The sequence below is a fragment of the Pyrgilauda ruficollis genome, unplaced genomic scaffold, assembly GCF_017590135.1.
Source record: "Pyrgilauda ruficollis isolate IOZ18807 unplaced genomic scaffold, ASM1759013v1 scaffold14, whole genome shotgun sequence".
In the NCBI taxonomy this organism is placed as follows: domain Eukaryota; kingdom Metazoa; phylum Chordata; class Aves; order Passeriformes; family Passeridae; genus Pyrgilauda; species Pyrgilauda ruficollis.
The window spans coordinates 8,860,233-8,930,015 of record NW_024512543.1 but is presented as its reverse complement, the minus strand read 5'-3'; the positions used below and the strand labels follow the sequence as shown (position 1 = coordinate 8,930,015).

The following is a 69,783-nucleotide window of genomic DNA, read 5'->3' as shown; positions in this document are numbered from 1 at the left end:
CAGCTCCAGCTCATCCGCATGGCGAGGCACAAACCTGGGCAGAGAGGCACTAGCAGCTGGCTGGCTAGCAGTGCTGGTGGCCTTCTCACTGGCACACTGCTGGGGCACCCACCACCAACCCAGACACTGCCCTGGGACCTGACATGCTAAATAAAGCACTGGAGGAGGTTTGGGCTCAACAGGCAGTAGCATCTTGACACCTAATGCAAGGGTATCCCCTACTGCACCACCCAAGCTGCTCCTCAGAGGCCTTGCCCATGCAGCAGCCTGGGCAAATGTTGCTCCTGGGCAGGGCATGAGCTGCAGGCTACAGGTTTGTTCCCCAGAGCTGCCCACACCAGAAACACTGGAGTTTGTGCTGGCCCCGACTTGGTGGGAGTGCAGCACCAGCTTTCCCCTGATAGAGGCTGGGGACATTGTGTGTGCCTGCAAGCTCACCTAAAGACAGCACGGTGAGTCTGCTCCTGCTCCTCCCCGTTGATCATGCAGGAGAACAACCCAAAGGACTCAGCACCTGGGGACAAAGGCAGAGGAGGACATGTCAGCACTGAGGGATCACAGCCAACAGAAGGACATGGGCCAGGCCATCTGCTGAGGTTCCTGCAGGATGGCTCATCCAAGACAAAGCCATGTGATGCCACAGGAGAGAGACATGGCTGGAGCCGCTGTGCTGGTGCCCATCAGTCCTTGCTGGGAACAAAGCCTCCCTGCGCCAACACAAACAGCTGTGACACCGGCATAGGACCAGCCACACCATGGGAAACCCTGCCTGCTGGAGCATGCCAACAGTGCTCTTCTGGGCTTGGAGAGGAGTGTGGCATGCCAGGAATATGATGGCCCCCTGTGAGCTCAATGCAGCCTCAAACACCCACTGCCACTCCCACCTGACACTCATGACATTTTTCCAAGCCCCACCATGCCTCCTGGACCACCAGGGACACAGCCACAGGCTGCAGCAAGCAGAACTGGGGCTGATGTCTGCTGGTGGCTTCCTATCTCCTAAGCATGTAGCAGAGACAGACAGGGCTGCCAAGGCAGGCAGCCACCAGCCCACCTTCCCCAGTGCCCAGCACTCACTGGAGGAGCGTGCCCGACCACTCATGAAGACATTGAGGAACTTCTTGGAGAAGTGGATGTCTGCCTCGGGGGTGGAGTCCTCAGAGAGGCAGACTGAGTCACGCTTCAGCGCATCCTCCTCATACTCCTCGCCAATGGCCGACTCATAGGGTGAGGAGATGCAGTTGTCGTAGACTGTGGCCGAGTCGCTCTCATCACTGTAGCCTGAGTAGCACTGCTTGAGGCTGACCAGCTCCAGCTGCACGTTCTCATCCACCACCAGTGTGTATTTGACAGAGTCATAGGAGAGGGCACTGGTGTCCGAACTCACAGAGGCTCGCTGAAGGTTGTACCCTGGCCGGGAGCCACCACTCCCGCCACCACAGGAGGCCCTGGGCAGGTTTGTCTTGTCAGGGGAGGACATGTAGTCCAGCACCTCATCCTCCTCGCTGATGGAGGGGTTGGTTTTCCCTGCCAGGGCCGAATAGCCGGAGGTGTCAATGTCAGAGCTGATGGACATGCGGTTCTCACTGGACTGAGACAGGAACGGCTTGTCAGTCTCCAGGGGGTCCGAGTTCTTCTGCACAGGCGTCAGGTAGATCTCCTCCGTGGCCTCCAGCCTCACATCCGTCTGGTAGCGGATGCGGTCCCGGTGGGCCTCGGGGCCCCTCGTTACCACCACGACGCTGGCACCATGTGGTGGGGCCCGGCTGGTGGCCTGGTGCTTCTCGGGCGGCCGGGACGAGGCAACGCAGGCTGGGGCCATCTGTGTGGCTGCTGTGCGCCGGCATGGGCTCTCCGTGGATGTGCCCCGGTCTTTGGTGGAGGTTGTGCTGTTTTGGTGATTGACCTCATCACTCAGGCAAACGTGGTCATGGGGAGGGGTCTGCTCACCTGTAGGGAGAGGAGAGCAGCATAGACAGTGACACAGAGGGAATGCTCCCTGACAGGGAAGGTGTCCAGGGATGCCACCCAGACTCACAGAGAATCACTTAAGTTGGAAAGGACCTCTAAGATTCTCAAGTGTAAGCATTAACACTGTCAAGTCCACCACTAAACCATGTCTCTAAGCACCACATCTACACAATTTTCCACACTTCCGGGGACAGTGATTCCAGCACTTCCCTGCTCCAATGCTTGTTCAACATTTCAACGAAGAAATTTTTTCTAATATCCAACCTAGACCTTCCCTGGTGCAACTTCAGGCTGCTCCCTCTTGTCCTACTCTGTGCTACTTGGGAGAAGAGAGCAACGCCCAGCTCACTAACAATCTCTTTTCAGGTAACTGTAGAGAGCAAGACAGACATGCACTCTGCATCCATGTGGTATGTTTTCCCCAGCCTCCTGATCCAGCACCACTTGCCTCAGGCTCCTGAGGACCATGAAAGGGTGCAAGGAGCTGACCCTGGCCAAAAGCCTGAGAACTCACCCGTTTTCAGAGGGGACGACGACCGGGACACCCGCTCCTGCCAACTGTGCTTTTTCCCCAGAGAGTTGTTATTCAGAGTGTCCTGAGGAGAAGAACAAAGCTGCCTTATAGCCTGAACAGTAAACAGCATGTGGCACGGCAGCACCCATTCCTCCCTGGGCCCACAGCACCCCGCTCAGCTGGGCATGCTGGGGCGCGTGATGCTCGGGGAGACCACCAGCCCCAGATCTCACCATGCTGCTGCTGCAAGAGCTGGCATGATGGCTGAAGCAGGGCGGGCAAGGAGCCAGCTGGGCTGTATTCCTTCACCAGGGGAAACTCAGCTGCAGAAGCCACAGCTGGACACTCCCAAGACAAAAAAATCAAGACCTGAGCCTGCCTGCATGCTTTGCTGCCATCCTGCCAGCCCTGCCTACCTTCAAACCACCCAGCTGAATGGAAAGGGGGAAATCCCAAGGACCAGGTGTTGTGCTGCTGCTCAGCTAGAAGCCAGCTACTGGACAGATTAATGCCTGCCTCTGGAGACATCTGTGTTGGGTGTACACAGGGGCATACACAGATAGTGTGTATGTATGCAAACCTACACATACACAGTTCACTAGCAGATGTCAATCCTGAGCAGCGAGAGAGGAGAGGCAGGATCAGGCCATCCATGTTGCCCATGCCTGGGCAAGTTTCTGTGGGTGCTGTGCCCAGCCCTGGGTGGCTGGCCATGCATGGGCACAAGGGAACACATGCTCAGCCTCGCTGCAACACCCAGGGAGCAAAGGGCACCGAGTCCCCTCTAATGAGGACCCTCCTGCAGATGGGGGACAAGTCCTCCCTCCCTGCCTCCACAGGCTGTGGCATCCTGCCTGGTGCAGTGCCAGCCCTCATCCATCCCCAGGGTGTCCCTGGCTACACGCTCTCAGCCCCTCCTATGGGCACTAAATGTTTCTGCCCCAGTTGCAGCACTTTGCACTGTCAGGTCTTGCTTAAGTACCAAAGTCCCGCTGGGACTCCCTGGATTTTCTCACGGCCTTATCACCAACCCGCAGCTGTTCCCAGCAGCACAGGAGCTTCCCTGTCCTTACTTTGCCTCCTCACTGACATGAAGGAAGCCTTTGCCCCAAAATTCCATCCTGTCACACACTGCTGAACCATGCCTGCCAGATCCCTGCCTCCATGTGGGGAGGGAGAGACCCCCTTCATGGAGCTTTGGCAACCTCCCACCATGGTCTCCATGAGTCCTGCCTGTGCCAAGGCAAATAACAACACGTCCCTGCTAGCCTTTCCCAGGGACACCACGGGCCGGGATGTGGGCCAGGCAAGCTGTCACAACAATGGCCTCTGCGTGCAGAGTGCCACAGGGCCAGCACACACAAGCCAGCCTGGCTGCCTGGACTGGGAAAGAAGGCAGCAATGCAGCAGGCACAGCCCACTGAGCCCACCCATGCCACAGGGCCAGAGCACTCAGGGGTCTGTAATGCCCTGCCAGGGTGCAGAGGCATTCACTAAGTCTTAGAGGATGAACCTAGCCGGTCACAATAGCTGTTTCTTGCTTTCTGGGAAGCTGGGGATGTTCCTCTCACCATTTCCAGGCCACCTGCCTGGGATGATGATCATAGAGCGGCCAGCAGCAACTGAGACATCACCAGACTGGATCCTGGCCCCACAAGAGCAGAGGGTGGGATGATGCCTTGCCTTGTGAACACCCTGTCTGGCAAGAGTGCCTGGTGCCCCAACCAGGCATTCAAGAGAGTATACATGGCCATGGTCCCTCTTCTGACTATTTGTAGGAGAAGGGAGCTGGGCAGGTCAAGGGGATGCAGTGTCTTACCCAAGTGGAGACAGACTGGGGACAGGCTGGTCCCCAAGGGATGCCCTGCACCCTGTCCTCTCCTCAGGGCACCACACATAGACAGGGAGAAAGTTTCTCTGGCTGGAGGTAGGCATCCAGAACAGGAACCCCGAGCACCTTACAGCCAGCCTCTCACTAGATCTTACCAAGAGCACTATCCTACCTGGCCAGCCATGCCACAGTCCTGTGCCACCATTCCTGCTGGCTCCAGGCTCCCATTGCCAGCTGCAGCAAAGCGCCCTCTGCCATTCCCCATGTCTTCAGCTCAGCTGTGCCCACATCTCACAGTGAGCTCCACAGCCTCCATCATCTCCTTGCAAAGGGACCATCAGCTTCCCCTCCCCAGCCTACCATCTCCGCAATTCCCCCCACCCCCATCCCTCTCTGGACGCCTGCTCCCACCCCCGGACACTGGTGTTGGGACTGAGTGTCTGGGAGAAGGCCCTGCTGTTCCCCACCTCCCCCAGCTGGATGTGGCTGCCACACACCACTTGCTGCTCGTGGTCCCTGCACAGGGTGGGACAAGGCTGCTGCTGTCCCCTTGTCCATTATGCTCAGTGGAGCTCCCCCCACCTCCCCAGCCCTGCTGCCTTTGTCCCCGGTGCCAGCTGCCTGCGGGCGCCTATCCTTGGCTCTGTGCCTTCCTCCTCCTCCTCCCACCCATGGCCTCAGGCAGAGAGCTGGCATCAGCTGCCGGTGCTGGGCTGGTGACACCCAGCTCTGACTACTCCCCATCTGTCACCCACGGGGACACCTGCCTCTCACTTCATGCTCCTCGGCTGAACGTCACCGCGACGAAAATCCTCCTACTTGGCAGAAGGCAGAGCTGAATGGAGGAGGGCGGCAAAAATAGCCCTGCACGTCGTGCACTTTGCGTGGGCTCGGGAAGTTTGCAGAAGCGGCAGAGCAGAGACTCCAGCCGCTGCCTCGGGGGTCAGGATGCAGGGCACCAAAACATCATCCACTCCAGGGGTGACAGTGACACCATGGCTGTGTGCGGCAGGCAGTCTTGGCTAAAACCATCCAAAATCTTTACAAAATCTGAGCGTGAGCGAGACAACAGTACCCCCTTGTTCTCCTGGCCACCATTTTGGGCGTTGCTTTTCTGTCTCTCAGATTTTGTACGGGGGTCTGACATTAATGCTTCTCTTGCCAGGCACCACCGCTCAGAAGCTGAGGCCACCAGGTCCCCACTGCCAGGCATGGGGCACCTGGTGTCACCAACCTGCCCTAGAGCTGGTGCTGCCCCAGCCCGGGGCAGCTGGAGCCCAGGCAGCTGTTGGTGCCGGCCCTGGGCTCGCCAGTCCGTGTTCTGGTGCCCCGTCCCGCGATGGCTCATTCACGCGTTCGGTACCCATGCCTCGTTTGCTCCCCATCCCACGGGAGCTGTTCGCAGCTCCCACCCTGCCCCTGCCACACTGCTCTCTGCCAGGCCACCCGGACCCTGCTGGGGCACATCTCAGTCCCGACACTATTCCTGGCGTGCTCCCTCTCCACCTCGGCACCAGAGACGAAAGAAGGACCCACCTGGCGCATAACCCCCTCAAAGAACCCCCGCCGAGCGCAGTGCCGGGATGTTCGGCGGTGCGCAGGGGCGGCCCGGCGGGGCGTGCTCAGGTCCCCGGCAGCCGGGGACCCCCGGGCCCGCAGATCTCTCCCTCCGGCTCGGCCTGCGCTGCCCCGGAACGCGAGCGGCCGGGAGACGGGACCCCGGGATGGCGGGGGCGGCTGCCGCGCCGAGCACCGCGGGCAGCGGAGCCGAGCCCACCATCCTTCCCCTTCCATCCCACCCCCTCCCTCCATCCGCCCGAGACAAAAGCTCCCGGCAGACGGCGGGAGCATCCTTCCTTCCTCCTCCTCCTCCGCACCACCCAACCGCCCCGAGCCCCCCATCCCGCCTCACCTGGCTGCGAGGCACCTGTGGGAAGAGGTTGAGGGTTGTGGGTCGCTTCGGCCTGTAGACTTCGGTGGTCCCGGCCGGGGGGTCTTTCTGCAGCGGCTCGGGCGCCGTCTGCTCCTCGGCCGGCGTGTCCCCCGCCGCGTCGATGAGGTCGAGCTGGAGCATCTCGGCCTGCAGCCGGCTGGCCTCCCCGCCGCCCGCCGCCCGGGCCGCGCCGCCCGCCCGGCTCACATGGCCCTGCCGGGATTAGTGCCCGCGATCAGGCCACCGGGCGGGCGGGACGGGCCTCCCGCCGGGGCCGCGCAGGGGGGCCGGGGCCGCCGCTCGGCACCCGCGGCCGCTGCCTTTTAAAGGGGCAGCGATGTTATTCCCGGAGCCGGGCAACCCCGCGCCCACTCCCCGCCTCCCCAGGCAGGTGTGGGCAGCATCCTTCTCCCTTAGTGATGGGGCTTATTCCCGGCAGGAGTCTGTCTGCAGGTACATGCAGCCGTCACGTTCACTAGGAAGCACGCGAACGTGCACACCCAGGTTTCATCTCGACATAACAAGGACATTTTTTATAGTGAGAACAACCATTCCGCAGAACAACCTCCCCAGGGAAATGGTAGAGTCCTCATCGCTGGAGATTTTCAAGACGCCACTAGAGAGTGTGCCAGATCGTCTCACCCAGACTCCCTTTCCCACACAGGGTTTGGCCCGTGATCCTTTGAGGTCCTTTCCAGCCTGGGCTGCCCTATGATTCTTCCTTCCAAGGCAGACTGTGCCCTTTCTTGCTTCCTGTCCTGGCAGGTGGGACTCATACAAGCATGTAATCAGTTTGATCAGACTTTGTCTACCCCCTGCCTGGAGCAGGTCACTTGGGGTCTTGTCCATCACCCTTGAACATCCTCACAGGTGGAGAACCCACCACCATGCTGGCCCCATGTACTGCATTACTACTACTACTTTTTCTCTCTATGGGGTTGAAATTTTCACTGCACACCTCTGAAAGGAGCCAGGCTCCTCCTTCCCTGCAATGCCCACTTGGACCAGCAGCTCCTTCCCCCTTGTCTTACTCATTGACAAGCTTTCTCTGCCCACTCCTTGCATGCATTTGCATATATCAGACCTGAGGCCATATGGGAGGGATGCCCGGCACTGGATCTCCAGTCACCTGCTGGAGGCGGCTCCTGTCTTTCCCCCGTACCCTTTTGGAACAGGGTGGCCACTGTGGCCTGTGGGGACTGTGAGGAGCAGGTGTCCCATCCCACCACCCTGGCTGGGCCCAAGTGCAGAACCACTACGCTCCTTGTGGCTGTGTTGCTGGGCAAAGAGGCACCAATGTCACCTCTGTGTGTGTTTAAAGGTCCGTGGGTGCCTTCCCAAGGCCCCCTCCTTGCATTAACTGGAGCTCACACATGCACAAGTTGCTGCAGCCAGAAATAAAGGCAGCAACTTGGCATCGTGAAGTTGAATTGCCTGTGTTATCAGCTGCTTGTGGTGACTCCTCAGCAGGCAGAGGTGGGGAAGAGTGGGTTTTTGCAGCTGAATACTATCCATGTCTCCAGCTGAATGGAGGACGCCCCTTGAGTCATGCGAGAGGAAACAGCCCCAGCAGCCCTGGCAGCTGCTCCAAGAGCTCTTGTTGCTACCAGCTCCTGAACTGTGAGACAAAAGCCAGCACAGGCAGGGCTCTGCCTGCTGCAGGCACAGTACAAACCCTCTCATGGGAGTCATTTCCCCCCAGTGTCCTTGCTGAAGTCCTGGAGAAGCACTGCCACCAATACTTGTCCTCTTGAAGCTTCAAACATTTAAATCTCTTGTTTTAAGCATTAGCCTTCATGCTACAAGTTCTGCATTTCTGTCTGTGACAAATCACATGGATTTTAACAAGGAAACCGAGGCACAGGGAAAGAACTGGAGGGAAATGCCAGCTGAACAGATTATACCTAGCTGAAGTGGGTGTATTGGAGTCAGCTGGTGACATTCAACCTAGACTGCTAATAATGCTGCTTCCATAATCCTGTAGCTGTAGCAATCACTTGGAAAACTCACAGAGGGAAAAGTCCTGGAAGGATGCAGAAAAGCAAATCACTGTCATTCTGAAGAAAAGGGCACCCTAGCAGGGGTGCAGCATTCAAAAACTAGGAGGAAACTATAGCCACTGCAGGTATTATTTATGGCCTGTAGCTCAACAAAGTGATTTTGAAACCACACAGAAATCAATCACCTTACCATGTGAGTGAGACCTGCAGTGATCTGCAAAGCAAGGGCAGGGACTAGACATTGGAAAGCCTTTCTAATTGCAAGGATACTGCCCCGCCAGAACAGGCTGCCTCAGGAGCCCTCCAGGAACAAATAAATGCCACCTAAGGTCAGCTTGAGCACGCTCATGTCTCAGCACAGACGCAATGGTGAGGTGACTTCCCAAAGTCCCTTCACCCTCTGGGAGAGCAGTACCAGTGCCCAAATCTTGTGGCAGGATAAACACAAAATGCACACCTCATCCCCAGTGCAGTCACAGAGACGTTTGTGCTTCCTTACAGACCTATCCCTGGGACTGATGTGATGCTGGTGCGTTCCTGCTGATCCTACCTCCCACTGCACGGTGCTGTCGCAATGGCAAAAAGTCCCAGTGTCCAGCACCTGATGTCTCTCTGACAGTGCCAATGCTGTGATCCATGGTTCCAGGGGGCTGCAGCAGAATGAACCCTGCTGCAATTGAGAGGTACTGGGATCACTGGTTTAAACTGGGGAATCCCATGTGTGGGGGATGCTGCCCACTTGAGGAAGCTGCTTACTTCCCTAGCAAAGGGAACAAGAGGAGTGGGGTGATACACAAAATGTTTCTTGAGTGATGCATGTCTTCCCTGCTGCTCTACTCTCGCAGCCTTCACTGTTAGAGGAGTGGCAAAATCTTCAGCTGGGAAAAGCACTTTGGGAGCACAGGGAAGTGAGGGCGACTTGCTGAGCAGAAGGCACAACTGTGCCCCTTCTCCCCACCACCAGCTGGCTTCAAAGTGCCAGGAGAAGCCTCTCTGCCCCCAGCCTGGCACAGCCACAGCTGGCCATGGACCACAGAGGCAGCTTCATGGGACAGCCTGTGAAAAGCTGCATGGAGCCAGCAGCCACCTTGCTGCCCTATCCTTTGCTCCCAGCCCACACATCCAGTTCCCCACCAGTCCCTGGATGGCAGGCTCATGGCAGTGCTTTCCTCTTTGCAGTGGGTCCCGCTGGCCTTCTGGGAGCAGCTGCCAGCAGCAGCACACTTGGATCAGTGGTACTGAACATCAAGAAAAAGCCCCTGGTATTTCCAGCAATATTATTATGCCGAAAAAAAACTGGTCTTTTCCTCCACATATCTGTATCTTTGTGGCTGTTTCAGACCTTTTCATGCAGACACATGAAGGCTAGCACAGCCCTTCATCGGCTCTTTTCCCCTTGGGCACTTGTTCTCATGCTCTTAGGTATTTCCAAGAGAGGTATTTCTTTTTTAAAATTTTTTTTTTCATTCCTGTATTAACTATTTTGCACAGTTCCTGGAAAACAGATGGGGCATTAAACTTCTATTAACCTCTGCCTGGCTGTTTGCTGGGATCCATTTTGCTGAAACCCAGATCTTGTCACTCTGGATTTCCAAGCCACTAAAATAAGGCAAAACCCCAAGTCTGGTGCTTTTGTTGCAACTATCCTCTCAACATACCTGACTGCTGCCATTGGTGATGTAGAGGTGGTGTCCCTCACCCTTGTGGCCCCCGCTCCTTCCCAGCTGGCCTCCTGCCTTGCCATTCAACAGCCCCAAAGACATCTCTCCTCCTCCTATGAGCCTCTCCTCAGCCTATCACACTTCTCATTTCATTCACTGAATTTCATTCTTGTTGAAATTAAGGTCCTTTTCAGCCTCACATGGTATCGTTCTTCACTCTTAGAACATGGTCTCCCATCCACCAGGCGTGGTCCTTGTCAATGGAGAGTTCCCTCCTGCACAAACACCAGTCTGCGCCTCCTTGCAGTTTCTGTGTGTCTGAGCCACTGTTTCTGAAGAGCTGCTAAAATAGCCCATAACAAGGTCATTGTTTTTCTGGGACCAAAAAATTCCCCAAAACCCATCTCTGAGGGTGCTGACCTCCACACCAGCTGCCTGTTACTGCCACAGGTTTTGCCATCAACCAGCTCTGCCTAGACGCCCCCACCTCATCAAGGTCAGGGATTGTCCCCATCCAGCAGCCACCTCAGCAGCCCTCCGGCAGGGTTTGTCGCCCTTGTTCCTCATCAGTGCTTTCCTGCTCGCTGTTGGGTTTCTGTGCCTGCCCACCTCTCCAGAGACTCGCCGCAGGGCAGCTGGGTGACCCAGCCCCGTGTGTCACGGTGCTCCCCAGAGCCTTTCCGCCCTGCCCGTGCCTCTCTGCCCTGGTGTGACTCAGTGAGCCAGCAGTCTGCTTTCACCTCACGCTGCTCCACTGCCAGGCTTCCACCCGCTGCCTGGCCCTGCGGGGGTGACCAGTGCCAGCCCCTCGACCTCCTTACCACAGCTGCTCTGGGGCACCAGCACGGCCCCCTCATGCCCTGCTCCCAGCGTCCCCGACAGCCCCACAGGATGCAGTTAGCCACGCTGGCTGCCGGCCATTCCTGATCTGCGGCCCCTGCGCCGCACGCAGGCCCGGCCACGCTGCTCCCTCCGGGCCTGACTGCTTCCATCAGGCAGATCCTGCAACCCTGTTGCCCCCAGCTCGCTCTGGATGGCAATCAGCTTGGAAAGCTCCCTGGCTCTCGCCTTCAACATTTGGGATTGAAAAGCCCCTCTCACAGCCATTGTTGTCACCACTTTTGGTTCTGCTCCTCGGGCAATCCTCCGTGTCCCATATAAACCATTTGGACGTATTTTTAGCAGGCATCTTTTCTGAGCATGATAAGCTTCCTCCTTTGCTGTGTTTATGAATAACTCATTGCTTCCCCTACGGCAGCCTCGCTCCCCCTCCCACTCCAGCAGACTCTCAGTGCACCCGGACATTTGTGCAAAGCAGCTCCGAGCTGTCCCCAGGGAAGGCATGGGGCTCGCTCCCAGAGCCTGAGCAAACCCTCTGCTGAGGGTCAGGTCTCTGTGTTATAGCACAGGGATACAGAAACCCCTGAGTAAACTGTTTCAAATGGGCAAAAGAGACAGGATTTCCCTCAAAGAAGGGCTGCAGCACTTAAGCTGCAAGTCCCCCCTGTCCCTTCCCCTCCCGGCCAAACTTCAGCCAAGGGCTGTCAAACTGTAGAGAAAAAAAAAATCCTGCCCTGAGCCCAGTGGTGCTATCAGCAGTGGGGAACTGGGATGGGTAATGGGAAGAATCCAGCAACCCACCCACAGTCTCCATCTGCCTCACCTACTGCAGGCAGGAGCATCTTCCCAATGCCAGGCCCTCGCTGCAGCTGTGCCCTCATGGATGCCCAGCACTGGCTTTGCCCTTGGTTTTCCTTGCAGCATTATCCCTCCTCCCTTCAGCATACACAGCCCATGAGCCCAGACTGTCCCAGGGAAGTCTGGCCATAACATCCTATAGCAGGAGGAGCCTGCAGTTGGAGCAAAGATATCCAGCAGCATTCCCATACCTGGGAACAGACAAATTTTTGCTGGGAAGGTCACGAATTAGACCAAGGAGCACAGCAAGACACCTTCACCTCCCAAGGATGAGGTCTGCCTGTACTGTCCTGCCTGCAGTGAGGAATTCCAAACGACACAAATTCACTTTCTAATTTTAAATCTGCGACAAATTCTTGTGCCTTTCCTGTCCTCGCTGGGTCTTTATCAGTTTTGCAAAGGAAGTATTTCCTCTGAGGGAAAGAATGATTCTCAAACCACTTGGCTGCTCCTCCAGCATTTGCATCCTTTAGCATGAAACACATTGACAAAATGCAGAAACTCTGTGTTGAGAGGTATTAGTTCTTAGCTTAAATAAGTATGTTTTCAGTAGAATGGGCTCACAGAGTTATAATACTGTGTGCTCTAGTATGTAGTTTGCTCAGCTTTACTTGCCTAGCATCAGTAGCTGGATCTGCTGAAGCCTTGGGACACAAGCTGTGAGTTTACACCTAGAGATGTTTTTGGCTGGAATTGAGTGAATTCTCCTAGTAATTTTCCTAGTAGCTGGTGCAGTGCTGTGTTTTGTCTTTCTTATGAGAGGAGCATTGATAACACACTGATGCTGCTGTGGTTGTTGCTGAATAGTGCTTATCCCAAGCCTAGGGCTTTATTTCCCCATGCTCTGCCAGTGAGCAGGTGCACCAGAAGTACAAACCAGAAGACAAGGAGACTCCAGCTGTCAGCAGAAGCTGTAACTCCACAAGATAAGAACAGTGTATGGCCTGCCTGCACAGACACAGAGAAAGAACCCAGTAAGATGTTAGAAGACCCCAGACCAAAAATCACCACTGGACCAAGGGGTGCATGGAGAGTGTCTGAGGGGTGGGGATGAGTTGTACGGGTATAATTGCCCAGGGGTTTCTTTGTTCAGGATCCCTCTCCACAGGCACCTAGCTTGAGCTGACCTGGTGCTGTACCACTAAACTACTCATTTTTATAAAATCTGACCCAGGGGCTTTGCTACAGGAAACCTAGGGTTGAGCCTGAAGGAGGAGGAGTCAGCCTTAGAGTGAGGGTGTCTTTGAGTGAGGGGTCGAAAAGGGCACCTGTCAGCTTACTGGAGCTGCCTGCTACAGAGAGACTCTGCTCCCAGCAGCTAAAAGTCTCAGGTGGTGTGCATGTGATTCCTTGAGTGGTGTGAGAATGCTCAGGCCGTGGCTTTTCCTTTAACACCCTCCATATTTCCAAATCCAATGTAATTATCAATTTATCTCCACATTTCTGCCCCCATGACCTTCTAGGGAAGTTCAAACCGTGGTGTGAACCCCATCAGGTTCCTGACAGCCTGCTCTAAGATGGGTAGGACACCCAGCTGTGGTACCTGCACAGGCTTCCCAGCTCCCATCTTTATTCCACCTGCTGGCACTAGAGCTACTTCCTTCATCCCTGTTTCAGGAGCCTCCAGGTCTCCAGCCTCCTAAAGACCTGTGAACAGCTCTAGCTAAAGCTAGCTAGCAAGCCAGAGAGAACACCTCTGGTGAGCAGAGGACAGCTCTCACCATGCCAGCCCAGCTGCATCCCCAGGTCCAGGGATGCATGTAGGGACAGAGGCACAGCCCAGGTGGGGCCTTTGGTGCCACCTTGCAAATGTCCTTGATTCCTGAGAATGCTTGTCAGGTGCCAGATGCTCGCTGGTCATCCTGCTCAAATGGGGGCATGCCCCCCATTTGCACCCAAATCCTTGGGCTCATCCCCGAGGAACAAACTCCAACCCCTACAGCACAGTGGGAACCAAAATGCACCGGCTTTGAGACTGAGTCCCTTGAGTCTGGCTGGTGCAGAAAGGACTGCACTGTGCTGGAATGAGCAGAGGGCACTGCCAAGCAGAGGGGACTGGGGCCATGGCAGTGGGCTCCTTGAGAAAGCATCGCTCTGGGGATCTGGTGGTCCTGCATGTGGGCTGATGGTCCTGCCAGCCCCACTGGCACATTCTGCCCATCCCTATCCTTCTCCCCATCCCCATCACACTTACCCGTGTGGTCAGGCTCTCCTTGCAGTGCAGGCTGATTCCACACTCATCAGTGATCTCAGAGAGGTCTTCATCCTCAAATTCCTCAAGGCTGATGTCATGGGTGAGCCTGGAGGGAGTGGAGATGGCCTGGTCACCCACTGCCCCAGTGGTGGGCAGGAGGGTGCAGGGTGCTGTGGTGCCTGTGGGCTGGGAGCAGCACTGACACCCCAGGAGAGGCTCTCCCAGTCTCTACTAGGAAGAAAGACTGGGAAGGCAGCTTCTTCCCAGAGGGGATAGGTCTGTCCCCATCGAATGGCTGGGCTTGGCATGGTCCATGACTGTTGGGAGGCAGGAGTGTGTCCCAAAGCAGTACCTGCCTGACCAAAGACAGCAGAGACATGCAGGCTGAGAGAACATGGAACAGACAGAATAGCCAGCCCCATCACAGGAGGTTTGTTCTGCTCACACCATCCCAGGGAGCCTCTGGGATTGTCCCAGCTGGGCACAGACACCCAACAGGGCAAAGGCCGGGGTTACATGAAGTGGAAAGGCTATGCCCAGGGCACAGCCGGAGTATGGACCTGCTGGGACAGGTGACCACATCAAGACCCACAGAACTTGTAAGCACAGCAAACCTCTCAGCCATGGCAGAACCAGCCCCTGAGCTGCAGCTGGGAGGGATGTCCCAGCTCAGCTGCCTGCAGTAAGAGAGGGCAGCTATTTCCCTCTGCACCAAAATCACTCCCCAGGGTGACTGTGGGCATCCCTGTGAACATCAGTGCTGCTGAGCTGGTCTGCACAGCCTCCGGGGTCCCTTAGGGCTGTCAGCCCCAGCCACACAGATAGATTCCTTACACCCCTTCAAAACAAGAGAGATCTTTTAGCAGCTGAAAATGTGCTGATGAGCCCCAGGGGAGAGGTGAGGTGCTCCTGGCTTCTGAGCATTAAAAGACTTCAACATGGTGATACCTCAATGCTCTTCTCACTTACTCGTTACCACAGGGGTAAATAAAAGAGCCTAATTCAAAAGTCCTTGGCCAATCTACTCAGACCCCTGAGTTTTGTCTGGAGTGGCCATGGACACTGCTTTGCTTGCCACCATTTCCCTTTGCTCCCAGCTCCTCTGGCTGGGAGACACTTGGGTGAAAGGGTTGTGCCAAGCCCATCACCCCTCTCTGGACTGGTCCCCAGCAGTGCGGTGAGAAAGGAACGAGAATGGTGCTTTGTGACCTGCAGAGCTCCCACTCTCACTTTAAGCATTGCTTGCACATCCTGGGGCTCCCCCATGCAGTGCCACCAACCCAGTGGCATGGAGGCGTAACATCTCCCCTGCCCCAACTCCTGGAGAGGGAAAAGAGTGGGAGAAGCCCAAGGGTGAAGCAGCATCTTCCCTCTGTGTTTCCGAGGACCCCACTAGTAGTGGTCTCCTGGGGTGAAGACAACTGGGAACAACCACACCCATGGAGGCAGCCCCTGCAAGACACAACAGGAATGCAAGGACATGGCCTTCAGCACAGGGTGGGATGACTGGACCCCCCTTTCCCTACCTCCTCCTGCTGCCCGTGGAAGGGAGGCAACGCGGAGCAGGAGGCTCATGACGAGCCTTCAAAGCAGAAATTGATTTCTTCTCCGGTTACACGGGTGGCCAGGGTGGGACATCAGACGTTGCTGATGCTCAGGGCCTCCACCCGCCATGCTGTGGGAGCGCAGTGAGCACTGCGGGGTCTGCTCAGGGCACAACGCTGCCGAGGGGCTGCCAGGGGCTCCCTGGCTCTGCAGGAGCAGCCTGACAGGGTGGCAGTGCCCCCCACTCCAGGATGGGGACAGGCAGCCCTGCCCGTGTTCTCGGGGATGGGGAGACGCCGAGCGGGTTCCCAGCACTGGCCCTGCGTGCCACTGCTGGGCACAGCAGGAGGTGTGCAGACACCTTCTGCCACGCCGGTGCCTGGCTGCCACCCCGCTCCCTGCGCAGCCAGGAAAACTTTGGGCTCAGCTGCGTGCCAAGTTTGCTCCTGTCCTGTGGCCATCACTCGCAGAGAAGGGTGATGTGCCCAGAGCAAGGGGCTGCCCTCATTCCCCTGCATGCCCGCGGGACAGTCCCCCCTTCCCTAGGCCCAGCCGGTCCCCTACCATTTCTCCCACTGGTCTTCCAGCCAGCTCTCCTCCTCGGTGCTCGACTCCATTTTCAAGGGCAGCTGCATTGAGGAGGACCCCCCTTCACTGGAGGACACACTCCCACACCAAAAAACACCCCCAGACCTGCTGCAAGGAGCGGTGAGGGAGGTGACAGCTGAGCCCTGGGTGCCCACTGCCTCTCCGCCTGCCCCGTCGCAGTCTGTGCCTGCCGGCGCTGCTCTGTATCCTCACTGCGCAACCTGGGGAAGCTCATTAAAAATAGATGGAATCAGCTGTCCTGGAGGGGAAAAAAAAAAAAAAATAACCTCCCCAGCTGAGCCAGTGCCAAGTCCCTGCACTCTACTGGGGATGCTGACTGCCTCTGCCTGCCAGCCAGCCAGCCTGGCTCCTGGTCTTGCTCCAGCACTCGGCTCCTCAGCACCCACAGCGGGCACAGGGGATCTGCTAACCCCACCATGGAAACCCTCAGCACATGGCCTCCTCCTGCCCTTGCAGCATTGCTGTCCCCACGGCAGGGGGACACAGACAGGAGCATCTGTCCAGCTTCTCACCAGGTGGAGCGAGGCCCCTCACTGATGCAAAGGCCAGAGTGTTTCCAGCACAGCGGCACTGGCGTCACGGCCAGCTGCACTTCCAAGCCCAGGGGAGTGCCTTCGCCAAGGGACAAGCCCCGCCAGCACAGAGCAGTGCTAGTAGCACTGCCCCTTCCCTGTCTGCCCCTACCTAACCCCCAGACCCACTCCTGCCTCAAGCACTATCATTCCTGGGCTTCTCCAACCTCTAACCCACGCTGAGGGCCAGAGAAACAGCTGGTGAGCTGCTCTGCCAGCTCCCACCCCTCTTCTGCTGCTGAAGGAAATAGGAGTCTTTCCCAGGAAGGGCTATCAGCTCAGATAATCCTAAACCACCCCCGTGCCTCTCAGACCCACTCACTCCTTGCCCCACCAAGATGAAGCCAAAGTAGCTCTAGAAGGGGCACCCACCATGACTCTGAGATGGGGACAGGGCATCCCCTTCCCCACAAGCTGCATCCACTCTGATACACAGTGGGGTGGCACCCCCATGCCACCATCACAGCACTGCTCTCTCGCCCCTCACTGACACCCACTCCAGGAGCTTCAAGCGACGGGTGCCTCTCCCACCACCTGCTTTGCTCCTGGACAGGTTAAAGGGTGATGCCACAGGAGCCCAGCTCAGGGCCGGACTGCTCTGCTGAGCTAACCTGTTGCAAGCTCTCTCCCCACCAGTGCCTCACCGCTGGTGAATGTCACTCGTGATACTGTGGTCATTGTCACTCAGCTCCACAAGAACAGCATCCAGGACTCCATCTTCTCTATCAGCTCTGCCTGGAGGCACCTCATCTGCTTGAAACCTCAATTAGTGCCATGAATAAAAAAATCTCTATCTTCGTATTACTCGCGCCCTTTGCTCCTCTCACATGGATGCTCCAGGACTTCCTAGGAAACACAAGGAAGGCTCTCCATTACCCACTTCTGCTCCCTGTGGTGGAAACACCCCTTCCTTCCTCTCTTGCTTCTCAAAGAGGCTAAAAATACCAGCAAAATGAAGCAGCTCTGACTCCTCTCAGCTCCATCATTGGCAGTGAAAGTCTGAGCAGGACCTACACGTGTATTTTGGCCAACTTCCCTTGCCAATGGCCATGGCGTCACAGGTATATGGGAGTCTGTCTCCATTTGTGGGGGTGGGAGAACCCTGTCCTTGAAGGTTATGAGTGCTTTCCTGAAGGATGTGCCAAGAGGCACCTGAAGGTGGACAACCCTGCTGTATACATGAGAACTGATAAACTTGGGATTCTCAGGGGCTGTGAGCAAGAGTACACACATGGGTGCATGAACAGAGGCAGATGTTACCAGCCCATGGCAGGAGCAGCTTGATCACAGTCCTAAGAACACCCTTATGATTAAGGACTGATCAGTCCTGGCTGCTGTGCCTCTCTTGACCCTATCCCCTGTCAGCCCACTGCCAGCGCAGAGGATTTTCCATGCAGGGCAAAATCAAGGCAAAAAAATGATGTGATGAAGCTGGGCACTCCAACAGGCCCAGCTGCCCGAGCCACGCTCTGATAGTCTGCTGTTAGGTGCTGTGTGCAAGTCCTGTAACCAGCACCGCTGGAAAAAATAATAGTAACCTACATTTGGCTGGGGCCTGTCCTTTTCTTCCATCTCAGTGGCCACAGAGACGGCTTTGTTCGAAGCGATGAGAAGGCGCCTCTCTCCCTCCACCAGAGGCAAACAACCCTTTCGTCTCCCCTCACAAGAAGACAGGTAGCCCCGTTCCGACGCCCAGCTCATTCCTTGCCTCCAAACAGGCTTTGCTGACAGCTCCAGATGAGCACGACAGACACATAAAACAATCCACAGAGCTAAAGTGATTTTTGCCTCAGCCTGAGGTGTGTCTTTGAACTTCCTGACAAGACTGGGAGAACTTCCTCCCCCAGAGAGACCCTCCCTTCCCAAACGGCTGTGATTTCTGACACGGCTCCCTGAGTAGTGGAGTAGTTTCCCCTCTCTCCTGACCTATGGAAATAATTCCCTAAGGGTTTATTTCCCTAGGTGCCTTCCTGCCCAGTAGCTAGGTGGATGTCCTTTGCTTTTATCAGGGAAAGCTGAAGGAGATAGAGGGGATCAGTCAGTGACTTCTCCCAGGTTCCAGCTACATTAGAGCCACAGTGCTGGGGACAGTGGGGCAGGCAACACTGTGAGCTCTGCATGGCCCTGCATCCAGCTGTTCCCCAGCTGTGCCAGTCCTCCCTGTCCCTCTAATGCTGGGTAGAGGGACCCCTCACCCAGAGAGGCCCCAGAGAGCCCCTCACAGGAAAGCCTGCCACAAAGCACTGCCAAAGCTTCTTAGCAGGGCAAGGAGCTGCAACACAGGGTCCCAGAGAAAGATGTTAAGGAGTTCCAGTGAACACAGACCACACTGCAAGGCTTTGGGAAGCTTAAGAACAACAGAGAGGATGGATGAGAATGACTTTTTTACTGCTGTCTCCTAAAATGCTGTTATTTTTGTTGTGGAGAACAGACACCTCTGGAGGACCTCTTGGCTAAAGGAGGCATCACCTCACCATCCCTTTCCTCCCACTTCTTCTCAGACAACACCAAACCATCACTGCCAGGCCACTATGCCTGGTCTCTTCAGAGCTTAGTCTGCTTGCTGGCCAGGACCGAGCCCTCTCTCAATTGAGGCCAATTGAAGGCTTGGGCCAGCATGTCACCACTCGGAGCTGGGAGTGCAGGTACATGTAGCAAAGGGCAACAATCTGAAACACCTCATCCTGCAGGCAGCCAGCAGGGGCAGAGGGCAGGGCCCACCTCACTGCCAGCCGTGCTCTGAGCCTGCACTCTGAACCGCGCTCATCGCTGCTGGGTGCAGCTCATCTGCGGGGCTCAGCCCCTCGCTGGCCCTGCAGCAGGGATGCAGGACCTGGGACACGCACAAGCCAAGCTGTGACACGTAACCCAGCTTGTAAGTGTTTCACAAGCATGGCTCCCTTCTCACACGACACTCCCTGCCACAACATCGCCTCTGATCTGCCAGACCCTGCCCCAGGCTCAGACACATCACTGCATTTTCTTTCACTGACACCTTGAGCTTGGTACCCGGGGAAGATTTTGTACTCCTGCCTTGATTCCCCAGTTTTCCACCCAGCTGCAGAGCCTCCTTCACACGGTCAGTTCTTCCCTGGAGCAGGCTGGCAGCACACGGGGCTCCTTTTCCAAAGATCTGAGGCACAGCCAGAAGCAGCAGCTCGCTCTCCCTCCCAGGGCATGGCTGTTTGCTGGGGAGCAGGAGGGTGCCCAGGGGACAGCCACTACCTCCAGGACAGCAGGACAGGTGGTAGGCCCAGAGCTGCTCGGCAGCTCAGCCTCCGGCCCCTGGCTCGGTAGCCAAGCCCCTTCTCCGTGGTGGAGGATTCCGGAGGCAGCGTTTAATCGCTGGCTTTGCAGGGTACACCAGCCATGTTGCAACAGCTCCCAGCAGCTCTCGCAGGCAGCGCTGCAATAGGAGGCAGCTGCCAAAGACCCGGAGCCACCAGCAACGGGGGTCCAAAAGCAGAGCCCTTCAAATATTAATTGCCTGAACACTACCTTTGCTCGGCTGCACCCATCTGTTTCCTCACCCAGACCCACGGGCTCCCCAGCCTCAGGGGCTGGGCCTGACAGAGGAGGGCATGATCTTAGCTGTGGTCCCAAGTGTGGACCATCCCCTCCTTTCCACCCAAAATCTCAGCATGCAAGGCAGCTGGTACCATTCCCCCCTTCTCAGGCAGCTCCCCCCAGCACCCCTGGGTGGCAGAGGCAAGCAGAGAGCAATGGCTGACGAGGGCACAGCTGCCAGGAGCAGCGAGCCACCCCTGATGGCAAGTGAACACCGCACCTGCAGGCGGGGCAGGGCTCCTCCCTTACCCACCCAGCACATCCCCGTCCCAGAGCTACCCTCAGCAGGCACCAGAGGCTCCAAAACCCACAGGCATGCCTGGTCGCCTGGCCCATGCCATCGGAAGTCCCTGCGAAAAGCCTCATTGGGTTTCAGAGGAGACACAGCCCCCTGCATCCCAAATCGATGGGAGCACTTGGTATTGCTAAGAGGATCAATTCTGGCACTCTCCCACCGTCTCACTTGGGGTTCCTGTTTCACAGGGGCAGGAAGGAAGCAGAAGCACCTGGGATTTCTAGGAAAGGGCTGGAAAAAGGCTTTCCTTGGGGAGGGGAGAGAGATGAAGCTTTTTTCTTCCATGAGGAAGAGGTGTTGGAAGAGCAGATGAGACAGGTAAGGGGGCGGGAATGGGGTGCGAGGGGAACATGAGGCCAGGCAGGGGGCTGGGAAGCTGCAGTGGTGTATGTGCGGGGCGAGGGCCAACATGGCTTGGGTGGGCGGGCTAAGCAGCCATGGGGGGCTGGAGCGATGTCTGCGGTGGGGTCAGCGGTGGCTGGGGCGGGGGGCAGGAGGGATGGCTGGGCCGGGGGCTGCGCGCCGAGGGGGCAGAAGCGCTGCAGGAAGCGGGGGCCGGCGCGGCCGTGCGGGCGGGGGCCGCAGCAGAGGGGGAGCGCTGCCCCGGGCAGGGGGCAGGGGCAGCCCCGAGAGGGTTCCGCGGGGGGACGGCGGCCGGTACCTGAAATTGGGGGGCGAGGCGAGGTGCAGCCCCAGGAAGGGTGAGGAGGCGGGCGGGGATGCAGCTCCTTTCTCTCGCTCCGCCATTCTGTGGCTCTCTCCATGCAGGCGGAGGGCGGGCGGGAGGGAGGGAGGCAGGGAAGGAGGGATGAAGGGAGGGGGATGCTGGCGGTGCCGGCGGGGAGGGACATACCTGCCGCCGGGGCGGGGGGAGCGGGGGCGCGGCCCGGAGGCTCCATCCCGCGGCTCCCGGCGGCAGCTGCAGGACAGGCACGGCGCAGATGGAAGCGTCGCCTCGCACCCCGACCCCCTCCGCTCCGCCCGGGCCTCGGGGAACGCCGGCCCCGGCAGGACAGATGTGCCCGCAGCTGGAGGCTGCACCCCGAAGGGCAGGTGCGGGGGACGGCCGGGCTCTCCCAAGGCCGGGAGGAGCAGCGCCAGGAGCGGGGCCGAGCGGGCAGGCAGGAGCCCAGGGCGGGGGCTGGACACAGAGGGCCACTGGCACGGCTCTCTTCGGCAGCGGGAGGTGCCTGGAGGCAGCAGGAGCAGCCACGCTGCGCTTTGGCACCCACGGCATGTTTGCCGCACCTGGCAACAGGTCTGGCAGCCTCAGTGCAAACCCCGTCCCTGTCGGAGTTCACCAGGGCTGCAAGCACTGCAAAGGGAATTAAAAAAGCAGCATACACATGCCTTCCACAGGCACAAAGCAGGGGCAAAAAAAATACATCTCAAGGTTTCAGGTCTCTGCCCAGAAGGACAAACCCATTTTTGTATCCAGCTATGTCCAAGAAGAATTTTATCTTGGGTGGATACTTATTGCTGCTACTCTTCCTTACTGTCCTGAGCAGGTTTCTCTCCGCTGCCTCTCCTCCCCAGGCTTTGCAGGCTATCTGTGCAGGTTGTGCTGTGGACAGAAGTGGACAGTATCAGTATTTTTAGATCTCAAGGCTACTCTGTACCTGAACAGGAGAACTTTCTTTATTCCCTGTGCTCCCAGTCCCTGTCTGTGACAGTCCTGGATGGCACGAGTGGCACTTTGGCAGTTCAAACATCCGGTCCCATCAGTGTTTCTCACACCGCAGAGATGACTGCCATTGAGGTGATGTATTAGTTCTTGGCCCAGCCCCAGGATGTCAGCTGCTCCTCCAGAGAAGAGCAAGCAGAGCCCTCCAAGGCATACAGTCCTGCTCATACACATTCGCAGGAGTCAGTCTCCTGCCAGACAAACTGGAAAAAGATGTTACTCCTGGACTAGCGTGGAGACAAGCGCACACCTCTGGGGTCACCATGTATAGGTAAGCCTGGGGCAGCCTCTTGAGGATGATCCAAGTGTCCCCTTTGTCATTTGGATGCACAGACTGAACTGTATTACATGCAGGACCCAAGAGACTCACCAGCATTCATCCAGGGAGCTTTGGGGGAGCTTTGATGTAGCTCCATCACAAAGCACAAAGCCCGCCTACCAAAATGTGATTTCTCTGCAGCATGGCTGTTACTTGGCCTCTGACCTGGGACAGAAAATAAGGATGCTGCCTTGTCCCACAGCCAGATCACCACCACTGCAGCTCATCTGCTTGGATGCCAAGCACCAAAAGCTCACGCCTTAGTGACCTGACCTTTGGTCAGGTCACAGCCCTGGCTCAGGCTGGCTGGCAGAAGACCCAATTTGACCTTCCTACCTGCACTACTGTCAGTCAGGTCTATTCCTTAGATGCACAGTAGAGCACAGGGCCCCTGCGAGAGTGCATGCACATCTGCTGCAAATTAGGAGACAGCACTTCTGTCCTAGCCAGCATCTCTGCTCACAAGCTATCTGCTGATTTTTCTCCTTCGAATTGTCCAGCTGACCATCAGGTTCACTTCAGACCAACTCAGCCTTAAAGGAAACTTGAGGTTATGTGCTCAGAGAAGTTTTCCCGCTCCTCTTCCCAGCTGTCTCCACCCAGATGCAGCTGTGATACCAGACTGCTCTCTTTCCATCAGCCATCCTTCTCACTGCTCTTCCCACCTCTGCCTCAAATAGTCACATTTCCAGCTCCACTTCTTCATATCCAGGTGTGTTTTCTATTTTCAGACCTTTCAGCCAGTTCCTCTTGAAGCCATTCCAGCTCCTTCCTTGTGCAGACAGAAGAGACATGGAGGAAGGGAATTTTCTCACGCACCAGCACATGGAGCAGTCAGTTCTGCTAAAAATCCAAGGTTAGCCATTTCCAATCTTGAGCCACATCACCATCATTCCTGTGACAGGTAAAACAGAGATCCTGGCCACCACAGAGGAGGAGCCTCAAACCCAGTCTCTCCAGCTTTAATTTACATTATTCTACTCAGGCTAGAAAAAGCTGGACTGAGTTTACTGTCATTCTGGCTTGTCATCTTCTAAGGCACAGACTGCTGTTTTCAAAGGTTTTTGCCATGTGTGACCCATCCCAAGCACTGAAGTTGTATTTTTTCAAGACCAGAAGGTCCTTGCCAGAAACAAGAGAACAATTCAGCAATACCATGAGCTGAGGCACTTCTGTCCCAGATCAGCCCCACTGCTGAACCTCAACAAGGAACTGCATGGCTTCATGCACTTCCCAAGTCCTGCTGGTTACTAAGAAAAGTAACGTACCTTGTGGAACTCTGTTAAGATAGAGGTTCCAGTAAGTGGGTCTACACAGGAGCACCAAGGAGGATGGCAGGATGCACAAGAACTTGACTCTGTGTCCTTGCTAGTCATTAGATTGCTAGGTCTAGTGTATTTAATACAAATTCATGACTTAGCCTGGAAGTCATTAGCCAAGGGTGCATCACTGACAGGAGACCCAAGCTGAGCAATTGTTCAGAGCTCTGTAGGACTTTCTGCCCCGGTATCCACTCTCAGTTGAGAGGAGCCTTTACACCACCCTGGCACCCTAAAGCCATCGCTCTTAGAGCATCAAAAGGCAACTGCTTCCTCTGCCCCAGCAAAGAGCTCACGCCATGCTCGCTGTGTCAGGGGTGCCTGTGTCAGGTCAGGTATTGCCAGCTTGCCCTGAGACACAGAAAACAGGAAACAGAAGCCCCCAAACTGGCATCCATTTCATGTTACTTTCTTTACAACAGCCTCCAGCAGTCCTCTGCTGCTTCTGAAACAAAGATGGTATCTTTACTAATGGTTACTGATGGCTTCTTCTTTCCTCACAACTGGCCAAATCTTTTTGAACTCAAACTGTTAGCACCCACAACTGAGGAAGAACTTGTCACAAAGCTAAGGAAGGCGTAGATTTGTTCAATCTACTGTCTTGTACTTTAACCAAGCATGCCCAATTCTAAATATAAATGAAAACAATGAACAGTCATTCCCTATTTGTCACTCAGTTTTACCCACCTTTATCATTTCAGTTGGGAAAAGATGCCAGAGTGGATGAATCCCAGCCTACTTACAAGGTTTCCTGAAGGAAGCTTTTCCCTTACCTTTCTTTGACTGGCCTGATGTGTGTGTGTCATTCCCAGTGCTACTACCTGAGCTGCAGCTCTTTGAAATACCACCATCCATATCCCAGGCACTGAGAGAAACCTTGCAAATGTGATCTTCCTCGCCTCCACAAAGCCTTCTAGATCACTTAGATGTAGCCTCCCCTCCCTTTGACTCTTTACCCCCACAGATCCAGCCCCAAAAATTCCATTTACCAAGTGAAATAATTTGGATGACAGCAAAAAGAGGGTTAAAGACATTTATAAAAAGTTTTATTTACAGACCTTTCATTGCCTAAGCATGAAACTCTCCAAATGACAGAAGTCACAATTTCTGTAACCTATGTGTACAAAGTGCATGTCTTTCCCCTTTCTTCTCTCTGTAGCAGAAGATGGGGGTAGGGGAGTATCTCTTTTTCTTTACACCTTTATGCCCCAAGACAATAGGAGTAACAGCTGGGTCAGACTGAAGCGAACAAGACCTGTTGATGAGTGGGTTATCCACCAGGCAGACTATGAATAGCAGTTTGGAATAAAGTAAGGTTAGGAAAAGTGACTCTTTGTTTACTTGTTCAGTCTGCCCAGTGGATTCCCTGTGGAAAAAGAACATAAGATCAATGCCCCAGGGAATGAGAAGGAAAGGTTATTCAGCTATTCATTAAATTTATTCACAGACTCAATACAACCACTTCAGGTTTCTCAGGTACATTTGACTCAGTTTCTATTCACAGCCCTGTTGCTGTAGGCTCAAACACAGGCTCCAAAACTGAATCTGATTATCCCAGTGGGAGACGACTCCTGTACTCCCCAAGCAGTTAGTTGCGTAAGCTCACATATAGCCCCACACTATCTGTGTCAGGCAGGGATGAAAGGTTTTGGACAGCAAATGAAAACAGTGCCAACAGCAGCCCATTGCACAGGATGAGCTACTCAATCTAATTCCTCTTGGAAACAGCCTCAAGAGAGCACCTCCTACAGTACCACTCTCCCTTGCACTCTTTGGCGGCAGGCAGAGGCGCTCTGCCAGCACTGTGCTGACCTGACAAGTAACAGGACCCAGCAAGGAGAGTATGGTTAAGAGCCAGGAAAGCTACACAATCACCTCGCTAGGCTACAACGCACCAGCATGAACCAAGTGGCAACAAGGAGCAGGGGGCAGGTACAGGAGTTCACTGTGTGGAAAATCAAAACACAGATGCCAATACAGAAAAGACACAGAATGGACACTGGACTCTAAACTCAAGGAAGTCCCACTTCAAGGAGCTGATGTGTAATACATCCTCTATCAGTACGAGGCACTGCACAGGCTACACACCAGACACAGGCTCCATTTGAGAGCTCTCAATCAGGGAAGGAAATGCTGTGGAGTGCTGGGCCCAGCTGCAGCTTCCTTATTCTCTATTCTGAGATACTGCTTTGCTCATATCAAGGCATGATCTTTTTCTCTGAAAAATTCCTCCTTCTCAGAGTCACAGAATCAACTAGGTTGGAAAATACCATTGAGATCATTGAGTCCAACCTGTATGACCTAACATCAATATGTCAACTAGACCATGGCACTGAGTGCCACATCCAATCTTTTCTTAAACACCTCTGGGATGGTGACTCCACTACCTCCCTGGGCAGCCCATTCCAATGCCCAGCCATTCTTTCTGTGAAGAACTTTTTCTTAATGTTCAACCTTAACTTCCCCCAGTCCAGCTTAAGACTTTGTCTTCTTGGCCTGTCTCTAGTTGCCTGGGAGAAGAGACCAACCCTCACCTGGCTACAACCTCCTTTCAGGGAGTTGTAGAGAGTTCCTCTTCCCCAGACGTCAAACAGCTCTGAAGCCACCCATTCCAGGCAATAGCACTATGACTCACCTCACAGTGGCAAGGTTCTTTTGCAGGGAAAGTTTTAAGTGCCTTTCAAGTGTATCTGTTCTTGTGCTACAGCTGACCTTCATTTTGTTTCCATCCCACATAAGCATTACCTTGATTTACTCAGAAACAATTCCTTCCTCGTCAGCCTAATGAAATACTGAGTTTTCCCTGTTCTCTCGTAGGATGGGTACTCTATTTTTGACATTGTAGCAGCTTCCTTCTTAACTCCTACTATAATTTGAATTAATCAGCATACATCACTACCAAGTACTATTGCTGAGAAAGGATGCTCACTATTTCTGAGATGTGCAGATGCTGATTCCTACATCAATGCACCAACTCATACACACTGAGCCATTGTCAGAAAAGAAAGATACACCTGGGAGTGAGCAAGTTGACAGAATGTTCTTGCCCTCTTTAATGTGAGCAGATTTTGGGCATGGCTGAGAAGAGATTTATTTGGCTCTCTGGAGACCAGAAAGCCAAATATTCCCAAGCACAAGTAATGCAGTGCCCTTCTGTGGCAGCTATTGGAATTACACAGTTATATGAGAGCTGGATTTTCTGCTGCAGATCTCAAGTTCCAGTCCCTCTGTGACAGCAGCTCCTACTCTTCTGGTCACCTCTTCAGCACTCTCTCTCTTCACTTGCAAGGTGCTTGTTGCTGGCTGTAGGAGAAAGTAAAAGAGAGAATTTGCCTTGACCTCCCTTGTCATACTCAAAAGTTGACAGAACATGTGACTAGCTCCTTGCCTCCTGGGATCTGCAGCATTGCAGGCAGATGACTGGACCTGCTTGCTCTCCTGCTCTAGCCCATACCCTCACCAGATGGGAGAACCTGGCTGTGAGCCCACTCTGTGGAAGGAGAAGCAGCCTCACAAGAGCAAATGCACCAACAACTGTGCTTTGTGACAGCCCCAGCAGCAGGGCACCGCTCTCCACCGGACAACGGAGCTAACAGCGTCTTACACAAAATCCGAACGACCAGCAGGCAGACCACTGCCATATTTCTGGGCTGTGGAATTACACTTAGGAGCCTTACACATCCCTCCACAAGGAAGTCCATTTTGTTCATTAAAATGGTGGGAGTAAAGATTGAGCCTTATTAGCTTCCAGAATCCCGTAGTTTAAGCCAGATCACACTAGGAGGTACTCACAATCACAAACTCTTTCCAGAGATCTCTGAAGTAGGGAGGCCTGTCACTTTGGCTCGTTTGTACAGTTCTTCAGGACATGGCTCTTCCGCTCCCTCGTGTTTGCGTTTTGGAGAAGCCTGGTCTGCTTGAGACAGCCTCACTGCTGGAGAAGGAAGAAGAGTCACCACAATGGCTCCCCTGTGTTTAGATGGCCTCACAAGTACACCCAGGCCTAACCTGCCACAGAGCTGGGAGAAAGAATGCTGCACAAGCAGAGACATTTGGTCACAGCCTCCCTGAAATCTTTTACCACAAAATCTTTGTTAAAAGCAGAATTAAGTCACCCCAAACACAAAAGTATCCTCCTTTGACAGAGGACAGCTTAATTATACCTGATTAACCCTACAGCAAACTGCACTTCTCCTTTAAGTGGCTGCATATGATCCCATACAGGCAATAAAAGATTCACATTAATGAACTCCTATTCTTCAGCCATTTTAGACATGAAGGCTCACTGGGGACTTCTGAAGAGAGTGTAAAGGAATGTGAATGTATCCTAGCTACACAGCCTCTTCTTATCAGAAAAGGATCCTCTCCTGCCTATGACCTTTAACGTGACATGCAAATCAAAAGCATACAAATAGCTCCAACTCACCTGTACTGGTGCTGCAGCCCTGCCCTGAAGCTGAGTCTGTGACCGGGCCACTGAGATCTTCCACACAAGAAGGGACGGATGCCAGCAAACCTAGAGAATGGCAAGAGGATCAGAGTTAAGAAAAAAACCACAGCTGGGCTGGGAGAAGCTTTTCACAGAAATACTTTAGTGATCACCAACCAGCACAGCCATATCCCAAAGCAGGAAGAGTTCAGAGCTGCACTGACCCAGTGCTGACTACAGACACACACCGTGATCCAGCTGTCCATTTATTTAGAACACACTGCTTAGGTTTTCTTACAAAGTGAAGAATGGACCACTGGTGGTATATAGATGGTGCCATGCTATCAGCAGCTCTCAGACCAAACACTCCACTCTTAACTGTCCGAGAACATAATGGAGCCCTCCCTTGAAACCAATTGAGCAGATTTGGCAGGCACTGCTTCCTCTTGCAAGGACAGGCCAGAGAGGCAAGTAATACCTATTTGAAATCATGACCTTTCCTCCCAGCATTTTATCTCCTATTAAAGACAAACTTTTGCAATTGCTGGTACTTACAGAGGCCCCTATAGCGTGACAGCTGCTGGTAGATCTGCTTCATGCGCTCGATGTTCAGTCGGCTGGTCTCTGCGTGATTCACCATGGGTTTGGGGTAGTCCACCCCAATGATGCACTTGGCTGCCTTCTGCACAGACTCTGGGGCATTCCATGGTTCGTAGATGTAACGTGAAGGGAAACCCTTTAGTTTGGGCAGATACCTCCTGCAACACAAGCAAAAAGCAGTGTAGCACACACAATGCACAGAAAGTGCCATGCACCTGTGAGCCATGATTGACTTAGCTTACGAAGATCAGCTCCAGTTAACATCACTTACTTCACATAGTCACCACTGGGGTCTGTGCGCCGTCCGAAGCCCACAGGACAGTAACAGTGGAAGAACTGCTGGAAGAACGCGCTGCACGAGAGCCACATCCAGCTGCCCGCGTTCACGCTGAAATCTGCATCCAGCAAGAGTTCATCAAACACCTGCAGCAATTGGAGGAAAAGGCACTGAGACCTTCCCTGGGGAGGACTTTGTGGCAGTAGGACCCAAGGTGCTATTTCAAATGGCAGGCATTGAGCTATGAGAACAGAGCAGCAGCACGGAGGTGATCTGCTGGCTGAAGTCAGTTGCCTGGTCAATGCGTCTCACTTCCTGACACTTTCACTTAGGAAGGCATGGTCTGCTCACGCTGATTAAGTGCTGGCTTATCTCTCATGCAGCTACAGACTAAATCACTACCTAGTGTTGCAGCAACCTTTGGGTATTGATCCTAGCCTGGCAGGCATTACGAGTGTAAAGCACCAACCTTGGGAAAGAGAGGATGCTGCACAGAAGAACGTGCACCAAAGCAAGAAGAAAGAACCCCTCTGAAGGTCCCAGAGCACACTACCACTGAGAGGCAGAAAGGTTTCCGCAGTAACTCACTCACATCCAAGCACAGATGCTAGACTTTAGGCAGCACTTTCAATTATGCTCTTTGTCAGCTTTGTGACTAGATGCTCCTGCCTCCACTTTTTGTGTAGGGCAGTATGTACACTGGGTAGGTTCAAGCTGTCTGTCCTTTCAGATGGCCCAAGAGGAGGGTCTTTTACCTCTTTCCTTGAGAGACTCTAGACTCAGATTTCAGTCACAGAGCACTCCCTGACCGGCACCGTGATGGAATTTATAATGAGGAAAAAGGTCAGGTTAAGAAGTGACATTAAACTTGCAAAGAAAACAGATGGACTGAGAGAATTTTTACAAACCCACCCCCCGCCTCCCCCAAAATAAAAGGCCCCCAAAACCCTAGTCTGTATTTACCAGTGGGTCCCAAACACATTTAGTTATGGTTACTTGAGGCTTGTGACACAGTCAGAGCCTTGCAGTAGAAGTCAGAAAGAAGTCAGGTTGTTGGCTGGCCAAAAGCCTGCTAGCAATTCCTCTCTTCCATGCACCTTTCACACGTGAAGCAAAAGCCATACCTGTGTGCCCATCCTTGCAGCAAGTGCCAGGGAGACTTTGTTTTCCTTGTGGCCTCCTGCAAATATCTGAAAATGGCAGGACTCACCCTGACTCCTGACTCCCAGCTGATCCAGAGGTCACCCCTGGTCAGGAAGCAGGCCACCGCGTGTCTGGCCAGATGGTGGATCCACCCTTCTTGTCTCAGTTGGGTCATGATTGCATCAATCCAAGGGAAGCCTGTCTTGCCCTCTGCCCACTTTGCCAAGGCTTCAGGGTTCCTGTCCCAGGGGATCTGTATGCAGATGGGATTCCCCTCCATGCGATCAAACTTTGGGTTGTTGGTGGCTGCTGTGTAGAAGAACTCCCGCCACAGCAGCTGTCCGTACAGAGAGAGGGGGGGTGTGCTGTTCCGCTTCACCTGTGGAGAGGGAGCACGGCTGGTCACAAGCACACAGGGACTGGCTTCATGAAGCTGAGCTCTGAGGCACCCATGCACTTACGCACATTTCCCAAGTCAGCTACTGACCACTGCCATAAAGGAGCTCAATGCCAGATCGCCCCTTAGCAGAAAGCCCAGATGGTAAAGTCAGAGCACTGACAGGGGTCACTCAGTACAATGACAAGTGACTGGAACAATGTGAAACTAACTCTAAATGGCTCTACATGGCTCATAACACAGAAGTCCAGACTGAAGAACAAGGTACCACCAGATTTAAGGCCTGTGTGTGTGCATACAGGAGAATTACTTTCTTACCCAAGAGCCTCCTCTTGTAGTAGCAACAAACTCAGCCCAACAATTAAATGCTAGGGAGGCAACTTATCTTTTCCACCAATTCCAGCACACTCTGGCAACCAGCATCATGCTATATATGCTCAAACCCCACGTGCCCTCCAGGTGAACCTGTTGTCTTACCTTCTTATACAGCTCCCAGAGACGATAGTAAAACAAGCGGCAGGACAAGCAGCCAAAACGCAGGTAGGGACTGAGTCCTGTAGGGCTGGCCAGCAAGGAATTGGCATTCATCCTTGGTCTTTCGTAATTTGCAACCCATGCCTAGACAAATTCAGGAGAAATGAGCCAACAATCCCTTGCATTTGTGGGATGCTGCTAAAGGCAAGCCTATGTGCAGGTGGTGAGGCCACTCACATCTGACAGCACAGTCTCTTTTATTTACTTCCAACCACTGCTGGGAGAGGTCTCCAGCAGGCAATCCCAACCCCATGCCTCATTCAAGAAATGCAGAACCTTTGCTCCAGGATTTAAACCAGTCAGTTATTTTGCCCAAGAGGATTAATTTGCTTTGCATACAGGAGCTAACAACCTGGAGGATTCCTAGGGATACAAGCTAACACAACTGTTTATGTCCAGGTATGTCTATCTCATTTCACACACTGAAAAAGTAAGCTGGGGAAATTCAGATGCTTTTGTGGAGCATTATGTTGATAATTTATTCCCTCTTCAGCACAAGTATTTATGCTTTGATTTCCACAGCTGCCATCAAGCCACCCAGCTTGATGGATTAAAGAAGTACAAAATGGTTAAAACTGAGCCATGCTTTGGCAGCTGGGTCACCTTTCATTACTTTGAAATTGTTTGTGTTGTGCGCTATAATCAAAAACACCAGCCCCATTGAAAAAAATCTGATTATTTCAACAAGGGGCTCAAGGAATGCCAGCCAGTGAGACACCCTGTTAAGATGCTGATGGACAAGGGGAAGGCATTCTTTTATAAGCATGTAGTTCACTAATACCTATGGTAAAGATAAAAAGAGATGGTATGCAGTGTGCAGCAGGGAGTGAACAACTTAACAGAAGAACTTCCAAGTTTGCCCTCCTGTAAAGGAAACTGAGAAGTAGAAACAAGGAAGAGTCCAATGTGCTTCAAACAGCAGCATAAATAATATACTGCTCTAAATTTCTGGACCTGAGGAAGCCCATGGGCTCCCTGCTCCACACAAAGATCACAGGAGTATGCCAACAATAGCACACATTCCTTTCCACAGGTGAATGCTAAGACTACTGCTAGGAAGAGCAGGGAATGGGGTAATAGGCAACCCTACATTTTTCATTTGGAGGCAGTCTGCAAGAAACACCATTTCAATAAGGGATTACCTTTCTTTCCAAGTGTTTATCCAACCGTGCCAGAGCTTCTGTCTCCCCTCCTTGCCAAACTGCAGGGGCAAGACCATCTGTAGGAAAGCCTGAGAGAAAGAACTTTGTAAGATTTGAAGCCATGCCTAGACAAAGGGCACAAATACAGGATTATGCACTAACAACAGCAAGACAGTACATACTACAGCTGCCTAATGTGGCTTACTTGCTGCTCTAATCCTTGTACAGCAGGCAATATGGGGAGAGCCTGCTCAGGACACCGCACTTCAAGGGCCTCTCCCTGCAATGCCACAGGCAGCCTTATGGTGACTTTCCCCATTGCTCACAGCCAGCATTCTCTCTGGTGTGCCAGCACTACCCACAGGGCTCTGCTCCAAAGGCCAGAGCAGCTGGCAATTAAACACCTGCTTCACAGCTCTGCCTTACAAAACACCTTGCCATCGACATCAGCAGCTCACTAGATAGCCCAGCTGCTCCTGGTGAGGCTCCTATTCTGCTGAGGCTGGTGCTGGGGAAGGCCCTGGATTAGTGCAAAAGAACCACCGCAAAGGGGAAGCAATAATGCAGTCCCCCCTGCAGTGCTTTGGGCAGACAGAGGAGCCTCCCCTGGCAGCAAGCAGAGCAGTGTAAGGTTACAGGGAGTCTCACATTTGGTTAGACATTAAAGAAAGTAGATCCATGCAGGACTGCAGCCCTTAGGATACTCCTGTTGTGAAGCCCCACGCTTTTACACGACTGCTGAAGCTGTGCCTTAAGGTACCAGGAGATATTTCCTATAAAGCTGGTATGGAGCCTCCAGTCACAGACACACAGACAGTACTCTGCATTATTCCTTTCTTCCCTTGCATTCAGACTCACTTCCCTGATGTAGGTCTTGCATTCCTTATGCCTCAGCTATTCATTCTCCTTCTTCAAGTCTTACAGGACTGTAAGGCACAGCAGGATGAGTGAAAGAAATTTTTGTAACATCTTTTGTCTTGCTAAGTTCCCAAATTGGTGCCGCTTGGCAATAACAGAATGAAATTATCTAAACCTGGTACACTGTTAGTTTACCTCTTCAGGTCTGTTACACAACATGCCTGAGACTGCAGTAGGAGGAAAGCAGCTGGTGAGGACATGAGATCCTAGTACAGTGGTTACATGCTCAGTATAGCAGAGAGCACAATGACAGATGCAGAGCACTTCAGAGCAGTGCTAAAGGGGATGCTGGGCATCAGCAGCAGTGCAAGGGACACCAGTGTGTTATCACAAGGCCCGGCACTTGCTGGAAAAATTAGGGCATACTATGGCTAGAGGCAGCCCATGTCAGGTGAGAACATGTGCCAGCCATGGAAACAGTTCCACTAAATCCTGTTTCAGATGGCAGTAGTCCTTGCCTTCACTCTTGACACATACCCAGCTCTTCCAGGGATGGGACCCCATAGACATCGTCATGGTTTTCCTGGATGTCCACTTTACATGTTTCCATCTGCTGACTTATTACAGTGCTCACTGGCTTCTTTGGGAGCTCCATACGGCTAATGATGGCCTGGAAGCGCTTGTAGGTGAGGGGTGGCTTGTGGCCATTCAGCTCAATTATTCTGGAGATAAAATAAACACGGTGAAACAACACAGCCTCACTACCACAGAAGACACAAGGAAATGACATCCAAACTGGACCCTGCTATCTCTGCTCAGGACAGCCTTTCACTTTGGATACAGAAATCCTTATAGACGTACATTTCACTTGATGCATCCCTCAAAGGGACAGTAAAATCAACCAAACAAAATTCTAAAATACAAAACACCATATACTTCCTCATCTCCATAGGGAAAATAAAATCCCTCAAAACAGCTCCAGCTGAATCAAGCTGAGCATCATATCTCTCTCCTGGAGCTCCTCATCAGACCTCTATATGAAATCTCTATCTGATTACTGCCTGTCTCCCCAAGGTGGCAAATCCTAAACCTGCATCCAGGTCCCCTGACACCTTGTGATATCCTAATCTGATTCTGACCATACTTCCTTCTTGTCTGACACAGAAGACTCAGCCTGTTAGTGACCTCTGCTCCACCTAGCTTGGATGAGACAAATCCCAGTTTGCATCATTTCTCTCTCCCTGTGATTAGAGAGATCACTATCCTCCTCCATGCTATAAGGTCACGAGCAGCCCTGTCTCATGGTACTGACCTGTGTCAGATCACACTATGGAAAACGACAGTCATGGTTCTCCATTCCTCTACTTCACCAAGCATCCACAGCCTGCTGAGGCCATGCAGTCTTATTTTTCCTGGGACAGAGAGCTTTAAGAAGCCCCCTAGGCAAGGTAAACTTCCTCAGGCTGAAAGATGCCATTTTTAATCCCTCTCCTGCAGGAGCGGAAGGAGTTAACAGCAAAGCCGACAGCACAGGGATCGCCCGCATTACATAAAGCGGAGGCAGGCAACCCCACAGCTCACACAGGAGCTGCAGCATAGCAGCCTTCCCCACCCATTACAATCAACAGCTTACGCAAGGGGCCGGGCTTAAAGCCGAGTGTTCCGGCGGCGCCATGTGCCGCCCTTCGCCCGGGGCCGCACGTGTGGCGGGGCGGAGCGACACGCCGGGCCCGGCGCTCCGCACGTGTGCGCCGCGGTGACCCCGCCGCACCCGCGGCCCCGGCCGGGAGCGAGCCCTCCCACACGCCCGGCCGAGGCAAGCGGAGCCTTCCCCACGGGCAGCACGGCCGAACAGATTAAAAATGAAGTCGCCTGCAGTCTCCTCTCGGTTTTCTGCTTTTCAGTGGTAAACACTGGGAGATAAAGACATTAACGAACAGGGCAAGGAGGGAGGGAAGGCCATCGGGATGTGCACAGAGTGCAAAGTACTGTACATTTTTAGTGCCAGGCTAAAGCAGACATGGCCACGGTGTGGGCACAGCACTCTGACACAGACATAGCCACAGACACAGATATATTTGCATTTGCCTTACAGCCAACACGTTCTGTCCTGCATCGCCACACCAGAGCGCATCCCCTCTGCTTTCCTGCATGCACTTTTTTGCTGTTTGTCTCCATGTTCCACCCCAGTGATGGCAAGAAATGACAGAACTCATGAATACTATCCTTCACACTCTTCTCTGTGGCTGCTTTGTGAGTCCCCAAACAAGACCAGCCAAAGATCCCCAGAAAATTAGTGTTTCCACTGGATGAGAAGTGAGGCATTTCCAGTTACAGCACTCTAGAGAGGCTCACTTGTTTCCATAGGAATTCAGAGCTTGGAACAGAAAATGTGACAAACCTGCGCTGTGTTTGCCCTGAGGTGCTTGTGATGGAGGCAGGGAGGCAGGGAAGCTACTTCTTCCACACTGCCTCTTTTTTCAGTCCTGCTGAAGCTGCCGTTGAGTCTGGGATCCACACCGTTGTACAAGATCCACAGCTAAAACTTCTGTGGACAGCTAGCCACTTGGAGCAAATCACTGTGACCAGCAGATGGATGCTAGTGTCTGTACTTGAAATCCTCAAGGATGTGAATATGAGTGAAATTACCTAGTACTGCTCCTGAATTCCTAAAGACTTATTGGATCTGGGACACAAATATTTTAGGATAGGACTAGGACAAGTTGCACATTTCACAGCACCTGACACTGGCAACTGCCAGGAAAAGAAGTACTGAATATTGGATATTGCACAATATGGGATATTATTCTACACTTACTGGGTATTGTAGTACTGTTCAGCCTTCTGTAAAAAAAGGTGTACAGGAAGCTCCCCAAGCAGGAGTCCTTTCCTTCCTCATACTGACCTTCTAATCCAGGCCACACACTTTCACAAAGCTTTCAATGACAAAAAAAGGGAGGCTCCTCCCCAGGATTTAATGCCCCCACTTCACCCATCTCCCCCAGCCTAATTTGGCACATGCAGCAGTTGTTCTAGTTTTCTTGAAGTGGAACAGAGAATCACTGTATTCGTCACACAGAACCTAACCTTAGTTAGTGAGCACACCCAAAACTGGCTGTGCTACCAAACTAGCAATATGCTGCCCAGCACTATCTGACAGTAGTACCTTCATGCCAGAAGTTATGAAGGTCTGTTTGACCATCAGTCATTTCACCTCAGGAAAGCAGGCAACCCAAACCTGACCAAACAATTCCAGCACTGCTATGATTATAAGGTATCCTACAGTCACCTGTGACAGCAGAGTGTCTGCAGACTCGAATTCACACCCTCACAGGTGTCAGCTTCTGAATCATCTCCACAGCAGTGTCCCTGCAGGATGGCTAATGGGCTTAGGAAAGCTGCTGGCCTCAAGCACCTGACACCTCAGCTCGCTTGCAAACGACAAGGCTGGGTTCTGGCAAGGGACTGAACGTGCTCCCCCGCTTCCTTACGGGAGGAAGAGCTGGCTGCCAGCACTGGGCATGCAGGCTGCCCAAAGCACCCCAGTACCAATTCACATGGACTGTTTCGTTAGCTTTGCCAGCTTATGCAATTGCTCTGATCCAAATCCCCGCTCCACAGAGCTCATGGAGGGCTCTGTTGAGAACAAAGGGCATTTCTACAGATTCAGAGGGGAGATGGAGAGATAACCAACTGATCCGTCCATCCAACAGACACTGAACAAAGAACAAGCAATTCGGCTTCCACAGAAACACATACTGAGAAGATGAGAGATGAAGAGGTGACTTGATGACAGGCTGGGTATCAGCAGTGGGGGGAAACACCTGACACCAGAGCACCGTGCAAGACAGGAAAGGGTAACAAGATGTGGCAGGCAGAAGTTTGAGTAAACCTTCTTAGAAATAACCCACCTTTTTGGCATAGTGTACTGAACTGCAGAAGCACCAAGGCATGCACGTTTCCCCATGCTTGGTTCATTTAAGTTAGCATGTGCTCCTATGAGAACACATTCTACTGTCATTTCAGCCTTAGGCTAGAGTATTTGAGGAAAAGATGATCCTGATGTGTGCTGCAAACACACAAGATCACAGTGTTCTTTTCCAACCTAAACCACTCCCACTGAACAACCCAGCCTGCCTGGGATTACAGAACCACAGTGCTGACCGTAAGCAAACACACTGCAAAGGATTTAGATCCTAAGGAGGAGAAAACAGTCAGATCCAGGGAAGAGACAAAACAACCCGCCATCTAGAAGTTGTCAGACAGAGTAACTGTCAAGTAAAGGCTTATGAGCAGGCTCAGCTGATATCCAAGAAATCATATTTTCTGTCTGACTTCTACAATCTGAACATTGCCTATCTTGGTTGGGAATTCCCAGATTTTCTTAGGAGTATTTACCAGCACTCATGTTCATTTTCTACACCCCTCTCCTTGTTTTGGGGAAGAGGAGGTGAAAGATGCTCTGATAATCACATGGCTATGCTGGCAGTGCCAACAAAGGGCACATTGTAATCTTCCTACTGGGTAAAACTGGTCAAATTCACAAGTTAACTGAACAGGCTCTTGGCAAATGTTTAAAAGAAGCTGGTGGTACCAGGAATACACTGCAGGGGACAAGAGAGGTGCTGGATTCATTTATGTAGGAGTGAAAGATTAGTCTAAATTGTTTGAAACAGGGCTGACAATCTTGTCAAAAACCTGATGAAAGAAAGAAGAGAAGTAGGATGCCACCACCAGGTATTATTAATACCTGTTAATTATGCAGGAAAAACATTAGGGTGAGCATAGGGACAGCACATACATGCTTCTAAGCACATAGCTTAGAAGCTGGAGGGAGAGATACTCTGAGTCTTCCAGGAGAAATACAGCATCAAAAACTATTACCACCTGCTGAGAAATCTCAGAGATGCCAAGAACCAAGAAATGTCAGAGTAACCGGACACCTCAAGTACATCCACACAGACTGTCTATCACACCCCATCACATCCCAAAACCCAGTTTTCTATTTGCCATAAATGACTGCTCCATGAAACAAGAAATCAAGAACCCACAAGAAGTGTTAACTCAATCTAGTCTTAGACAGTGCTAAGGTGTAGCTGCAAATGTTAGTTATCACTTGCCTGCTCTAACTGTGACTTTAGCATGCATCAATTTAACACCCTCCAGGAGCAATAATACCATACAGATATGAAAAACTATTTCTGAAAGATCACAAGAGTCAAAACAATTAAAGAATAGCATCAGCTAAGACAGAGGCAGAATCTTTTGGAAAAATGAAGACAAAGATAGAAACCCACCAAACTTTGGTAGGTTAAATAAAAAACCACAGCCTTCTTGCATCTCTGAATCAAAATGAAAGTTTAAGAAACCCTTTAAAAAAAGTGTAAGTAATAAAAAAACCCAATCAATACCATCCTCTTTACAGATAGTCAAAGCTATTTATAGGCCCAAGAGGTGATCAACTCCTTAAAGAAAGGAGAGACTGTAAGAGCACAAGAAAACCCCTGCATAAATTTTTGCAGATGTATTCACTATGGAGGTATCTAGGGAGGTTAGACTCTTGGGTTTTTTTTACAAAAATCTATCAAATGCTGTGACAGATTGGGATACCACCAAAAAGTGCCACAAAACAATGCTATGCTCGAAAAGCTTGCCAGGGCCACCAAATATTCACCCAGAAATTGTAACAGACGTCATGAAATACAAAAGCTAATAGCTGCTTGCTGCATGTAATATAAAACTGTCCAAATACTATGGGGGAAAAAAGAAAGTACATACCACTCCAGATTTCAAAAGCATTTCAGGGGCATCAGAGGGACAAATGAATAGACTGATGTGAACATTAAGCAGATGGGTAGAAAACACTAATGGAAACAGTGAATGCATGGATATATGCAATATGTTGGAGGGTTAATTTGGCCTTGGCAAAAGGGAAGTTGTGCCTGAAAATCTATTAGAGACATTTGAGCCTGGGGCAAGGGAGATTTAGTTGATATATCCTATGTGAATTTTGAGAAGTCATGTGACTACATCCCTCACTGTAAAAGTTTAAAGAAACCACAATAATTCACAATAAATGAAAAGGTTCATGCAGACAGAAAATTCTTTGATTTACAGAATTAGAGAAGGAATCTATTTTTCCAGCAGGAAGAGAATCCTACACAGAGCTGAGCTAGCGCTTGTGCTGCTCAATATTTTTTACAAAATATCTGGGAAGGGACGAAGAAGAGCATGATGATAAAGATTCCTGACGCAATAAGCTATCTGGGATAGCTAAAGATAAAAGGCAACTTAACAATTTCCCTATATACCACATAACCAGCTGCCAAAAATATCAGATGAAATTGCAGTGTTGGTCATGTTGTTTCTCCATATGCGATCTTTAACTTATTTATACAGTAGCAGCCTCCCAAATAGCTATGACCGTTCTGGAAGGAAGCCCTGAGACATCAGTTTAATGTTCAGTAGCACTCAGAAAAAACAGAAATAATGCTACTGTTAAGAAAAGACAGGACACATTATAGCACTCTAAAAATCCATGTTGCTTTTACATTTTGCACTCTCGTTGTCATTTTCTCCACTGCTCTCCACCTCTAGAAATACCTGGAAGTATAAAGAAAGTAAAAAACAAGAGATTTAGAACAGATTCCACCTGAAACTTTCCACTTTGGAAAAGACACAGGTGACATGAAGAAGAATGTGATGGCCATTGACATTGGAGGGGTGAGGATGTAATAAACTTTGGTAATAAACATGGACTTCTAATGCAGAATTAGAAAACAGCACCTGCTCACAAGACAGGTTCAAGAATCCTCCTCACTCCAGAGACAAGCATTTCCACACAGTATGTGCTAACTGCAAAGGTCCTTCCATAGGAAATTATGGATGTTAAAGATTTATAGGAGAAAATCTACATTCAGCATTATTGGCACAAGTCACATCAGAAAGAAAAGGGGAAAAAAGGGGGAAAGAAAAAAAAAGCAAGCAACCTGTAAGAATAGTACTAAAACACTGTACTGACTTTGAAGTCAAGCATACCTTAGAGTCTTAGCTGAAAGACATTCACTACCATTTAAAATCACATGTATATAGAGCGATTATACATATAAGTAAATATATAAAAACTCAACATCAAAACAACCAACACAGCAAACACACAACAAAGAGAAAGCATTCAGATTTTAGAAAAAGGAAAGTTTGCTCCAATCTACCTTGCTTTACTTCTTCCAGCTGTCCTGACACATCCATCAGTTAAAAGCCCTGCTTTCATAACCTGTGTGAGACAACAGCTCAACTACCTTTATTACAATGAAGCAAAAAAAAAAGCAGTCCATACATTGAGGACATGCTCAAGGAGAGCAATCAACAGGACACAGCTGAGCAAATTAAATGACACTCAAGTACAGAGTTTAATAAGCTTGAGGCAACACCTTTCTGTACATTCACGTCACTGTCAGCACTTTGACGTGTTCTAATCAACAGTGGAGTGTGTCAAGTAATCCTTATAGGCTTGCTCAGGATGTCAGTGATCAGTGTAATGGAACAGACTGAAGTCCCTGCAGACACGACAATCCCAGCCTAGCCCTGGCAGCACCTCTGCCCTTTCTCTCCCCGTACCTGTCCAGGTCATAGAGGGTGTGGGAGTTCTCTATCACCACCTCCACACCAGCCTCCTTGGCCAGTTTGATGATAGCTGCATCCCTCTCCTTTCCAAACGGCTCCGAGTCATATTCAAAGGTGAGACGAGTGACTCCCCACTCCTGCAAGAAAAACAATACACCCAGCTGTCAAACAGAAGACTATTTCTAACCAGCACAACTACAAATTAAGATTTCAGAATTCCTAAGCAGTTTAAAGTTCTGGAAGCTTTGAGAGTGTTGCTGTGAGAAACAGCAATCTGAATTTGAGATAAGCAAAGAAGCAACAATTTTATCAGCTCTAGCAAACACCAGATCTCCTATGCAAATTTGTAGATGTCAAGTCTAAAACACATCAGAGGAGTTCAGTTCTTGTCTGTTACTCTTCTTAGACTTCAGCTCAGTTCCTGAGCCTATCAATAACACGTTTTGTTGCACATGCTGTCCTGAAGTAACCTTACCATCCTCTTCCAGCATTTGCAGAAAAAGCATTTCAGAAAACTCTTTCAAAAGAAGTTCTGCTCAACCCCATGTGTTTTTATGTGGTGACATTAAGTAAAACCAATACAGTCTAAATTTTTCCTGATATCTCTTTAAAGACATCACATAATAGGAAACCAATGTCCATCCCAAACAGAAAGAAACAGGAAACTGAAGGACATAGGACAGTAACTGAGTGAACCTTTCTGGTGTGCACAGTAGAGTATGATACTGCAATTCAGATTTAAAGTCCTGCCTTTTTGGAGTTATTTTAGAATTTTAGTATTATAGAATGGTTGCAGCTGGAAGGAACCTTAAAGATCACTTCGTTCCAACCTCCCTAGTCAAGCCGTGCACTTATTCTCATCTTCATAGCTTTAACAGATCCCTCACAAATGACATGGCATAGGCCTTATGAAAGAGCACTCAGACTCTTCCAGGCTTTTCTAAAGCACAGACTGTTCTCAAAGTCTGTGGCCTAGTTTTCCTCAGGAAATGAATCCTATGAGAAGAGGTTTAATGGTTTCCACAGCGACTCTCCCAAGACATCCATCAAGCAGAGCAGCAGCCCACAGACTTGTTTAGCAAACACAACCAGAAATCTACAGACATTTAAAAACACCCTCACACAACTAAGAACCACATTCTGCAAGTGAGACAGTCTGAATCACCCCTGTATACACAGGAGACTTTCCTACCTGCAAAACAGAAGCAAAGCACGAAGAACAAATGTGGTAGTTCCCTGAAGACCATTAAAAATAATGCCAAAGATGGGGAAGCAGAAAACAACTGTACAAGCCACCTACATTTCTAAACTTGCAGACTCAGCCCTAAAATTAATTTTAGGAAGGAAAGAGAAATTAACAAGTTACGTACCAATGAATGTACATCTTAAAGAAATCCTCCACCCATTTTTCAAAGTAAGAACAAGACAGCATCCATAACTCAGAGCAGGGGTCAGACAGACATTCCAGGCCCTGCCCTGCTCCTATTTAACAGCTTTGTTTTAAACTTTTCTTTCTCCTATAATAAAGCCAGGAGCAACTGGAGGACTTGGAAAAGATGGACTTGGTCTCAACAGAATACACATTACTACCTTGAAAGAATGGAATGAAATAAAAAGCCATTAGGCTTACAGGGATTGTAGGTAAGCATCCAACACTTTAAATTCAGGTATTTCCTATAGTTTTGAGAAGGCCACTGCTCTGTGTGAAGCAGCAGTACACAGGAAGCAGAGTACAACCAACTAGAAAACCTTTTACCTGTATGACAGTAAATTGCTGCAGATATACAAAAGTCACGACTGATAACTTGCCTCTTATTATCTAACCTAGAGCAAAGAAAAACTGTAGGGAAAAAACACCAAAGGGATTGTGAAAACACTTCAGTGAACAAAGTGCACTTTTATAGAAGAGGTAAAACTACAGATGTTTATTCAGAAGAAGTGAGACAAAAAACTTCTGCAAAGGTTAACACATTGCTAACAAGTGCACTTGTCACGGTATCCGTACACAGCAGTGCCTTTGCAGTGACTGTTAATGACAACACAGCTCAGCTACTGGCAGAGAGAGCAGAAATTACATTAGGCCTGAGTGCTGCAGTAGCAAATGTCACATAACTCTCCTCTTCACAAAAGCTGACAGCAAGGCACGAGCTGCTGCTAATTCTGTGTTCAGTGCAGCAGCTCCGGAGAGGCTTCAATCCTTACCAAAACCATGCATTTATCGTGTAAGAGCATAAACTTCCCTCTACCTTTTTCAGCTCTGTTACAGTACATCTGAGATATTCATCAGCTCACCTGCCCAGACAAAACAAACTGCAACAAAAAGCAGTTCTGACTGATTACACAACCAAACTTCAGACTCTGCCAACTAGTTTTTGTTCTTTAACCAAATGAGCATTTTTCTCCAATAAAGTTTTAATTATCCTGTGAATACCCTGAACTAAAGAGGCATGAACTACTATTAGCTGGAACTTACTTGCAGATCAAAAGATAAAAATAATCCAGACTCTGAAAAGGCTAAAAGCAGCACATAGTTTGTGTCATGTGTTAAGATGCAGAAGCCAAAATAAGTATCAGTGCCCCTTCTCATCTGCACAGTTCAGTTCCTCCTCAGTACTAACTGCGCTCCTCCAGGAAATACATATCAGAACCATTTCCAGAAGGAGGGTACATATTCAAGTTCACCTCTCCTTCTCTGGCAGCTGATCTATAGTAGGATTTGGGGGACACTGGTTCTGTCAACCATATGTAAAGCACAGCCCACATAACACCCCCAGCTCATAAGACTATTAAGAGCCATGTTTTTTTGTTTTGTAACACTATCAAAGACATTGTCAAAAAGCTTCAAAAACATTGGGAAACACAATCTTAGAGCAGGATGGAGAAGAATGACACTGTAAGAAAAGCTCTGATATTCAAGGAGATGCTCTTCTTAGCCCTGACATCTGCAGCAGTGACATATCATATTGGAAGCGTACCCCACTAATTCATTATTGATCACCAAGGTAACTGCATATTCCATGTCCTAAACAGTACATCAGCAGGAAACTTGGACCCAAGCTATATCCTGCTGCTGAGGTGACTAAACTGCAGTCTTGAACAGAAAAAGAAAAGGAAGGTCAGCTAACATAAAAGTGCCTGAAATTTGAAATTTTAACACAAAATCCCACTTGCAATTCACATACAGATCAGTACTTTCTTCTGCTGTCTGTAAAGGTCTATGGACACAGCAGTCTTCCTAAGTAAAAACTGCAATGAGAAAATTGCCAGAAGCTCTCAACAAAGAAGGGTCTGTGTGTCACAGTGCAGCCCTGTGAGACGTGACTTACAGAAACAAAGTTCAAGACCACCATCCAAAAAGAGAAGCTTGAGCACCCTGATAGTAGGTTACACCCTACAAATACATTTCTTTGCAAGTCTGAGTTCAGGTGCAGATCTGGCTCCCAAGCAGGTCCTTATAGATAGTAGTTAGTTAGTTGTAGTTAAGGAGGAAAGTTTTTTATAATGAAGAACTAGTTATAGTTACAGAGATGCTGAGAGAGTCACCAATTATTAGGGAGTGAAAGCGGGTTTAGCACCAGGTCACAATTTTTCTTCATTACGCTCCAAAAAATTATTCTCTTACTTTAAAGAGTCTTGGGAAGACATCTGTTGGCTGCCCTCGCACGACAAACAAGCGAGAGTTCAGTTTCCTTAAACTGTTGTCCAGATCTTCCAGGGACTGGAGAAGAAATCTGCAGAGAAGAAACAACAGCAGTTAGTGTCAGTCAGATGGGTTAGAGCTAAAAGGCAAATGAGAATTTGCATGGACCTCCAGCAAACCTGCATCACCAAATGAAACTGGAAGTTTGGACAAGAACCAGAAAACAAGTACTCATATTTACCTCTGCTCTGTCCAACAACTTTTATGAGATTGCAGCACCAGCCAGCTCCCATTCACTCATATGCAATTTGTGCTTGTCCAGATCTAAGAGGCTTCCAGGATGTTCTTCCTACTGCAACCTACTTCCCACATTCTCCCTCAGAGGTGGGAGAACACCCTTGTCAATTCTTCTCTCCACATTACATGGAGAAAGCACAAACCACATAATTCCCTACTGTACATTTTTTCACAGGTTTTGGGGCAAAAAGGGATTTTGCATAAGAAGCAGAAAAATTTTGATGCATTACTCCAGGGAAAGTAATGAAATACTGCAAGAACTGTGCAGGTTTTGCAGTTCTAGCTATAAATACACCACGTCACAGCAAAGAAATGTACTCTCCTAGATCATCAGTAGCACAAGACTGAGCACCAAGATCTCCTGAAGCAAGAATCATCTGTACTTTGAATAACTGCAAAGAGAACTGCAATTCACCTTGCACCATGAAGGCACAGAGATGAGAGCATACCAACACATTCTTCTATTCCCTCTCACCCCAAAACTCTAAAAAGCCACATAAGTGCTTTCTGCATTTAATGGTATGTCTTACTGATTCCCATTAAGCTGTAAACCACCAAATGTGTAATAGTTGCTTTCCCAGTCACACATCACCCCATCTACATAGTAACTTCACTTTGTTTTATTTAACTCTGCAAAAGACACCAGCTTTAAAACTTTAGTGTCCCCTCAGCACCTGGCACTGCTGGCAAACACACAGCCCTTTGTAAGTGAGCCTGCCAGCCCTTACCTTTTCCTCTGTCCCCCATGCCCACTCTGCAGTGGGATCTGCCAGAACTGCCTCAGCTCCATAAAGACCCCTCGCAGCCAAGGAAAGCCAAGCTACTACAACTGCACTGCAGAGTGGCAACTTCTCTTTCCTCAGCTGCACCGCCCATAATGGAACTGTGAGCTTCCAGACAGAACAAGTTGGCTCTGCACTTCTGGAGGGAGAAAAGGGCGCAGGTTCACAGAAAGACGTGCACTCTATCACGAAGGAGAACACCCAGAACTAGATCCAGGTAACCTAAACAAACCACTCCCTGAGGCCCAGCCCACTTTCCATTTGTTAAGTACAAGCATCAACTGTCTGAGGTGTTCTAAAAATTTTAACAAGCGCTCATCCTATATGGCTCACACATGCCGGGCAGTTAAATAACAAGAGTCTTTCAACAAGATAACGGTTTCCCTCCCTTCACAACGTTGGTGGACACAAACAAGGATTTAACAGATCAGGAATTAATCTGTTGTGCCACCACTTTGGTTCTTCCAAATAAGGACAGCCAGCAACAACAGCAGCACGTGAAAGGCATTTCTGTTTGCTGCTGTCTGCAGAAAGTCTGGTCTATGGCAAGACCAATTCAGATTCCTATAACAGAATTCACAATTTTCTGCACTTTGAATAACTACACAGAGGTAACTTCTGCACATTTACAATTTTTAAGCCATCCTCTGCTGTGGGATTCTAGAAACATACAGATATGACCCATAAAACCCCATTCCTTGAAATGAAGCTAAGGCGCACAGCAGAAGCAATCAATTACAGCTAGTTTCCCTAGTGCACAGCCCCGTGACATTCCCAAGAGCTCTCAAAGCATCTTTAGCCAGGTGCTTGTCTGTCGACTTCCTCTGAGGGGGCAGTGGGAGATCTACTTCACTTGTATGCAGGGGAGTCTTGCCCAGGAGCATCCCTATCTGGACTGGGGTTCTAAATGTTTAGGCTGCTGAGACCTGACACAACAGCATTATGTAATGTTACTGGCTACAGGTACATGAGGTCTTGATCTTTGCACAGACGAGACTCATGCTCTACACTTTTCCATTTGCAGAGATGAGGAAAAGCCCATTCAGTTTCACCTCTAGTTTCTCAGCAGCAGCCGATGTGTATTTCGCTAAAAAATCCGAGCGATGGGCGGAACGGAGCTGCGTGCGCACATGCCTACGCGCCCGGCAGCCCAAGGGCAGAGGGGAGGCGTGGTCCACCCACGAAGCTGAGAATGCTTTGCCCTCGTCTCTAAATTCAAGGAAAAAGGTTTCCCAAAGCTAAGTGTCCATCGGTTGCTGCTCTCATACACTCGCCGCACTGATAAAGTCTAATGACATTACATAAAATCGAAGGCATCCTCCCACACAGTCAGGCAGCACGGCTCACAGAACCGCGGCGAGGCCGAGCGGACAAGGCACAGCCTCTCTCCTGCAGGAGGGCCGGGGGGAGCAGTGAGTGGGCTCGACACGGACGCGTGTGCTGCTGCGGCCCCACCGACACGGCCCACACGGCGCCCAGAGCGCTCCGGTGCCGCGGGAGCCTCGTCCCGCACGGTCCCACCCGCGGCCCGCAGGCCCGGCGCCACTCACCGCCAGCGGTTGATGCCCACGGCGGAGGAGGCGGCGAACCAGGGGTCCAGGATATAGATGCAGCGGAGGGACGTGGCGTCCCGCAGCGCTTCCTGCAGCGCCGGGTTGTCGTGGAGCCGCAGCCCGCGGCGGAACCAGTGCACGGAGCGGCACAGGGCCGGCGCCGGGCCCAGAGCGGCCGCGGCCGCCGCCGCCATCGCCGCCGGCGTGATTGGCGCGCGCGGCGGCAGCCAATCAGCGCGGCGGGGCGGGGCGGGCGGGGGCGCTGTGCTGCCCTCCAGCGGCCGAGGCCGCAGCTGCCGCCTGAGGGGCGGCGTCGCCCGAAACCGCCCCGGAAATGTCGCTGGCACCCCCAGAGAGCGACCCCCGAATTTAGTCAGCAGGGTTGGTCGCTACAGGTCAACGTTAAAAATCTCCATTGCAATAAAAAAAGAAAAAACAAAATATGCTCAAAGACCCCAAATGGCTGCCTGCATCGAAAAGGTACCTGTGGCCATGAACCCTGGAGCAGGAGCCCCTCCCGCCACCCCCCAAATTCAACAGGAACATATTTTGGGCAGAAATGGAGTGTTCTTCGGTAGGTGTGGTCAGACATCACTCACGGGACATGGTACATCATGCAGGATCCATGGAGCAGGGTATGAGGCAATGGCATGGACTGCCCAGGATCGCTATCAGAGTAACTTCGTGATTAAAAGGGCCAGGGATTCAGAAAGCTGGTGCAACATCACAGCTCACCACAGGATGTTTGTTGCTGCTGACCCAGGAGTCAGAAAACACAGCACAGACATACTCTATTGCACAGATCCAGACTGGAGCTGTGGGGTGGGCTGGGCAGAGATTTCTGCAATCTGTTCAATGGCAAGTTTCAAGCAAAGGAATTGATACAGTTGAGCGAAACTCATTGCATTGAAGGATTCGCAGAGGAGCTACAAAGTAAACATGGAAGAAGCCCTCTGAAACAAGGGAATGGGTAACAACCCCATTTTCAATACAAACCTACCCCTACAAAGAGGGTAAGGACAAGTGTTGCAAACCCTTGGTGAACTGGCATCCCCACCCTACAGCAGAAAGTGTTTCAGAGTAACTTCTCGCTCCTGCGTGTCACCGGGTTGTCACACAGAGGCCAAGCTCACTCCTCCGTGAGAAAGGCCACAGGAGCGAGCATGCTCTCCCTCACTGGATACAGTGCAGAGAGAATGAGAAGTTTAATTCCTGACTCTTACCATGCTACCTCAAATTGAGAAACCAGTTATAAAGCAACACAGGAAAAAACCTCAGAAGGATGTGATACTCTTTGGAAAGGTGTTTTGGTGGCACTGCTGTTGCTTAGACTTGTACATAGCCAGAAGGGAGAGAATTTCCATCCTCTGCACTGAATGGGGCAACAGGAAGAACAGCTGTTGCAAAAACCTTATACAGCAAAACAGTTTACTGAATTCTAACACAGACAGTCTGGCTACCTGGCTCTTCCTTACCTGCAGGTTTAGGATTTTATAACTCCAGATTGCATTCATTCAGTTAATTTTAGATCCCTAACTACACAAAGCTCCCATTCCAGTCTGTGTCTGACAGGAGCCCACACCACCCCACCGCACCCCCCCACCCAAGATGCAAATTTCCCAGATTAGGTAAATAACATCAATTTTAAAAAACAATCACAAAAAAACCCCAACCCAGTTGATCTCCGCAACACATGCTCTCCCCAACTCTGACAACAGGGTGAGATAAAACATGATCCAGTCAGGTCTTTGGCTCTGGTTCCTGACACAGTTCCCCATACACTTTGCAGGTGCATTTTTTCCTGCTCCTTGCTCTTCTTCTCCCCAGGAGGAAAGGAGCACCAAAGGTTATCCCTCCAGTCCCAAAAATAGAGGTGCAGGAGCCACCTACACACCAGTCTCATTTCTTTCACCGCTTTTAACATTAGGATCCTCTTGCACCTTTCTCATTTCCAGTCCTTTCACCCACGTGTAGGCAAAGGAGCCCCCCAGAACCATCAAGTTACTCGTCCACCACAAGAAGCTCTTTGTCTCCTCAAAGTAGATAACAGCCAGCACTGTTTGTGCGCAGGCCTTGGCTGTCCCAGACACATTGTGGGTGAGTGGGCTAGTGAACTTTATCTGAAGTCCAGTCACGTACCCAATGGCAAAGCCAAACACTCCCCCCAAGGTCATCATGCCCCAAAAACTGGGGCTCCCCAGCTTGTCAAAGTGGTAGAGGGTGCGGAACTCGCCCAGCAGCACCATGAGGGGGAAGAACAGGACGCAAGCGTTGATGTTGTTGTAGAAGGTCAGGCGCCAGATGCTACCATCCACCACAGGCAGCACCTTCTTGGTGTAGATGGCATTGAGAGAGACACAAAGGCTTGCTAAGATCCCAAAGAATATACCTGTCCATGACAGAGTACCCTCTGCTCCTTCCTGGTCAACACCCAGCCAGAAGCCACCTGCAACCAAACAAATCAGGCATCATCTGAGCAACTGCTGAAAGGCTCAAAACATAGAGTCAAGAATTCATCATTTACTTTATAGTGAACAACAACAGAGACAGGCTTAAGAGCTTCCCCCTACTATTATGTGAACCCACAAAATGCCTTGATTGGGAAGATTTATTTTGGGAGTGCAGGAAATTTACTGTTCAGGTAATTCAAACTCAGAGGACGAATTTCCACACTGAGCAGGCAGCAGTTCAGAAACTACTATTCCAGCTAGTCTTTGCATATAGGTAATTTTCAGGAGACCATTTTGTTTTTAATTGAAAAGGCTGAAAATTGACATATAGGTAGAAAGTATATTCTTCAAAGTTTGAAAAAACCAAACTTTATAGACTTTTCTCTGCTGTTAACAGGAAGGAAAATATAAGTCAGAGAAGAAGATGGAAAGATAGTAAAAACATGGATGCTATATTAAGCATGATTAAAAAAAAAAAATCAAAAGGCAGCAACTGTGTGCAGTACCTTCATGTTAAACTTTGATGGGCAAAGCACTGTCTAACCACCTCCAAAACAGGAGCTACAGGCTTTGCATCTCCAGGGCAGAGAGGGAGACCTCTCCCCATCCAGCTCATAAGCAAAGCTTAAAAGGGAGATGAGCTACTGAAGGAGCACTGCACCACATTTTCATTAGCTGCTTCTTGTTGGAGGCTGTCCGGGAAGTTGCCTGCAAAGCACCTAACAGGCTTGAAACTAAGCCCAGATACAAATGGGCTCCAGGCACCGACAGGAGGGGCTTTGGGTCAGCCACAGAGGACGCTCAGCTATGCTGCTATAGCACACAGGCAATGCTCTCACAGCAAAAGGAGATGCAGCCAGGAGGACAGAGTCTTAACCTCAGAGAAACCCTGTCAGGCTGCCAGGCACCACACTCCTGGGCAGTGCCTGAACAAAAGATTAGCTGAAAGCAATTGCTTGCATCACTTGTAGAAAAGACAGTAGCTCTGTTCCTGTTCAGCTCTTCTCTGCAGATGAGATTCTCTTGTTTTCATCTGATTCCATCCCGCCATCTAACACTAAGTGAACGCATGCACACCTGGAACCAGACTGAAATGAACAGCTAGCTCACCATTCCTGGCATCTAAATGGCCCTTCAGTGGAAGGTAGCTTTTGGGATTATTTTGCCTTTGGAATGGATGAGTTATAAGCATTCCTGTTAAGCCACTCAATGCCTTGCCCTACATCCTAACCACACACCCAGATCTTCTGGTGGTGTTTTATGCTTGGCTTGATCAGCTAACCCTTTATCACATGCATTCAGCCTATTGTAAAAACCAATTGGCTGACTCTATTGTATGGCCCCAGTGGTGCTGACATAAATGTTATTGTTACCAAAGTTAATAATCAACAAGAACTTGGGAACAGGGAGAAAGCCACCTGCTATTTTACGGCCTGTAAAGGGGGAAGAAAGTAAAAGGTAAGGCAATTTAAACTTCATTAGAGGGTAGAGAAGAGAAGTTTTAGTGCTCAAAGGAAAAAGGGAGCTGTGTCAAATGAGAGCAATTTCTTCTCTTAATGAGTCACCTACATCCTCCAGCCATACAAATTTGGTTGCCATAGACAGAGCAAGGCACGAGCCCTGAGCTACCCCACCTCACCAGGGAGCTGCCATGCAGGTGGGGATGACTTCCCAAGGGAAAGACATCCCACCACCGTCTCTCCGGGGCTGGCTGTCGGGTGGGAGCAGCCCTGCCTGCTCCCCCTCACCTATGATGACTCCGCAGGCCAGAAGGGCATAGAGGGAGGTGGTCTGCTTGAGGAGGAGGTAGGAGAGCAGCACGTTGAACACGGTGGTGAGGGAGCGCCCCACGTTGTAGAAGGCCACGCCGACATGCTTGAGGCAGAGGTTGTTGGAGGTGACCATGCCGATGAAGACGGCGGAGAGGGGCAGGACGCTGCGGGACACCTTGGGGTCGAGGCGGAGGGCGGGCAGGCCGGCGCAGGGGGGCCCGCAGGCCGCCCCCAGGCTGAGGCCCAGGCAGAGCGCGGCCGTGAGGGCGCACTGGAAGAAGGTGACGAAGAGCGGGGCGTCGAGGCGCAGCGAGGGGCTGTCCAGCAGGTACTTGTTGAGGAAGACCATGGCGATGGAGGTGAACCAGTAGAGGCAGACCACCACGGCGATGCGCAGCGCCCGCAGCAGGAAGGGCGCCCGCCGGCCCCCGCCGCCCTCCGCCGGCAGCAGCGGGTCAGCGCCGCCGCCCAGCGCCATCCGCAGGATCCCCGTCCGCGTCAGCTGCGCTCTGCTCATGGCGGGCCGGGCCGCCAGCGACGGCCGCCGGCCCCGCGCGTCCCGGAGCGCCGCGGCCCCGCCCGCCGTGCCGTCCTTTATTCACGCCCCGCGGGCGCCGCTCGGCACCGCCCCGGCCGCGCCGCCATGTCGGGGAAAGGCCCGGCCCGGCCCGGCCCCGCCGCCCGCTCCGCCCCGGGGCAGCGCGGCAGCGGCAGCTGCGAGTTTGTAAAAAATGTGTTGCGAATTTGTAAAAAAATTCTTAAGAAAGGATGCTCTTTGATGTTTGAACTTTTTATACTTCCAGGACGAATCCACAAGAAAGGAGATTTAATCCGTGGAACGCAGAGCAGCGAACAAGCAAGCTCTAAGTGATGCCCGGGTGTCAAAAAGAAATTACTTGTCGGCAGAATAGCCTGGTTAAGGTTTCACGTCTCAACGACCTCAGAGCCAGATGGAAGGTAGCAAAGCTTTGGGGGGCAAGCTGACAGGGCGCACAAAGAATGTAGAATTTACAGGTCCTAAGGACATTTGGCAGGACCCCTAAGATAAGGAGGAAATGAATAAAGACAACTCAGCAATTGTGCTGAGATCAGCTCCAACTGATAAAAGGTAATTCCAACGGGGGGAGTTTATAACCACCAACTCACTGATCACCAGCTGAGGAAACCCACTGACCCAAAAGAAGAGAAAGACTGAGCACAAGAAAGATTTTCTCACAAGAAGTGAGAAAATCACTGTCGATAGAAGATAGAATTTTAATCAACAAAATTATCTGGGCAATGAATTAGCTTTGTTCTATAGCAAACAATGTCTTTGTTTGCAAAAATGTATGAACAGTGAAAAGTTTTGGTAGCTGTCACACTGGCCTTGTGGATTTGCCACCCAGCACCCCTTTCTGTACAGAACTGTAAATAAATACCTCTACTCTGTGTGTGGATTGGTGTCTTGCACACTGCGTGAAAGAACCTATTTTGGGACAACTGGGGCAGACAGCAACTGGGGCAGTCTAACAAGGGTCTGAGGATGGTCCTTGGCACCTTCCACAGCCAGGAGGGAGGGCCTTGCTGTGGGACTGCTGGGGAGGGCTGCCATGCTCATGGATATTAATGGTGGCCAGCACCGTATCCCCCTGGCATCGCTGGGCAGTGGGTGGCAGCAGGGGACAGGGTGGCAAGGTAGTGGTCTTTGTGTCAGGAACAACATTGCTGTGCTGGCTCATGTCAGCATCCTTCATGTGCTGGTTGGATCAAGTGGGATCTGGGTTTTGGACATTCAGTGGTTTGCTAGCATGGATTTTGCCCACATCCCATCAAAAGCACAGTGTGCTCCACTGCCTAAACCTTCTGTACAGAAAACAGGTTTGCATTTTTGTGGAGGTAAATAAAACCTTCCCAATAGACCTGGCATGTCCAAAATACCAAATGAAGTAGGCATGGTGACATGTGCAAGCAAGGACAGCACAGGCAAGAGTTAGCTGCCTAGTTCCCATTCCTGCATCAATAATTTTGATATCTAACCAGGAGAGTGTCTCTGCCAATGCCATTTACCTCTCCAAAACTGAGGTACAGCCTGTGCTGACTTGTGCACTGCCCTGCTACATTGCAAGCAATATGAGGGCTAACTGCTTTCAGTGCAGCCTGGGTGTTAGGGTAGGCTGCACACATTCTCTTGCTATCTCACTTACCCCACAGTCCCACATCATCATTCCAGGTATAAAACACCCATCTGCCCATAATCACATGCCAGAACATCCCATGTTCTCTTAATGGTGCTTTATAACAAAGTAGCCTTTCAATAAGGAAACTCTAGCATGTTGTGAATTCAAACTGCTGGACAGGATGAAATAAATTAGAATTAATGCCAGATTCCATGTGGTGGGGGAGGCAGCAGTGAGCTCTGTCAAACATTGGTCAGTGTGACCCTCACTTATTTCAGCTGAGACTGCTGGAAAATGTCTGGTTTGCAATGTCCTGGGGCCCAGCAATTTGCACAGGGCATAATTAAGAGGATTTTGGAAGCAAAGCCAGCAGCGTTAATTGGCCCCCATAGCAATCTTTGCTGCTCTTACAGTTGGGAAGGACAGAAGCATAGTAGGGGTTTTGGGGAGAAAAGTACTTAATTAGGCCACTTGGTGCGTCTGGAAAATGTTTCAGGCATAATGTGCTTTTCTCAGATCTCTGAAGTCACTCGATTTTTTTTGTCCCAGGTGCATCAGTGGGTTTAGTAAATGATGCTGCCCTTCCTCACAGCCCTTGCCTTCTGAGCAGCTTCTGGGCTCTGATGGGAATCACGTTTCCTCTGGACAAAGAAAGCTGGTGCTGGTGTGCTTGCTTTGGACTACCCAAGTGCCTGCAGGGTGAGGGAGTGTTCGGGGTTGTGTTCTGAGCAACACCTCTCAGCACTGCACCTTGTGATAGGTGCCTGGTAGAACCCTTACAACCCCAAGTGAGTTTACGTGCTCACCTCACCCACCTCCCTGCTCTGCCTGCACAGCTGGGAGAGCCGCCCCAAGCGTGGTGCTTGCCCAAGCTCACATGGGGTGTGACATCCCGTGGATGCAGGCCTGCAGCTCCTGCCATGGAAACAGCAGATTGTGACTCTGCAGAGGGACTGGCATTAAGGCAGGGAAAGCTGTTATTGAAATTGAAATTGTTATTGCTATTGAAATGACCAGCGGGTGTTCCCTGGAGCTCAGACACGCTTTGATCCTGCTGCTAGAAGTCAGCTTTGCTTCATATCCTGTGTTCTTTCCATCCACCTTCTTCCAGTGCCTGGCCCAGCGCTTCTCTCATAAGTGGTGTCAGTCAAGAAAAAAAAGAAAGCAAACAGTCCGTGTGTGGGGCACTGGATTGGTTCCATAGGTCCTCGTGGCCTGTTATACATGCTGTGGCTTCAGCATCACATAATTTGGCTTGAATTTCAAGGAATTTGACCTCTCCTACCACTAATATTGCAAGAATGACAGTGCCTCTGGCAGCTTCAGAGTCAGATATAATTTTTTTTCTTCTCTCTGCCACTTGCTAGCATTGTTCAAAGTGCCTTCTCTAAACTAAACACGGGAGTTGGAGAAGGCAAAACCCCCCTCCCATTGCATCTTGTCCACTCGTTCAGTGCACAGAAGATTGCTTTGGCCTGCAGAAGTTTGAAATATCCCAATCAATAAAATCCTTGTTGCTTCTCCTGGGGGATTATCCTACAACCCTATCACACATGTATGGCACGTCTGCATGGGAAAATCAACCAGAATAACTCTCTCACCTCTGCCAATATAACTCCCTGGTGCTGACAGTGTATTCCAAAAGGAAAGTGATTTGTTCTTGAATAATGAGGTAGTTCTGTGATAGTTGTGCTGGTCAGTCTCCCTAGGCAGAGCTTGTCTACAGCATGGTAATGGTTTAAGTGCTTTGAATAAAGGCTTTCTTAGGTGCAAAAACTGACCAGCGGAATTACTCTGCCATAGCCCTGCCTGCCTACCTGCCTCACAAGGGTGCTTTGCTTTGGTGGGAAGGTGGTTTAAAGTTGTAGGTTTAAAAATTTCAGAGTAAAGATAGGAATAAGTAGGTTTAGACAATGTAGCCTGGCTTCCTGCACAGTCTTAGGCTTCCCTGATTTAAATCTTACTTGAATTGAACCTGATTTTCGATGAGAAAAACAAAATCAATTTTGATTAAAAATAATTCCAAATACTGAATTCAATACGGCACTAGCAATGTTATTCTGATGGCTGGTTCTTTCCCACTAAATAATGCACACTCCTTTTCGTGCTTGGCATTGCCTGGTTCAATGGATCTTGTTACAGCTTTGCTGATTTTTTTACAAGCAAGCAGTTACAGGCAGATGAAGTTACCTTTTAGCCTTGTTTTTGGAGAAGATAAATAATTTTAACTTCATTACAGAACATGTTTATTATGCTACAGCAGCAAAGATTCACTTCTGTATGCAGATGAGACCTCAGTGTTTTCCTGCCCTGCTGCCTGGTTGTGTATTAACATGGCAGCACAGATTGTGAGGAGCCAGCACAGGATTATTCCTGGCTTAGGAGTGTGCTGCTCCATATTGCCTGAGTGCTTACAAAATAAGCAATTATCACTAGCAGAGGTCTGAGGCTAGAAAATGAGCAGCTTTGACAGGTTCTTTATGTGGGAAATCTGGCTGGTAGTGTCCTTGCTCCCATGTCTTGTGAGGTGTCTGCACTGCTGCTGGTGTCTGGCACGCCTGATGCCCTGCCCGCTGCTGGTGTGCACACACACCTACGTACACTCCTGCAGCTTAGTTACTTATTTCCTATGTGATCAGAAAACCTTTTTGACCATGAAAGGTGCTGTTCCTCCGAGGGGAAAGCTCTCCCCTTCCCACTAAAATTAGGTGACCTACTTGAAAGCATGCAAATCAGCTGATAGCCAGCAGCCTGGCTTATAAAACAGCAATGGGCTTTGGGGTGTGCATCAAACCTGGTGGTGAGACAGCACAGATTGCATTTCCTGGCCACACAAGAGACCGGGACATATTGACCAGTGTGTTATTGTAGAAATAGGTCCTCTGTAAGTCATGTAGAAGAGCAAACAATGCAGCAGAAAACATTGCCAGTTTTGTTTCTGGGTTTGGGGTTAGAAATAAGACTCATTCCACTACCTAGAATGGGACATGGGAAAGAATTCGCTCAGCAGTGAGGTCATTCCAGTGTATTTAAGAATTTATTGTTCCTTACAAGCATAAGTATCTGATTTCCAGTTAATACAAACATCTTTGATGCTGACATTTATAAAGTATGGACAAGTTAAGATACCAATCTAGATTCATACATGTATCAAAGCACACATATATACCAGCATATAAGCACATTTATATCTGTACATATGCATATGTGTGTGAGTGTGCTCAGACTATGTACAGGTAGTGTGGTGCCACAATGGTGTCCAGGCAGGGACCAACAACACAGAAGGACTCATCTATCACAGGAGTATTACTTTATTGTGACAGGGGTATTACTTTACTGGACCTACTGGTGATTCCTCTGGTTTGCTGTGTATCTCATCAAAATTAGCTTGAGCTTTTGAGGTTTCAAGTTTGAACTGCAGATGTTGCCTGGTAGCAACAGGTCTCAGCTGTCATACTGTTATTTAGCATTTGCTGATAATCAATACAAGAAAAGAAGGCCAATGCAAAATCTAAGATTTATCAGATCAGATTAGCTGAATCAGGTCTCTCTCTGCTAGGGTAGTAAACATGAATCAGGGGAGACAACTGAGTAATCTCTTGGTACTGTCCTCAAACAACACCTGGTTTTACAGTGGTGTTTGCCATTACAATACAGCTTCTTTCCAGACTCCCCCAGTCTGTAGGAGAAATGGTCTTGGCAGAGTTTTGCTGCTGTAGCCCTCCTGCTGCTGTAGCAGGATAATAGATGTTGCTGCAATTTCATTGTGGAAAAACATGGGACTCCAGGGGAGTCCAGTGCAGAGGAGGCTTGGTGTCACTGCGGAATTGGAACAGTTTTGGTCTAGGTGGATTTTTTAGCTGTGGTTCTGTGCCAGCTTTGTTGGCCCAGACTGCTGCTGCGAAGATGCTTTGGTGCCATTCCCAAATGCTGTCCTCCGGCAGCCTGGTGACACTAGCTGGAAAGTGCTTGGATCCAGCCGCACCCAGCTCAGACACCTTCCTGGACCCTAGAACATGGGGCACTCACACAGAATCTGCTGGAGCTCAGCCCAGAATGGGCTAACTCCCAGCTGGATCCAAACTTTTGATCCAGCTTTGAAGCTGGATCAAAACCAGCACTCCTGGGCTCTTCCATCTCTGGATGTCTGGTGCCAGGTCCCTGGAGCAGTCATGCTGACTCAGCTCTGTAGAGAGGCAACAGGACCTCTACAAAGGCTCTACACATCAAAGCAGCCCTGAGCTTTGCAAATCTGAGCTGTTTCTGGAAGCAGTGCAGGTGTTCCATCAGCCAATAAAATTGGCCATACCTCAGACTCTGCATCTGGGGCGTGCTGTATCCCAGCCGGGATAGTCTCACTGCACATAAGTGGAAGAGCATCAGAAAGAGTTAATGAAGGTTTCTCCTGGTTGTCTTGTCCCCTCCTGGCTTCCTCAGCATTTTGAAATGGTGGGTACCTGCTTTGACCATGGGCAGAGACTGGAGGTAAAGGTAGCAAGTTCCTCCTACCCCAAATTACATCATCAGCTGGCAAATATCTGAGCCTCGATGCTTCCCCTTTGCTGCTGCCCTGGCGTGAAAGCCAAGTTCTGTTAGAATCAGTCACACCAAGTCCCGACTGCACATCTGCACCAGCGGTGCTGGGGGAACGATCTGGATTACACGGAGCGGCTGCGGCAGAAGTGACACTAGAGGGCAGGGCTGGCACACGGCTGGAGCGTTCCCAGGCGGGGGTGGGACAAGCCTGGGGCTGGGCTGGGGTGCAGGTGGGCAGGACTGGGGCGAGGCTGGCCCTGTGGTGGAGGGGGACCCTGCTCATGCTGTCCTTCTCTGCCGCCCTTGCAGCCGTGCAGGGAGGCAGGAGTGGGTGCACACAATGCAGCAAGGGCTGGAGCTCTGTGGCTGCTTTCTGGGGTGCACGGGGATGCTAAGGCATGGGGCACGTCTCCAGCTGCCCATGCTAGCCTCTGTCACCACCCAAGAATGGTATGGAATCAAGCCTTAAAGGCCCAGGTGACAAATTAGAAATCACAGCATGACACAAACCAGCACGGATTAGATATATTGCCCAGTTCCTGAATGTTTCCCAGGCACTCCCACTATCCACCTCATCCCTGTGGGCTGCAGCAGCCTCTGCTTTCTGCTCATGCCAGGCAGGAGCTGGCTGGGACCTGACTGCCTGTGCAGCAGAAGTGACTACGAGGCAGGGTGAAAACTGGCAGCCCACAGTAAAAAAGCATGAAGAAGATGCTCCTTTGTCCCTCTGTCTCTGAAGAAGAGGGGATAGCCTTGAGGGAAGGTGGACAGCATCCCAGGGTGACCCCCGGTTTGAAAGGGTGGCTGGGGATGGCTCTGCTTGCCATGGCTCAGGAGCAGCCTGGCTGCAGTGATGCTGAGCTCTTTGCCTGGAGCTGGAAATGCCCCTGCTGCCAAGGCCAGGTCAGGTGAGGGAGCAGTAGCCCAGCCCCTTAGGAGCAGGGCAGGCAGGTAGTGGGCTGTGATTTATGAGGTAAGCCCTTGGAAACTCTCCAAACCCAGTGCTTAAGTGCTTCTGAATGGCAGCATTAATTACTATTAAAAACATACATTTATATCTCTCTCACCTGCTTTAAATCCTGTGAAATTAGATTTCCTACCCAACCCTTCCAGCCTTCATGGCAGCTCAGGGTGTTTTATAGCCCTATAAAGCCCCACAGTACCTGCTGTCTACATGGGCTCTTATTTACGAGGCCTTTAACAGTCTTCCTGGCTGCACCATCTGAGCCCCCTCATCACTTCTTTTCCGTGTGCCTTGGGGGGAGTGGTGCCTTCAGCCGCCCCAACAGCCATTGCTCCCCACAGGGACTGGCTGATTCACACACCCAGGTACCTGGGGTGGGAGTGAGGCTGTGCTGGGGCATCCTGATGAACCCATTTCCAGCATTTGGGCCAGCTTCCCTGGTTTTATGTAAAAAAGGGATTCAGTGAGACAAGTGCCTCATGACAATGCTGTGAATGTCCTTGTTTGTGTGTCTTTTACAGCAAAGTCATGCCAGGCAGCACTAAAAGCCACCCAGAACCTCCCAGGGCTGGGCTAAACCCCCAGATTTACTGCACACAGAGAAGTAGTTTATATAGATAAAAAAGCAAATATAATTTCCATAGATTATCCTTTCTTTTGGATGCAAGCTATGTAGAAGTACCTTAAAATAGCCAGCTTTTCCCTAATGGACTGCAGCCATTTTGCAACTCATCCTATTTTGGATGCCTTGACAGTGTGTTTAAAAATGTAGTGTGCCTTTGGACTGAGATGTGAACCCAATTTTCCTGGGACTCCACTTGTCCCCAGGCCATAGAGGACAGGGTGGGGTGGAGTCAGGATCTGCATTCTTCCCCAGCTCTCTCCTACATAATATCCCCACTTGCCTCCCCAGCACCTCTGGGGTGTCAGATCTGCTGGAGACTGGGTGGTGCTCTGGGGAACCGGCCAAATTTGTGTGCCTGTATCAGCCTGCTGGGGAGGAAGTGATAGATATCTCTGCCTCCTGACTCCCAGGCTGAGCATGCTAATTTATAGATTGTATCTGTCACTCCTGATAAACGATGTCTTACTTCCCTAATGCCACCTTCAAATTGAGTTTTTAAGGCTAGGTCAGGTGGAGAAACCAAAGGGTGACTCTGCTTTTGCTCTGCTCTGACTTTGTTCTCTGCAGAAGTTGGGCTGAACTTGGCTTTTCAGGCAAGATGTGGATCTGTTGTGGCAGCTGGCCAGTTGGGCAGAGTGTCTGTCCCTAACTGGGCTCTGAAATCCCCTGCCTGGCTCCCTCGGGTGTTTGGTTTGTTCTGATGTGTTTTTGGGGAGGGCCAGCAGAGGCATATCCCTCCTTATCCTACTCCATCCAGCTCCGTTCCCAGTCTCTTCCAGCACTGCTGAGCTGGCTGAGGTGGTGGAGGTGGACCCAATGCCTTGCTAGAGGGTGTCAGAGCCTGAGCTTCTTCAGGAGCACAAGGCATTGACAGAGAGCTCCCAGCATTGGCTCCTGCCCACACTTGAAGCCAACAGTGTGCCCGTGCCACTCTTCAGGGAAGAGTGGCATTTTCCTTTCTCTGCATATTTCAGGTGGGATCTGTTGAGCATTAATTTCTTAAGGGGTTGTGTTTGAATGAGCACAAGCAAAGCTTTGATGAGCATCCTTCTCCAGCAGCAGAGAGGACCGTTTTCTGGAGCACAGCCAATAGCTTAGAGCTGTACATACGTGAGCAGCTTTGTTCCTCCTCCAGGGAGCTGACTAACAAAGTTAAGAGTTGGCCAAGCAGTCCAGGATTAAACATATCATTGCTCTAACCCTCCTGGGGTTACAGTGGTTAAAGGCACGTGAGTAAGACCTGTTTATCTTGTCATTATTAAGCCCTGAATATTTTCTTTTTCCCTGAGAACAGAGTTTTTTGAAGCTACCTTTTTATGCCCTTTATGCCTGAATGTCACAGCAGTAACACAAAATAAATCAGCCCAGTGAACACCTTCCACAGGTGATGAAAGAATGAACCAGTAATGCCTGACAGAGGCAGTAACCTTCTGCCCAGGGCTAGCTCTGAACCTGGTAAACCATCATCCAAACTACACCACAGCCCTTGCTCAATTTCTAGCAGCCACAGCAGTCAAAATTTCCCTGCATAACAATTACAGCCATTTGAGATCACAAATCCTGAAGCACACTGGAAACTAAAAATGATGGAGCTGGGAACAATAAATGGAATTTGAACTTCCAGTTAAAGAAACACAAAGGAGATGGCTGTGATTTGATTCAGATTTAATTCAATCCAAGTTTCTCCTTTTCAAGGTTTGTGTTTTTTTCCCTCCAGCTGCTGCAATTCAAGCTGCAGAATAAACCTTGCTGTCAAATTTAGGTCAGGCTTGGCTGGGAATACACTGGGCCTTGGCTATTATTAAATGAATATGTATAGCATGAAGACCACGCTGCAAATGCAGGAGTGGGTGCTTTAGAGCCAGTGCCCAGTTCTGTTGCACCTGAAGGACCTGTGAGCATTTAGGGACGACAGGCATGGGGCACAGGGGACCAAATTGGAACTGTGTCTTCCAAAACTAATAAGCTGAAGTCCTCAACCTCCCTGTAGCTTTGGATCTTGGTGCTGAGGAGGCACTACCCCAAGTCAAGAAAAAGTCCTGGTCAGAGGAACCCAGGGCAGAGTGGAGGCTGACAGCAAAGTTCTCTCCAGCTGCCTCCTCCCCTGCCATTCCAGTTGGCTGCACAGGAGAAGTTTAATGACATTATATTTGTGCTTTTTAACCTCTGGCTCCCGCTGACATGATGTTGAACATTCTCACATCCAAAATATTAATAAGAAGATTGAAAGACCCACAGGAGTCCAGCACTCATGAATGGATGAGAGGAAATGGGGCAAGGAACCCTGACCTCCCAAACTTCTTGGAGCAGCAGGAAAGCAAGCGAGGGCTGCCCACAGGCAGGAGCTGCTTCTGGACGTCCAGCTGTGTTTAATGCATTCTTTGCCTCCATCTTCAACACAGATGAGGGTCGAAGGGGGTCTCAGAGTCCTGAGCTTGGGGACCATGACTATGAGAATGATCACCTCCCAGCTGATCCTGAAATTGTGCAGGATCTGCTGCTCCAGCTGGATCCCTGCAAATCTGTGGGGCCTGATGGAATTCATCCAAGAAGCCTCAATGAGCTGCTGATGTCATCACAAAACTTCTCTCAATGTTTTTTGAGTAGTCTTGGGAATCCAGAGAGGTCTGAGCTGACTGAGAGCTGGTGAATGTTATCCTGATTTTCAAGAAGGGCAAGAACTCCAGAAACTACAGGCCTGTTGATCTCAGTCAGGACCCAGTAAAGTTATGGAGAAGATTATTCTGGGAGATATTGAAAGACAACTGAAAGACAATGCAGTCACTGGCCACAGCCAGAGAGCTTCATGAGAGGAAAGTCTTGCTTATCAAACCTGATTTCCTTTAATGACAAGGAAACCCACCTGGTTATCCTGATTTTCAAGAAGGGCAAGAACTCCAGAAACTACAGGCCTGTTGATCTCAGTCAGGACCCAGTAAAGTTATGGAGAAGATTATTCTGGGAGATATTGAAAGACAACTGAAAGACAATGCAGTCACTGGCCACAGCCAGAGAGCTTCATGAGAGGAAAGTCTTGCTTATCAAACCTGATTTCCTTTAATGACAAGGAAACCCACCTGGTTGATCAAGGGAAGCCAGCTGATATAATCTTTTTGGATTTCAGTAAAGCTGAGCCCTGTGTGCAGTTTTGGGTGCCACAATGTAAGAAAGACATGAAACTATTAGAGAGCGTCCAAAGGAGGGCCACAAGGATGTTGGAGAGCCTGGAGGGGAAGCTGTGTGAGGAGTGGCTGAGATCACTTGGTCTGTTCAGCCTGGAGAAGAGGAGACCAAAGGGAGACCTCACTGCTGTCTACAAATTCCTCATGAGGGGAAGAGGAGGGGCAGACGTTGATCTCTTCACTCTGGTGACCAGTGACAGGACCAAGGGAATGGCCTGAAGCTGTATCAGGGGAGGTTGAGATTGCATATTAGGAAAAGGTTCTTCACCCAGAGGGTGACTGAGCACTGGAACAGGCTCCCCAGGGAACTGGTACCAGTACCAAGCCTGACAGAGTTCAGGAGGTTTGGACACAGGGTGTGACTTCTGGGGATGATCCTGTGCAGGGCCAGGAGTTGGACTCGATGATCCTTGTGGGTCCCTTTCAACTCAGCATCTTCTGTGACTGTGTGTGAATAGAAAGGTAAATGCAATTGAGGAGAAGCCTGTGTGAGGCTGGGAAGCAGGCTCAGGCTGGGCATGGGGCCGGGAAGGTGGCTCAGTGCTCCTGCTGCGGCGAAATGGAAACAATCCCTTTTATCTTTCTGTGTGTATCAAGAACGAGGGGTATGAGCAGCAAGAGGGCTGCTGACAGTGCTCCAATGCACAGCAAGTTGCAGCCTGAAAATTATTCCATGGGTTAAAGCATAGAAGGGCCAGTTTACGCCTCACAGAGGAGCTGTTGGCTACTGTAACATGGCAGGAGCTGCAGGACTCCTTGCAGCAGCTCGTATTCTGATAACAGAAGTGCATCTTGTGGCATTGCCTCCCTGCTGCCCTGTTCCGTGTGGGTCCATATAGTAAGAATCAAAAGGCAGGCATCCCTTCCTTGCTTCCACATATTCATCAAAGGATATAAAAGGGTTATAAAGATAATGCCCAAGAGCTCACTGAACACAAGCACTCACATGACTGCTGCCCCACTCCAGCTCTGTCTGATCTCCAGTGTTACACTCCAGGATCTCCTGCTGGACAGGCAGACAGGCTAGAGAAAAACCAATACCAAAGCCTGGAGGGGAACCATCTCATGGGCACGGCCAGTCCCACAACGTGTTCCACATTAACTGGTTCTGATGCAGGTGCCTGGGGGCTGACAGGGAGAGGAGTGAGGTCTGTTGGTGTGCATCTTGTCCCCTGCTCATCCCTTGCTCACACTTCCCAGCACACTTGGAATTGGATCCCCAACCATGCTCTTTGTTACACACCCCGTGCTGAGCTCCACATTCCCCAGCACAGGGGCTCTCATGTCTCATTTTGTGCTAGTGGGGCTGCTGATGTGACTCTGATTGCCTGGTAAATGTAACTGAAGTGAGTGGTTTGCCCTGGTGTTGTTACCTGAGCTGCTGGTGGGAGTAGCTGGAATGCAGCTGTGGTGCCTGCTGCCTTTGCAGCAGCACAGGGCACTCCTGGGCACAGTGCCGTGCTCTGCACCGCTCCCCTCCTGCCTCCTCCGAGCTAGGAAAAGGCTCTGCCATGCGTCCTGCTGTATCCAGCTAACTCAGACAGTCCTTCAAGCTGCACCTTTTTGGTTTTGTAGAATCTCCCTCACACACTTGAAGGAAGCCCTTTAATACACTTCTGGTTTATTACTTGTCCTTTTTGATATACCTCTAGCCTGTTACACTGTGTGAAGCCAAGCTCTCCTGCACCACTTGCCAACAGTATTGTGCTGTGGCAGACAATTAAACAAAAAAGCCTCTCAAAGAACTCTTCAGGTAAGGTTACATCTCAAAATCTATTGGTAAAAGTGGAGACCAGAGCATGTGCAGGACTATTGCATCAGGCATAAAGGAGAGGAAGTATGTGATTGTAGAGCATGGATTTGGGAAAGTGCTTGTCTCCAGCATCCTAAGGGGCTACTGGCAGGATTAGGAGCATTACTCTGCATCAGGATCATTTGAGTGTAGAGTTTGTTAGTCAACAAACTAAGCAGCAGAGTTAAAATAAGGCATGGAAGTCCAGATTTCTCCAGAGAAGGGGTTGGACAGTCTTCTCCTGATGTGGAGCCGGGCACTATAGGGTGGTTGATCTCCTCTCAGGGAAGTCAGTAACCCCTCAGGGAGTACTCTGATGGAAAACCAGCGGCCGTTGCAGGGCCAGGACTCTGACAGCTATTGTCCCTCCTTTTAATTGCAAGCTCTTTTCTTTGAAGAATGACCACAGATTAAATTATATCAGCTAAAACTGAGTGCATCCCACACTGAAGAGATCCAGGAAGCAAAGGCTACCTGGGACATGTCTTTTCATCAGTCTTATTGAACAATTATTAAAGATTTGGAGCCCCCATGGTGTTCCACAGTCTCAAAAAGTTCCTCCAGCCAAGACCTGTTCAGCATCAGGGCGCTTCTCCTACCCACCACCCTTCTGCCCCCACCCCAAAGTAAAGAAAAGTCAGTGCTCACCATTTCTGAGCAAGCAAAGGGAGGCTTTTTTTAGGGTGGGACAACCATAATGCTGCCAGGCAGGGGGGTGTGTGAGGGCAGTGGTAAAAGCAGAGACAGGGGCTGCAGTTCAGCACCAACTGGTGAAGTTCATGACTCTAAAGCCAGCCCATGGACACCCATTTCTGCTCGCAGAGCTGTGTGCCAGTCCCTGCTGCACACCAGGCAGCAACCCCACAGAACGAGGAAAGGGAGCCCAAGACTTGTGGTCACACAATAGGGAAAGCTGGGGCAAATTTGCCTTTGAAGAGAAGAGGGGAAAGAGCACAAAGCAGGCTGAAGTCCCCTTCTGAAAGCATTTGCTGTGGTGCCCAGTTGAGGTAACCTACCCCCCCCAGCACACAGTGCAGCCAGGACCAGGGCCAAATACAATTTTGTCAGGAGCTTGTGCCCTTCCAGGAATGTCTGATACTTCTCAGTGAAGGGGTGTGTGCTAAGAAGAAAGAAAATCCTTTTGTCTATGCTTGCAGGGTCCTGTAGCACCAGAGCACACATGGCACAAAAAGAATTCAGAATTGTGCAGAGTAGACCTGGTGTCTGACCATGCTGGCACCATGCCATGCCATGCCATGCCATGCCATGCCATGCCATGCCAGCCTGTCCCCACACAACGCAGAGCAGGCTGTCACTGCTGCTCCCACATGGACAGCTGGCCCTTTGCTGGCACATCAGCCTGGCCGTGCTGCCACATCCCTGTCCTCAGCAGGCAGTCACTCTGCATGTTCCCAGCTGCAGTGTTCACCCAGAGCTCACCTTCTACAGCCTTCCATGCCTGGGAGGTGTGGAGCTCACAAGCTCTTGTAGCAGGGAGATTATGAGGTTGTCCTTCCCTGGGTGGGAAAAGCGAGGCTGGAAGAGCCAGAGCAAGAGCACAGGCATTTTTTGCCCCTCAGCTTCTTCCAGGCTATTTGTTTCCTGCCATCTTTGCCAGACTTGGCCATCTTATGGGGCAAAGGCCCACCTAGCAAAAAACCAGCAAATATGGAGTGGAGGAATGGGGCATGACACAGCCCCCAGACTGCAAAACTCCCCCTCCCACTCCCCCTTTGCCTTGCAGGACTGCCTCTATCCCTTCCTAGGAAGTCCCAGGCTCTTCATTTAGCTCTCAAAGCACCTGAGGCAGCTCAGCTCACAGAAGTCCCCCACCTCTATGGAAACCTTTTTATTATTTTTTTAATTTCTGTTTTTATAGAGGCCTTTGAAGATGCTTGTTGCCATGGAAACATGCTTTAAAGAGTGCCTTTTCCCTTCCCGTCTTGAGAACTTCTGTTGCCATAACAGCTGCATCCAGCTCCTCCCTTCTCCCTGCCAGCTGCCCCACTATGGGATGCAGTGAGGTTCTGCCTTTGGAGTCCCTGAGCCCCTGGTGGTCAGGGCCAGAGGAGATGTTTATACTCCTGCAGGTGTTTGGTGTTCCTCCTCGTGGCTCTGTGTGCTGGTGTGGAAGAGACAGCCTGCTGAAAGAGCATCTCTGGGCCATGCAGTGCCTGCAAGCCCCTTCCTTACACAGGGGAGGGGCTCTGCCCTCACCCTTGGCTCTCACATCCCACATCAGTGACACTGGCTGGTCTTTTGAACCATTTCTCCTAAAGCCCTTGGCTGAGCCATTCCTCTACAGCTCAGTGGGCAGCATTGTGGCTGAGCTGAAAGGAGCACCTGTGATTGGGGTGGCTTTGATCTCTACAGCACACAGTGTTGGACAGCTGCATCTGTTTTCTGGCCCCCGTACAGAGCAGGGTCCCTCCTCTTGGTGACAGCCTTCCCTGGGCAGTGGTGCATCCCTGGTGGATGGGACACACTTACTTCAGGAGCATCCATCTCCAGAGCAGCCCAGCCCATGACACACAGCAGGGATGGCACAGGTGATCACTGGCTGCTGTCCATCTTCTGGGCACCCCATTTTAGCCCTGCTCATCTCATTGGCACTGCAGACAAACCACAGTAACTAACATGTTTCTTTCCAATTCACTTTGCAACCATTAGCTCCTGTGGCCACAGCTCCCAGTTCCTCCACAGTGGCAGAGCAACCTTGGACTGTGCTGTGAATCCTCTGGTCTGGCAAGTCCGGGCTAACCCAAAGCACCCCTGCTCTAGCAGCTTGGCAGGGTGACCTCAGGCAAGATCTGGGGCAGGAGGACCTGAAGCACATCTGGCTGTGCTGTGCCCCTCTGTCCTGCTGCACCTTCAGCCAGCCAGCTCTGCAGCCACTCCCCAGCTCTGAGAGGCAGAATTTCTGCCTTGAGGGCCCTGAGCTCCCTCCTCAGTTCAGTTTACAGCCCTTGATCCTGGCCTGCATCCCCTCCCTCTTCTCCCACTCTCACGTGTTACATGAGTAATATCTTCCCTTTTCATTAATGAGTCGTGTGGGAAGAGGGTACTGCAATATCCCCCCAGGGCCTGCAGCACCTCCAAGCACGATTCTAGGATTCTAGACCAGGTGGGAGGAGAGGGGGCGAAAAGGGGGCTGCAGATCCCCCGCCCCTCCCTGCTGGGCATGCACATGCCTGTCACAGATGGCTGCTCGCCTCCCACCCTGAGGCTGCGTCAGCCACTTGCATCTCCTTGGCACGACTGTCCACCGGGCAGGGGTCCCCCAGTGCACATCAGCAAAGGCAGTTCCAGTGCTGGATGAGGCACAGCCACCCCAGCGCGGTGTGCAGCCACAGTGAGTGGCAGAGGTGCAGCTGACAATGCTCAGAGTACCCAGAGGGAGACAGGTTTCCCATCTGCCCCCTTGCAGTGCCTTGCCTGAAGCATCACTGTAGCCAAGCAGACTCTGTCCCCTGTTCCCCTGTCTTTCCTGCCTCCCCACAGGCTGCTGCAGAGCCAAGCCTAATGGAGAGCACATTGCTCTCTGCCATCATCTCCATTAATGCAGCCCTGCTTGCTCTAGCAATTACCTGCCTGGGTCTCGCAGCCTTCCAGCTCGAGATCTCCTGCCAGCATCTACAGCTGGTGAGTACAAGCAGGGAGCAGATATGGAGCACCTTCATCCGTGGATGCTCTGAGGGCTGGATACCCTCTCTGCCAGAGACGCCCGTGTGCCCAGGACACGGTTCTGGCACTAGGGACCAGAAAAGCCAAAAGAGCTCTGCCACCAGAGAGCTCCGGGTGAGTGCATTAGCCCCTGGCCAGACTATAAATTAGACTTTGCAGAGTCACCGTGGCCAGAGAAGGGTGGCAAGTGTCTCAGCACAAGTACAACTTCTGTGGCTGCATCCATGCTCGTGGTAAAGCTCTGCATCAGGAAAGGATGTCAGGAGAGCAGTGCTAAGGTCCCCCACAGCCACTAAGTGCTGGCTGGCAGGTGACACATTCATCAGCTACCAGGACAACTGAACGTCCTCAGGAAAGGGCACAGAGGGCGCACTGGCTTCTTCTGCACTGGCACCACAACTCCAAATCCCCCAGAGGCACTAGGCTTGAAAGGAAAGAGGAAAAAAATTTCTCCTGAATCAGGGCAAAAAGGGTTAGGAGATTGCTAGGCTTTTTTCTTAAATGTGATTTTTTTAAGTTAGAAGAGAAAATGCTCTTTTTATTTACTTCTTGCTTTCTGAGCTTTTAGGGTGCATCAGGGTCAGGTTTTCAAAGTGTTTCTCCAAGGAGTGAGGGATAGAAGCTTATTTAAAAGTGAAGTGAGGTGGGAGAAAGAGAAAAACATGCTCCTGCCATCGGGAACTGGGTTTGCAGAAGAAACAGTAAGTCCTGAGAAAGGCACAGCAATGGGGTCACCCTTTACAGCTCTCCAGCTTGCTGTGAGTCACAAAACCTCATCCCCAAATCCTCATATTTTTCCAAGTGTCTCCCGCTACCTTCCTTCACCACTGCAGCTTGCCCTGCATGGCCCAGTGTGTGGGCTGCAGCACTTCAAACCCCCTTCCTCCTCTGGGGAGCTCAGCTCCCCAGGAGCCCTGTTTCAGCTGAAATGCTCACGCAAAATAGAGTCAGAAATGTTCCAGAAGAGGGAGAAGTATCTCCAGCCTTCCCCGAAGGGCAGTAGCAGTGGACATTCAAATAGGCACAATGTAATTTCCCCATGATGCTGAAAACTCCCTCTTGGCTTGGGTTCTAAACTGAGCAGAGCTCTTGACACAGCCTTAGCCCCTGCTCTGCACCGAGGTCTGGCCACGCTCCCCTCGATCCGTGCGGCTCCCGGTGGCGGTGCATGCGCGGGGGCCGCGTGTCTGCGTGCACAGAGCCAGACAAAGCTCCTCTGTGGCTAAAATCCGTTTTGGCCACCCAAATCTTCTGGTTTTGCTACTGATCACCATGACCAGGAAAGCTTAAAGATGAGGTTTGGTGTACCTGCACATCCCAGAATACCTCTGTGCCCTCCCATTCCATGATCCCCGAGCCAGTCTGCAGGCTGGGGAGCAGCTCAGAGCAGGCTGCTGATGTGCTGTCCTACCTCCCCCATCAGATGGGGAGTGGACTTTAAGAAATAGCTGTTCTCACCAAAAGCTGTCACAAGTGGTCCTAGTGTTACACATCTGCTTCGGGTTGGAGGACAGTGGATGATGGGGATGTGTACAGTTCCGAAAGCAGCCTTGGTCCTTTGGGATCACTGTGCACCCGAGTGGGGAGCTCCAAGCCACGAGCACTGGCAGACAAAAGGATGCTGCTTGTGTTTGC

General features: G+C 50.9%; 3 protein-coding genes across 4 annotated transcripts in view; all 3 read right to left on the bottom strand.

Moving 5' to 3' along the window:
- The window catches only part of MAPK8IP1 (mitogen-activated protein kinase 8 interacting protein 1), a 10,426-nt gene extending 3,800 nt beyond the window's left edge, over positions 1 to 6,626 (bottom strand). Inside the window, exons 1-5 of the mRNA XM_041460073.1 lie at positions 6,229 to 6,626; positions 2,486 to 2,567; positions 1,078 to 1,950; positions 439 to 514; positions 1 to 34 (exon numbers count right to left, since the gene is read on the bottom strand). The exon at positions 1 to 34 is cut by the window's left edge and continues 139 nt beyond it. Of these exons, the coding sequence (XP_041316007.1) occupies positions 1 to 34; positions 439 to 514; positions 1,078 to 1,950; positions 2,486 to 2,567; positions 6,229 to 6,390 (1,227 nt within the window). The 5' untranslated portion in view covers positions 6,391 to 6,626. The remainder of the gene's footprint in view (positions 35 to 438; positions 515 to 1,077; positions 1,951 to 2,485; positions 2,568 to 6,228) is intronic.
- Positions 6,627 to 24,736: 18,110 nt separating this feature from the next.
- Positions 24,737 to 47,185, bottom strand: CRY2 (cryptochrome circadian regulator 2). Of its 2 annotated transcripts, none has more exons than XM_041459832.1 (12): positions 46,985 to 47,185; positions 44,338 to 44,446; positions 40,710 to 40,852; positions 33,630 to 33,814; positions 32,235 to 32,323; positions 31,036 to 31,176; positions 30,229 to 30,540; positions 29,013 to 29,164; positions 28,697 to 28,899; positions 28,139 to 28,228; positions 27,505 to 27,646; positions 24,737 to 27,015 (listed from the first exon to the last, which is right to left on the bottom strand). In XM_041459832.1, the coding sequence occupies exons 1-11, from the start codon at positions 47,179 to 47,181 to the stop codon at positions 27,507 to 27,509; spliced, it is 1,761 nt and encodes a 586-aa protein (XP_041315766.1). In that variant the 5' UTR covers positions 47,182 to 47,185; the 3' UTR covers positions 24,737 to 27,015; positions 27,505 to 27,506. The 2 variants fall into 2 exon arrangements, with proteins under 2 accessions (XP_041315766.1, XP_041315767.1); XM_041459833.1 differs by having other exon boundaries at positions 27,505 to 27,643.
- Positions 47,186 to 47,912: 727 nt separating this feature from the next.
- On the bottom strand, positions 47,913 to 51,782 carry SLC35C1 (solute carrier family 35 member C1). The gene is made up of 2 exons (XM_041460142.1): positions 51,186 to 51,782; positions 47,913 to 49,433 (listed from the first exon to the last, which is right to left on the bottom strand). The coding sequence occupies exons 1-2, from the start codon at positions 51,724 to 51,726 to the stop codon at positions 48,874 to 48,876; spliced, it is 1,101 nt and encodes a 366-aa protein (XP_041316076.1). The 5' UTR covers positions 51,727 to 51,782; the 3' UTR covers positions 47,913 to 48,873.
- Positions 51,783 to 69,783: the final 18,001 nt, after the last annotated feature.

What these genes read in the sequence shown, in the direction of transcription:
- CRY2 (XM_041459832.1), bottom strand. Translation starts at nt 47,181, where the DNA reads ATGGCGGCGGCGGCCGCGGCCGCTCTGGGCCCGGCGCCGGCCCTGTGC. An exon ending in ACCCTCTATGACCTGGACAG is followed by an intron (nt 33,815 to 40,709) that starts GTACGGGGAGAG and finishes TTTTATCTCCAG; the next exon opens with AATAATTGAGCTGAATGGCC. An exon ending in CCCAGTGGTGACTATGTGAA is followed by an intron (nt 28,900 to 29,012) that starts GTAAGTGATGTT and finishes CTTGTGTTGCAG; the next exon opens with GAGGTATCTGCCCAAACTAA.
- SLC35C1 (XM_041460142.1), bottom strand. Translation starts at nt 51,726, where the DNA reads ATGAGCAGAGCGCAGCTGACGCGGACGGGGATCCTGCGGATGGCGCTG. An exon ending in GGCCTGCGGAGTCATCATAG is followed by an intron (nt 49,434 to 51,185) that starts GTGAGGGGGAGC and finishes GTTTGGTTGCAG; the next exon opens with GTGGCTTCTGGCTGGGTGTT.